We start from the raw sequence: 68947 nt of genomic DNA on the forward strand, positions 1-68947 counted from the left end.
TTCCATGCAGTTACATATAGAAAGTAAAAACTCATGGTATAACAGTGTATTCACATTGAATACAAGTATATTCGATGCTGTTTACATATAGAAGTCAAAAACTCATGGTATAACAGTGTATTCACATTGAATACAAGTATATTCCATGCAGTTTACATATAGAAGTAAAAACTCATGGTATAACAGTGTATTCACATTGAATACAAGTATATTCGATGCTGTTTACATACATAGAACTAAAAACTCATGGTATAACAGTGTATTCACATTGATATACAAGTATATTCTGACAGTTTACATATAGAAGAAAAATCTTATGGTATACACGGTGTATTCACATTGAATGACAAGTATATTCCATGCAGTTTACATATAGAAGTAAAAACTCATGGTATAACAGTGTATTCACATTGAATACAAGTATATTTCATGCTGTTTACATATAGAAGTAAAAACTCATGGTATAACAGTGTATTCACATTGAATACAAGTATATTCCATGCAGTTTACATATAGAAGTAAAAACTCATGGTATAACAGTGTATTCACATTGAATACAAGTATATTTGATGCTGTTTACATATAGAAGTAAAAACTCATGGTATAACAGTGTATTCACATTGAATACAAGTATATTTCATGCAGTTTACATATAGAAGTAAAAACTCATGGTATAACAGTGTATTCACATTGAATACAAGTATATTCCATGCAGTTTACATATAGAAGTAAAAACTCATGGTATAACAGTGTATTCACATTGAATACAAGTATATTCCATGCAGTTTATTATATAGAAGTAAAAACTCATGGTATAACAGTGTATTCACATTGAATACAAGTATATTCCATGCAGTTTACATATAGAAGTAAAAACTCATGGTATAACAGTGTATTCACATTGAATACAAGTATATTCCATGCTGTTTACATATAGAAGTAAAAACTCATGGGTATAACAGTGTATTCACATTGAATACAAGTATATTCCATGCAGTTTACATATATAAGTAAAAACTCATGGTATAACAGTGTATTCACATTGAATACAAGTATATTTGATGCTGTTTACATATAGAACTAAAAACTCATGGTATAACAGTGTATTCACATTAAATACAAGTATATTCCATGCGGTTTACATATAGAAGTAAAAACTCATGGTATAACAGTGTATTCACATTGAATACAAGTATATTTGATGCTGTTTACATATAGAACTAAAAACTCATGGTTTAACAGTGTATTCACATTGAATACAAGTATATTCCATGCAGTTTACATATAAGAATAAAACTCATGGTATAACAGTGTATTCACATTGAATACAAGTATATTTGATGCTGTTTACATATAGAAGTAAAAACTCATGGTATAACAGTGTATTCACATTGAATACAAAGTATATTCCATGCAGTTTACATATAAGTAAAAACTCATGGTATAACAGTGTAATTCACATTGAATACAAGTATATTTGATGCTGTTTACATATAGAACTAAAAACTCATGGTATAACAGTGTATTCACATTGAATACAAGTATATTCCATGCAGTTTACATATAGAAGTAAAAACTCATGGTATAACAGTGTATTCACATTGAATACAAGTATATTCCATGCTGTTTACATATAGAACTAAAAACTCATGGTATAACAGTGTATTCACATTGAATACAAGTATATTTGATGCCTGCATTTACATATAGAAGTAAAAACTCATGGTATAACAGTGTTATTCACATTGAATACAAGTTATATTCCATGCAGTTTACATATAGAAGTAAAAACTCATGGGTATAACAGTGTATTCACATTGAATACAAGTATATTCCATGCAGTTTACATATAGAAGTAAAAACTCATGGTATAACAGTGTATTCACATTGAATACAAGTATAATCTGATCTGTTTACATATAGAACTAAAAACTCATGGTATAACAGTGTATTCACATTGAATACAAGTATATTCCATGCAGTTTACATATAGAAGTAAAAACTCATGGTATAACAGTGTATTCACATTGAATACAAGTATATTTCATGCTGTTTACATATAGAAGTAAAAACTCATGGTATAACAGTGTATTCACATTGAATACAAGTATATTCCATGCAGTTTACATAGTAGTAAAAAACTCATGAGTATAACAGTGTATTCACATTGAATACAAGTATATTCCATGCAGTTTACATATAGAAGTAAAAACTCATGGTATAACAGTGTATTCACATTGAATACAAGTATATTCCATGCTGTTTACATATAGAATAAAAACTCATGGTATAACAGTGTATTCACATTGAATACAAGTATATTCCATGCTGATTTACATATAGAACTAAAAACTCATGGTATAACAGTGTATTCACATTGAATACAAGTATATTCCATGCAGTTTACATATAGAAGTAAAAACTCATGGTATAACAGTGTATTCACATTGAATACAAGTATATTTGCATGCTGTTTACATATAGAACTAAAAACTCATGGTATAACAGTGTATTCACATTGAATACAAGTATATTCCATGCAGTTTACATATAGAATAAAAACTCATGGTATAACAGTGTATTCACATTGAATACAAGTATATTTGATGCTGTTTACATATAGAAGTAAAAACTCATGGTATAACAGTGTATTCACATTGAATACAAGTATATTTCATGCAGTTTACATATAGAAGTAAAAACTCATGGTATAACAGTGTATTCACATTGAATACAAGTATATTCCATGCAGTTTACATATAAAGTAAAAACTCATGGTATAACAGTGTATTCACATTGAATACAAGTATATTTGATGCTGTTTTACATATAGAACTAAAAACTCATGGTATAACAGTGTATTCACATTGAATACAAGTATATTCCATGCAGTTTTACATATAGAAGTAAAAACTCATGGTATAACAGTGTATTCACATTGAAATACAAGTATATTTGATGCTGTTTACATATAGAACTAAAAACTCATGGTATAACAGTGTATTCACATTGAATACAAGTATATTTGATGCAGTTTACATATAGAAGTAAAAACTCATGGTATAACAGTGTATTCACATTGAATACAAGTATATTTCCATGCAGTTTACATATAGAAGTAAAAACTCATGGTATAACAGTGTATTCACATTGAATACAAGTATAATTCATGCAGTTTACATATAGAAGTAAAAACTCATGGTATAACAGTGTATTCACATTAAATACAAGTATATTCCATGCAGTTTACATATAAAAGTAAAAACTCATGGTATAACAGTGTATTCACATTGAATACAAGTATATTCCATGCAGTTTTACATATAGAAGTAAAAACTCATGGTATAACAGTGTATTCACATTGAATACAAGTATATTTGATGCTGTTTACATATAGAACTAAAAACTCATGGTATAACAGTGTATTCACATTGAATACAAGTATATTCCATGCAGTTTACATATATAAGTAAAAACTCATGGTATAACAGTGTATTCACATTGAATACAAGTATATTTGATGCTGTTTACATATAGAAACTAAAAACTCATGGTATAACAGTGTATTCACATTGAATACAAGTATATTTCATGCAGTTTACATATAGAAGTAAAAACTCATGGTATAACAGTGTATTCACATTGAATACAAGTATATTCCATGCAGTTTACATATAGAAGTAAAAACTCATGGTATAACAGTGTATTCACATTGAATACAAGTATATTCCATGACAGTTTACATATAGAAGTAAAAACTCATGGTATAACAGTGTATTCACATTGAATACAAGTATATTCCATGCAGTTTACATATAGAAGTAAAAACTCATGGTATAACAGTGTATTCACATTGAATACAAGTATATTTGATGCAGTTTACATATAGAAGTAAAAACTCATGGTATAACAGTGTATTCACATTGAATACAAGTATATTCCATGCAGTTTACATATAGAAGTAAAAACTCATGGTATAACAGTGTATTCACATTGAATACAAGTATAATTGCATGCAGTTTACATATAGAAGTAAAAACTCATGGTATAACAGTGTATTCACATTGAATACAAGTATATTCCATGCAGTTTACATATAGAAAAAAAACTCATGGTATAACAGTGTATTCACATTGAATACAAGTATATTCCATGCAGTTTACATATAGAAGTAAAAACTCATGGTATAACAGTGTATTCACATTGAATACAAGTATATTTGATGCTGTTTACATATAGAACTAAAAACTCATGGTATAACAGTGTATTCACATTGAATACAAGTATATTCCATGCAGTTTACATATAGAAGTAAAAACTCATGGTATAACAGTGTATTCACATTGAATACAAGTATATTCGATGCTGTTTACATATAGAAGTAAAAACTCATGGTATAACAGTGTATTCACATTGAATACAAGTATATTCCATGCAGTTTACATATAGAAGTAAAAACTCATGGGTATAACAGTGTATTCACATTGAATACAAGTATATTTGATGCTGTTTACATATAGAACTAAAAACTCATGGTATAACTGTGTATTCACATTGAATACAAGTATATTTGATGCTGTTTACATATAGAACTAAAAACTCATGGTATAACCAACACTTGCTCACAAAGTTAAGACACAGGTTTGTCTTGGTTTTTCTCAAAGTAACAGAAGAAGGGTTGTCTTAAGAAAACATTATTTTATTTTTTAAATAATTATAGACCTTAAACGGTTGCTTTATTGAACAGGAGATTTCATCACACTTACCATAATTTTAAATTTTAACTGTAAATAATTTTATCGATTTACGCCTAAGCGGAGGCTTTTCATAGGCCATATATTTTCTTAAGACATAGCTCTTTCTTATGTTTCAAAATTGTTGATTTCATTAATAATCGTTCAAGTAAAGTTAATTTTTAAAAAACTGGTTCCATTTTACTTTATATTTGGGTGGGTTTTGATAAGGGCATTCGGGGCGTGTTGAGGATCAAGTTTTGGAACTTAACCAGATCCGACCGGGTCGCCCTGAATTTTACTAAAATTTTAACCAGATGAAAAAAATTGTGCGGGAAATTTAATTAGCCAATTAAATTCATTCATACCTACGAATGGTCGATTTTACATCTATATATTTTCTTTAACAAAAATATTCCTCTACCAATTCGTCATCTAGCGGTTGCATATGAACTATTTACAAACGAATTGAAATTAAATGTTCCAGTATTAATGACCTTGAAGGACTTACTAACTATGCTGAGCAATGATGTGAAATTTTGTGGTTCGTAGAATGTAAAAAAATTTTTACAAATACATTTTCTTTCAAAGATGAACCAACCTTTTTAAAAATGACGGTGCACAACTAACCCTAAGACAAAGCTGTCTCTTAAGAATAAATATATTTGTCGATAAGTCCAGAATTATAAATAATTCGTCCGTCGGTAACCCAGATTACTGCCGAAGAAGACGTATTATTTTTTTAATCAAAATTTTAAAATACAAAAATCTTCTGCTTCTGAATTCGTTGTATTCCTCTTGCCTGACCGGATTAATATCAAAATAAGGACTAGGTTACTGCCAGTTATTTTTAAACATACACAAAAAGTACGCACAATGTTAATTTTACTGCTTCAACAAACGTTTTTCTTCTTTTCGTGGTCTTTCTACTCGTCTTGTTCCCGTTCGTTCTGTTCCTGTTCCTGTTCTGTTCTGTTCTGTTCCTGTTCCTGTCTGTCTCTGTTCCTGTTCTCCTGTCTTCTGTTCCTGTCTATTCCTGTTCCTGTTCCTGTTCTGTTCCTCTCCTCTCCTCTCCCCTCTCCCTCTCCCTCTCCCTCTCCCTCTCCCTCTCTCTCCCTCTCCTCTCCTCTCTCCTCTTCCTCTTCCTGTACATGTTCCTGTTCCTAAACCTGTTCCTGAACCTGATACTGATCCTCTTCCTGATCCTCTTCCTGTTCCTCTCTCCTGCTCCTCTTCCTTCTCCTCTTCCTGTTTCTGTTCTTTTTCCTGGTGAGCAATAGATGACGACAGACGGTTTATTTTTACACGAGGCAATTGTACCCAATTTAGGATCTACAAAAATTGTTTATCGTTATTTCCATTCTGTGTAGTTTATGTGAATAATAGTACCTCTATTTTCAATTGCCAATTTTGAACGCGTAACCGCCCCGATTCTGTCCACGAATGATCGATTCGCTTTGACCGTGATTTCATACGATTCAGCCTCAGCAGCAGCCGTCTCGCTGGCCTCGGAAGCCTCAGTCGACGGATGCCTTCTTTCCTCTTTCTATTATAAAAAAGAATGTTTCAAAGTAGTATGTATATTCTGGTATATATTTGTTACCCGTTTTTTCATTTCTTTGTCCCATCCTTCCTCGTCTTCTTCTTCGTTTTGTACTATTTCATTTTCTGATTCCTTTCCTTCTTTTTTCTGTTGTAAATAACAATGTTTATAACTTGTATGTTTATTTTGTATATATTTGTTACCTGTTTTCCCATGCCTTTGCTCCTTTCTTCCTCGTCTTCTTCTTCGTTTTCTAAAGTGTCATTGTCTGTTTGCTTTGTACCTTGTTATGTTGTAAAAAACAATCTTTGAAATTTGAATTCTATTTTGTATATATTTGTTACCTGTTCCCCCATCCCCCCCCCCATATTTCAAAGTTTTCTTCTTCGCTTCGTACGCTCTCGTTATCTGATTGTCTTATTTTCTGTTTTATTGCAAATAAAATTTTTTAAAACTTGTTTGTATATTTTGTCTATATTTTTTTACCTGGCTCCCTATTCCTTTGTCCCATCTTCCGTCGCATTCTTCTTCACTTTCTACATTACCTGTTTGTCCTATTTTCTTTTTTGTAAAAAGAAATTTTTTTAAACTTGTTTTTTTGTTTTGCATATAAATCTTATTATGATTCCATATACCCCAGTCCAAACTTACATCGTTTTCTTCATCGCTCTCTATTCTCTCATTATTCCCATTGTCGCCTGTTGTCTTTTTTGTTAAAAAAATGTTTTTAAACTTGTTTTTTTAGTTTGTATATACTTCCTACCTGATTCCATATTCCCCTGTCTAATCTTTCATCATTTTCTTCATCGCTCTCTACGCTCTCATTACGTGTTTGTCCTATTGTCTTCTTTGTTAAAAAAATCTTTTTAAACTTGTTTTTTTTTGTTTTTATATACTTCCTACCTGATTCCATATCCCCCTTTCCAATCTTTCGTCATTTTCTTCTTCGCTTTCTACTGTCTCGTTGTGTGATTTTCCTATGTTCTATTGTAAATTTAAATTATAGTAAACTTATGTGTATATATTGTATCTATTTATTACCTGATTCTCTATTCCGCTGTCCAATCTTTCATTGTATTCTTCTTCACTTTCTACGCTCTCATTATCAAATTGTCTTTCTTTCTTCCTCTAATGTAAATAACATAAAAATCTTTAAATATTTGTGTGTATATTTTGAAGATATTTTTTACCTGTTTCCCCTTTCGATTGTCCCATACTTCCTCGTCTTCTTCTTTCTCTAGTCTCTCTAAATCTGATTGCATACTTTTCTCTTTCTCTGTCCTTTCCACTGTTCTCTCTTTTCTTTTTCTTTTACTGGCTCTCTCAAGCCACAGGCCATTCTCCTCACATAACTGTTGTCGTTTCTCTGAAAAACATAATTTAAAATTGTAAATAATAGATATCTTTAATACTAACTGCTAAATTATATAACTAACTACTAACTTTGTTTTTTGTTCCAATATCGATGCCAGAGTTGTTCAGTTAGAACACCGTCTCTTGATTTGGAATATTTAATTCCACCTCCGCTTACTAACACATACTTGGTGTGTTGAGTTCCATTGGGGTAACGGATTAAGCAAATTACTGAGGCATTGTAATTCGCAGCCATCTCATTAATCTTCGAACCAATACTTAAATGGCAGTGAGATTTCTTGCGATCTAGAATTTCCTGTTGTCTTTGGTCAAGGGAATTCCAATGGTTTTGCCACTCAAGAACCGACCATGGCTTGTTTCTTTGAGGTACCTCTTTTTTCCCTTTGTAAGACTCCTATACGACGTATAAATATAGTTCATTAGTATACAAATACACTCCCACAAAAACTAAGCAAAAATCAAAAAAATTATTTGCGACTTAGTTATAGGTGTAAACGTCATAAATGTTATAGAAATGGATAGCTCTTGAAAAGATCTATCGAATTCTATAAAATTTGAAACAAAAAAATTGAAAACATAAAAATTTCAAAAGAAGTTTTACTTTTTCGTTTTTGCGGTTCACCGCAGTACTCGGCATAACGGGGCTTTGGAATCCCCGATGGACAAAAGGACTTGGATTAACCGGAGGAGAGGAGCACGAGCAAGTATTCTCAAAACTGTATCTTTATGCTAATGTTCTCAAGCATATGTCAAAAATTAGTAAGACATCTTAAACTGTTATCCTTTAACAATATTAAACTTAAATAATGCAATCTGAAGACAGAGCGGATTTTCTAACATTAGCCATCCTCTATTGGAACTGGAATAAAATTCAGAACATGCCATTCCTCTTACGCAACAAATTACAGAGAGTGAGTAACTTTTACAATGCAAGCAAGTATTTACAGCACCACCTTGATTTGTAGGCTAGGAAGGAAATCAGAAAAGGCGTAACAAAAGTTGAAGAATTGTTACAGTCATACAACCTTGAAAATGGTGATCTCCCATTGATTCACAAGGAGCTGGACAGAAAGGCTATAGAAATCATTGACCAACGAAGAACAAAGACTACTCCGGTTGATAAATTAAGAAGAATGCTGGAAGGATTTTATGTTCAGCTGAAAACGGTTCGCATAAAAATCTCTAAAGAAGCAGGTTATTTTATATTAATAATTTTTCAAGTAAACTGGAATGTTTTATCTTCAGAAAAAAACTTTTAACCTTACAGAAAATTCGAAGGCTCGGACAAAGTTTAGGCGAATTTTAATTGAAACTATGAAAAAAGTTTTACAGACAATTGACCTTTTAAAATCAAAGGATAAAGACCTACCAATCTCTTACGAGGATTTCAATCAAGGTATTTTTCCTTGGGAAGCAGTCATAAATGAAAACGACACTAACTTTCCAAAACGTAAACGAAAAATTAGCATAATCTACCACTTATACAAATTATTAAATCCATATTTTCGACAGTTTCGTATGCCGATAAATATCATGTTGTTGATTGTTGGATTCTTTTGCAAAGAGCAAAGGAGGAAGTTGAACTATCTAAGATCAAAATGATAAACTACATTCGATTCTTGACTGACAAGCGATCATCGTTAAAACAATTAACACATTCTGAGGAAGCGGACGAAACATTTTGTAAAGGAAAAGCAGTCATGACCCATTCCGAAATTGAGCGTCTGAAATTACAACTTTCTCTAAAAATATTTAATTTGAATTGTAACAAAGATTTTTCGAATTTCGTACGTGAAACTAATTCAAATTCTGGAACAGAATTTGAATTTGAAACTTCTGATGAGGAAACTGACAATTCTTACACAAAATTTGAATTTTCTGATGAGGAGACTGAAACACATTCTAGTGACTCTGATGATTATTAAATAAACGTAAAAAATACAAACTTAATTATAAATCTATGAAAATAAAATTAATAAAAAAAACTAATATTTTAAATTAACTTAACTTGAAAAAAAGAATTAGTTAATCAACTTAAATTTTTCAATAAACATAAGACAAAGCTAAGTCTTAAGAAAATGTAGCTTCAATAGCCTCGCTTCGCTCTTTTTCGCAAACTAAGTTACAAAAAATGAATTTAAATCGATAAAAATGAAACAAAGTAATAAAACCAACAATTTATAATTACTTTTCCTTGAATAAAAAGAAAAATAAATGAAATTACTAAGTTTTTAACATAAGACAAAGCTTTGTTTTAAGATATAGGATTTATGATATATATATGATACTGTCCTGCAACTGAAAACACCTCGAATTAAGCGTGATAAAATCAATTGTTCAATGCAACAACCATGTTAGTTCTAAAATCATAAAAAAATTAAAAACATTTGTTTTCTTAAGACAACCCTTCTTCTGTTACTTTCGGAAAAATCCAGACAAACCTGTGTCTTAAGTTTGTGAGCATACGTTGGAAGAAAGTGACGTTGATTCGTACTTATCGATGTACGCTAGTGATTCACAGAACTCTTGCTATGGTTCCAACGAAAATTTGTTTAAAAACAGTGATTGGTCCAGCAGTGAAAGTGAAAATGGTCTGGAAGATGAAATGAAGAAAAAACAGGACGATTTCTGTCGAACTCTGGGCCAATGGGTTGTGGAATCAAATTTTCAAAGGGTTCATGTGGGGAAGTTGTTGAAATGTATTCGTATCCATTTGGATTTATCTTTCTTTCCACGTGACTACCGAACGCTATTAAAAACTCAGCGTAAAGTAATATTAAAAGCAATGCCTCCGGGGCATTACTTTCATTTTGGTTTGATAAAATATCTGTTCGAATTTCTAAGCTCTCTTTCCCCTCAACAAATTCCATTGTGTATAGAATTGTGTGTAAATGTTGACGGCATCCCACTCTACAAAAGTTCACGAAGTCAGTTCTGGCCTATTTTGGGATTGTTAAGAAACATTGATGGGGCGAAGCCTTTTGTGATTGGCATCTTCGATGGGACTAGTAAGCCATTTGATTGAAATTTATTCCTGGAAGATTTTGTAAGGGAAGTTAAATTTCTAGAGACAAACGGGGTTATTTTGAACGGAAAAGTTTCCGGATTCCTTTCAAAATATCAGCCATTTTATGTGATGCCCCTGCTCGTTCCTTCCTAACTTCCGTCAAAGGCCATACTGCTTACTTTAGTTGTCCGAAGTGTGAGACCAAAGGAAAGTACGCAAAGAACCCCAATTCCAAAAAGGGCCGTGTAACATTTCCAACATCTAACGCCCGTCTTCGTAACAACCATTCCTTCAGAATTCGCCGTCAAGCTGAACACCACAAAGGACGGTCCATGTTAGAGGATCTAAACTTGGATATGGTTTTTAATATTCTTTTAGATTCTATGCATCTATGCTACCTAGGTGTGATGAAAAAGTTAATGTTGGCATGAGCGAAGGGTAAATTTGAAAGAGTAAAATTATCCAAGGAACTCTTTTGTAACTTGGATCGCTTGATGTGTTCCATTTCGAACTTCACGCCCACAATATTTTGTCGTAAATTGAGGGGGTCGTTGAATTGGATCGTTTTAAATTAACCGAGCTAAGACAATTTAGGCTTTTCTTGGGGCCAGTTATTTTGAAAACCATTCTTCCCATACAATTGTACCAACATTTTTTATTATTTCATTACGGTACGAGAATCTTGTCAGACCCTGACTTGAGTGGACTGCCAGAAATGATTTCCTACGCTGACAAGATTCTCAAACTATTTGTACATCAATCCAAAACGTTGTATGGCAAGAACTTCGTCTCTTTTAATGTTCACTGTTTTAACTCATTTAGCTCAAGAAGCCACAACTTACGGTTCAATTGACACAATAACATGTTATCCCTTTGAAAACTTTTTGCAGACATTAAAAACGTCATGTAAAAAGAGTTCAAAGCCACTCCCTACAGTAGTAAAACGTTTAAGTGAGATTCAAATAATTAAACATGGAGAGAAGAACAAACATCCCGAACAAACCATTCTTCTCTTTGGTGAGCATCGTAAGGGACCGTTAGTGCCATTTTTATTTGGAAAGCAATATCGTAGAGTAAAATTCGGTTACTTCACATTGAGAACAAAAGTGCCTGATAACTGTGTAATTTTGAACGATATGTCTGTCTTTTTCATGAAAAACTTTGTTCAAGACCACGACGGCCAAGTTGCCGTCATCGGCAGTAAATATTCGACATACAATGACTTGTTTGTTTATCCGGCGCCTTCCAGAATTGTAGGAGAAGTTGTTGTGAGTGAAAACGATTTGTCTACTTGTCTTTTGGGTCTTCCACTTTCATTTATAAAATTTCAAGCTGCGAAAACTCCAATGAAATGTTCTGACGAAGACAAATTTGCTGTTCTTTCGATAAGAAACGAAGTGAACATGTATTAAACTTTTCTTTCGATATAATACATGTTAGAACTATGAGTTATTAAAAAATACATTTTACTTGGTGAAACGTTACATTTCTTTCCTCTTATATTCAACATTGAAATTGATGGAGAAAAATGACATATTTTTTTTGAATTTTTGTTATGAATAATTTTCTAGAGCACATAAAAGATTGCCTTCACAATGAAAAAATTAGGTGGTCAAACTTTATATCCAGACGATATCTATAGGACGTAATTCTATGATATAGATACCTATCTTTTTTCATCTAAGATTTACGTTCATTGGACATCCAAGAATGGTCCCTCCAAGAGATATCTCGAATCAACGTCTAAATTATGTCATTTTTGACCTGGATGGAAATCAGATGTTCAGATATCCAATGGACATACAGGAGATGGGCTGTGCTACCTGGGCTTCGAGAAGTTATGAAGTTGCCTGTTGACGACTGTGACAGCTGGCAGATGCTGGAGGATCTTTTGATGGACAAACGCAATTGCATCAAACTGGTAGGTTTCAATGGTTTTTTTTAGTCCAGTTCCCTTCACTGTGTTTGTGAAAATTATGTTTATCCAATTTTTTATTTAAAGATTAGCTGTTAATTTCCTTTTGTTCTTCTTTGTTTAGGTTTCAAAATATTCGACATTGGGTGGCAGTGACCTTGTTGACTTCGTCCGCCGTATGTGGGCAGCCCTTGTGACGGAAAAATTTGGCTACGAGTTGTCGTGGATAGGAAGAGATAAGAAGAAAATAGCCGTAAAAGGATCAAATTGCTTCTCTCTCGTTGTTAGTAAGTGACTGCCATTTAGTCCCATTACTTTTCAATTAATTAATTTACTACTAATTCCACTTTCTAACTAACTAAAAATTCCATTCCTTTTCTAATTTGCAGGAACGGTAAAGGCAAACATAAGGTACGCAGATGTCAACGAACCTGACATTGAAAAGGCTTCCCAAGATTGGATTTTCAAGTCAAAACGTCGAGTCCTGCGCGCTGAAGACACTTTAAACGTCGTTCAGTCGTGTGTTCCAAGTCTGTCGGATTCCCCGGTTGCCGGAACCAGTGGATGCAACAGATCCGCAGTATTCAACATTTAAAACTCGACTAGTTCGTCCGTCTCCAATAAAGGCAAAGGGAAGAAGTAAACTAAGAAGAAACAAACTAAGAAGAAACAAAATAAGAAGACTAAGAAGATCTCACTTTTCAATATTTCATTTTTCCTAAAAGAAATTTTATCAAATTGTATCATTTTAATTTATTTTAATAATTGTTTTTATTTGTATCCGGTTCCAGAAGCAAAAATACAAAGAACTGTGGAAGTAAATCAAGTTGTAAACCGTTTTTCTCTTGATCCGCAGCTGGCACAGGTCATTTAGTCCGGTCGGGCTAGCAAAAAGTGTATGTTGAACCCCAAACAAATTGTAATAAGTTGTTTTTTACATGAGCTGTGTTTATATCCCTTTGATCTATGCCCTGTTAAAAAGCTCCCGAAAAATATTAATATTTAGTGTACTTATTTTAATTTTTAAAATATGCGTATTTTTGTGATTCGATTAAAACTATTAAAATACAAGAAAATAGAAATTTGAAAAAATGAACTTTGTTAGTTATTCCCTCATTTATATTCAGGATAAATTTTGTTTACATAACCTTAAAAGTGTGAAATTCACAGCCACTTTTAGCTGGTCACCTCCTTTTTTTCCCCCTTAAAAACGCGTCCGTGTTTTACACGGCTCTTATGTAAAAATCATGACAACGAAAATCGTTGCCGATAGTTGTTCGCTCCTCATCCGTTAAGGTCTCATTTGAATCGGCGGTTTATCCTTTACCACCCCAATAAATGATTCCCGGGAGCTAGTTTTACTTTTCAAGTTATTTCATGAAATATAAACCCAATTTTCCCCAAATTTTCTTACTACACGTTCTAGTTTCCGCCACACCCGCAGTGAGTGCTGTGGCGTTCTGTTATATTGGTTACATATATCCAACAGTGGCAATCCAGTGGCGGAAACTAGAACGTGTAGTAAGAAAATTTGGGGAAAATTGGGTTTATATTTCATGAAATAACTTGAAAAGTAAAACTAGCTCCCGGGAATCATTTATTGGGGTGGTATAAGATAAACCGCCGATTAAAATGAGACCTTAACGGATGAGGAGCGAACTCTAGTTCACTATCGGCAACGATTTTCATTGTCATGATTTTTACATCCATTTTTACATCACGCCTTGCAATATTTGTATGTGCTCAACGCCTTCAATCTGTGTGGTTAAATGAAACTCGCCCATTCCGTGAACAGGAAGTATTGTGTTCTTGATGCTGGTAACAGTCCATGCACCTTGTGTGATTGGTTGGAAATTTCGTAGCAGTGCTTTGTTGTGTGTCATGTGTCGAGACGCACCCTATTCTGCAAACCAGTCTAGCGGGCTTCGGTTTTGGAAATTTTCAAATGCAGGATAAGATGCATCAGCATTATGATTGTTCCCATGTTCACTAGTTTCCTCTGTTTTCACCCGTTTCATTTCAATACAGTCGATGGTCTTATGAGTGTAATCCTCACACCAGAGGCAGTCGAAATGCCTCTTTGGAAACTCCAGAGGGGTTTTGAAGAAAAGAGAGAGAGAGAGAAAAAAATAAGTGGGGTTGAGAAAATACTTCAAAAACACAGTTTATTTCTTTCAAAAATTTTGATTTTTAGTTTGTGTTTTGGTCTCATTTCTTGCCTTTTTCGCTCTGGTCATGTTTCTGCAGTCTCTCGTTTTGTGTGTGTCAACTTCACAGAATAGGAATTCGTATTCTTGTTCACCTTCTCTGAGTTCGGGAGGACCAGAAGATCCTTTGAAAGCTCCTCTTCCTCCACGAAATTTGTTGATCCTGCTTCTCTTTGTTTTATGGAGGTACCTTCCACCATCGGAACGGTTGTCGACGGGATAAAACGATGGTCCCGGTTTATCTGTGATAGACAAATTTCATTGTTAGGTATAACTGACGTTCAAGAGGATAAAAATATGTACAGAAATACTTGCGATTCTTTCATTTTGGTCAGTCTGCTGCTCTGAAGCATGGAGGGCCAAGTCTTCTTTAGCAGGTTTTAGGTAGCTGGCAATGATGGTCTCTTCTGCCTTCAGTTTACTTGTTAGGTTGTTAACTTTTCGTTCAGCTTCAGGTACCAGTGTCCAGTTTGACCGTGCTCTGGCGTAAGACTCAGGAAGGGAAGATGTAATGATGTTGATGATGTGTAGTTCTGCCATGGGCTTCCCAATTTCACGTAGCTTGTTGGTAAAAGCCAGGACTCCATTGATGTGACACATAATGTCTTTCCTAGGATCATGCTTGAAGTTATATAAGCTTGTCAGGCAGTTGGCTTCGAGATCGGCCGCGTTGGATGCATACTGAGTCTCGATTTTTAGCCACATTTCTCTTCCAGTTGCCAAACCATAAATGTTTTTCTTTTGACTGGGTTCTTTGGTAGCCATTATGTAGTTTCTACATGTTACGTCTCTTTTCTTCCATCGGTCAATTGTAGCTTGGTTGGTAACAATTCCATTCACCAGAGTCTGAGAAGATAGTATTGTAGAATCTAGTGCTGACCGCTAGATGTCGTCCCACCTAGAGCGAGCATATCCCCGCTATGCAGAGCCCCAATACACCAGTCTCATACACGCACTTGACCTTACAACATGGTGTCAGAAGTGTGCTCTCACAACTCGACGGTGTTGAGTCGTAACCGCGTGGTTTGTGAGTATTGAACTGCATCCGTCTTCATCGAACGCATCCTGCGCGTTGTTGAACTGTATCTGTCTTTATCGCGTACATCTCGTTGCATTGCACCGTTTTCTTGAAATGTCGTCTTCGTTGAGGGCTCCTGAACCTTTTTCTTTCGGGGCCAGTGATTTGGCGGCCCAGTGGGGTCTGTGGCGTAAACAGTTTACGTGGTACTTAGTGGCTACAAATGCAAATGGCGGCCTTAACGTGGATGAAGAGCAGATGGTGGGCGTGCTCATCACTCTTCTTGGCAGTGAGGGCCTCAAAATTTACGATACTTTTGTGTTCAATCCAGCCTCCGATGCCAGAAAAATTACGCCGGTGTTAGACAAGTTCACTGCCCATTTTGAGCCCCGACGCAGTGAAGTTTTCGAGCGTTTTAAATTCCTGCGTCGTCATCAACTCCCTGGTGAATCTTTTGATTCGTGGCTAATTGATCTTCGTGGTCTAGTGAACTCGTGTGGCTATGGTGCTGGTGTTGATTCAGTCTTACGGGACCAAATAGTACTCGGTGTGGCTGATCCTTACGTCCGTGAAAAGCTGCTGTATGAAAAGGATTTGCTGCTCCCCACCGCGTGTGAAATTGTGCGTGCGTGTGAGTCATCTAAAGCCCAGCTCAGTCACATCACCACGTCATCGACAGCTGAAGCCGCGCACGCCGTTCAGAGCCGACCGGGTGGCCGGAAGGTCGAGAGAAAGCCGGAATCGTCGTTCAGAGCTCAGCATGAACAGCAGCCGTCCGCTAATCAACACGCAGCCCAGCAGTATCCCAAGTGTAAAGATTGCGGCCGGCCTCATCGAAAATATCAGTGTCGAGTCACCAATTTTACGTGTTATAATTGCAACGTGGTCGGCCATATATCCAGTTGCTGTCCGAATCCACCCAAGTCCCGCCAGATGTCAGCACGTCCAGCACCAAACCCCGCGCCCAAAGTTCATGCTGTGGAGGAGGAGACGCGCTGGATTGGTGAGGTCGAACGTGGCGGCACGGCGATGGCCCTCCCGCGGTCATTTGAAGAAAGTTACTACGTCTCTCATGCCCTAACGTCGTCTGGTAGTGAATCTGAGTGGCACCAAGACGTGACAGTAGATGGCGTTAAAATTAACTTCAAGCTTGATTCGGGCGCCACATGCAACATTCTGCCGTATGAGTCGTTTGCTCGGCTGCCCAAAACACGCCGCTGTCTTCGCCCTGGGCCCATTGTTCGCAGTTATCGTTCACAAGATGGCCTCTTACGCGTGCTCGGATTGCACACAGCCAAGGTGGTTCACAGAGGCGCTTTGTTTGTCATCGACTTTGTCGTGGTTGACGAGCCTGGCCAGCCACCCCTTCTAGGACTCCCGTCTTGCGACAAGCTGAACTTGATTCGAAGAGTCGATGCTGTTCAGTCGCCAGTAGACGCTCCGCTGCCGCCAATAGTCGTGGAGTTTATGGACGTCTTCGAAGGATTAGGTAAATTACCTATAGAACATGACATTAGACTGCTGTCAGGTGCTAATCGCGTGGATCCTGTTGTGTGTGCAGCCAGTCGACTTCCTTTCCGGCTGGAGGATCGCGTTTTCAAGAAGTTGGACGAAATGGTCAACGACAAAATCCTCACCCCCGTGCAAGAGCCAACTGAGTGGGTCAGCCGCATGATGGTGGTGGGAAAACCGGACGGTGATGTCTGTATTTGTCTGGACCCGTTTGAGCTCAACAAGGCTATTCAACGTCAACATTTTGCCATCCCCACCATTGAGCAGCTGTTCAGCAAGTTGGGTAAGGCTCGATATTTCTGCAGCCTTGATGCTGCGTCTGGTTTCTATCAGATTCCTTTGTCTGATGCAGCGTCCTATTTGTGCACAATGGCCACTCCGAAAGGCCGTTATCGCTTCCTCCGGCTGCCGTTTGGGCTGAAGTCAGCCCCAGAAATTTATCTTCAGACGATGAACGACTTGTTTGGAGAACTGCCCGGTGTACTCATCTATTTTGATGATTTCCTTGTAACGGGTGAAACGGAGGAGGAACTTCTCGCCAACCTTCGTCAAGTGTTTGTACGTTGCCGTCTCCATGACTTGAAGCTTCAGTTAAAAAAGTGCAAATTCTTCCTCCAGGAGCTCCCGTGGCTAGGCCATGTCATTGGCCAGGGAATTTTAAAGCCGGACCCCCTCAAAGTTTCGGCAATTGTGGAAATGCCTGATCCAACTTGTCCGGCTGATCTCGTCCGTCTCCTGGGCATGGTGACATACCTGGACAAGTTCTGCCAAAATCTCGCGGGTCTGACACGACCCTTACGTGACTTACTCAAAGCAGACGCAGCGTGGGTGTGGGAAGAGCCCCAGAAGATGGCCCTTGGTCAGCTTAAAAGTGCATTGTCGTCTCTTCCAGTGCTACGACTGTTGGACCACTCGCTGCCCTTGGTCGTATCAGTCGATGCGTCTCCCGTCGGCATCGGTGCAGTGTTGCTTCAAAATAACCAGCCGATCGCGTACTCGTCAACGTCGTTAACCGTTACTCAAAAACGGTACTTTCAGATCAAAAAGGAGCTGTTGGCGGTCCAGTTTGGACTCATGCGCTTCCGGCAGTACGTCTATGGCCAAATGGTGGTGGTTGAAACCGATCACAAGCCGTTGGTTGGCCTCCTGGAGAAGCCCATTGCGTGTTGTTCCCCGAGAATCCAGCGGATGCGTCTGCAACTCCAACGATTTGATTTCAAGCTCGTCTACAAGCCGGGCAAGGAGCTGTTTATCGCCGACACGCTTAGTCGGGCTCCGTCGCCCCGCCTTTTTACCGATGACGTCACTCAAGACTGTGAGGAGCAGGTTCACGCTGTTCTTGACCTGATAATTCCTCATGATGCAACTCGTGTCAAGTTTGCTGCAGCAACGACGGCAGACCCAACTCTCCGTCTCCTGAAAGAAGTCCTTCGGCGTGGATGGCCTGATCACAAGGCCCAGTGTCCGGTGGCTGTAAAACCGTTCTGGCAAGTACGCCACCACTTGTCTGAAGCTGATGGTCTGCTACTCAATGGCAGCCGGTTGGTGGTTCCGATTTCGCTTCGGCAGGAAGTATTGGCTGGAATACACGACGGCCATTTTGGAGAGGTGAAGTGCATCTTACGGGCAAAGTCGGCCGTTTATTGGCCCGGGTGTGACGAGCAAATTCGCAACATGGTGGCCAGCTGTTCGACCTGCCAAACGCATCGCCATCGAAACCCAGCGCAGCCTCTTCGTCCTGTGCCGTTGCCGGTGCATGCCTTTCAGTGGGTGTCGGCTGACATTTTTCTGCATGGTGGCGTTAACTACCTCCTGGTTGTTGACGCATATAGCAAGTGGCCAGCATGCGTGCCGTTGCGCAGTTTATCGTCGTCGTCCGTAGTCGCCGAAATGGAACGCATATTTAGTGACTTTGGCGTTCCCGAAATCGTCATGTCAGACAATGGCTCTCAGTTTGATTGCGCCGAGTTTCGAGAGTTCTGCGAGGGCCGTTCAGTTCGGTCAGTGACGTCCAGCCCAACCTACGCGCAGTCCAATGGTCTGGTGGAGCGCCACATACAGACAGTGAAAAAGACGCTCTTAAAAATGTTCACGGATGGCCGGTCACTATGGGAGGCCTTGGCGGCCATTCGATCGACTCCAATATCATCGGAGCTGCCGTCTCCAGCAGTGTTATTGCAGGGACGCCACCTTCGTGGCAGCTTGCCGTTTTTGCAAGATCGCCTGGTTCCACAGTTTGTACCTGCCAAGTTCGTTCACGGCCAGCTCCAGCGTCGTCAGGCTACGGCTTGTTTTAATCACGGCGGTCGTCCGGATGTTCGTGGGTCGGCGCTCATTATCGGTCAACGTGTACGGGCGTTCATCTCTGGGTTGTGGCTACCAGGTGCCGTAGAAGCTGTTTGCAGCGAACCTGACTCATATGTCGTTCGGTTGGCAGACGGGCGAGCTTTTCGTCGGACGCGCCGCGACATAAATCTTGACAACTCGCCGTCGGCAGGATTGGCAGTGGTTCAACAGAGTGGTGATGCTGATGTAATACCGTCTGCTGTTCGCGGTTATCGCCCCGCCCCTGCTAATCATCTGCTACCGGCCCTGTCTTGGTCTCCGCCTGGTCCGCCTGCCCGCGCTGTGAATGTTCCAGTTGCCCAGCGGCTTCCGGTAGCCCTGGGTCAACCGTCAATGATGCCACAGCCTCCGCCGGTCTTTGTCAACCCGGCGCCCGGCCCGGCAACCCCTGCAAGGCCACGTGCGGCACCCGTCTCAACCGACCAGCGTGCCACCGTCCAGCTGCCCGCTGCCCAGTCACCCCTGACAGCTTCAAGTCCGCTGGCCGTCGCGCCTCATCGTCCGGGATCGACTCGCTCTGGTCGCCCTTATCTCAAGCCGTCTTAATTGTCTGTGTGCGATTCCGTGTTTGTTGTCCTGGCTGCTTTGCTAGTGACACTTTTGGCTGTTTTGCCATACTTACCCTCATGGAAGTCGTCGTCTAATTCTCAATTTTTGTTTCTTCCTGCGTCTCGTCCCATAGTTCATGTCATGTCGTGTCTTATCTCATTATTCATTTCATTGTGTTTGTTCTCTGGTTTTCGGCCCATTGTTCATATCATATCGTGTTTTCCTCATTGTTCATTTCATTGTGTTTACTCTCTTGCTCGGCATGTTAGTTCTTGTCGTTCATTTGTGTGTAATCAGTGTGCGAGGGGGAGATATTGTAGAATCTAGTGCTGACCGCTAGATGTCGTCCCACCTAGAGCGAGCATATCCCCGCTATGCAGAGCCCCAATACACCAGTCTCATACACGCACTTGACCTTACAACAGATAGATGAGAAAAAGAAAAGATAACCTGTTTGACAGAGAAGGAAAAAAAAACTAGGCTTAGAGTGTATAAAAATTCAGGGTATATAGTCTTCACTATAAGTTTGAGTGTGTTAACACCATGCAAACGATGTGAGTACTCTATGCAAATTTTGAACATGAGTTTGAGTGTGTGAACACCAAGCAAACTATGTAAAGTTTAATTCTGGACAATGAGTTTGAGTGTGTAGACACCAAGCAAACTATGTAAGGGCCTTATGCAATTCTAAAAATGGGTTTGAGTGTGTTCACACCAAGCAATTTGTGTAACGGTCTCAACAACAAAATATATGAGTAGCATGAGATCACTATTCAAATTGAAATACTTGAAACAACCCACGAGGGTTTTTAATTTACCTTAGCTGGTCGTGCTTCTATTTGCTCTCCTGTTGTTGTGTTGGCATCAAGCATGTTTTTTAAGTCGAGTTGCTCCATCATGGCCTAGAATTCGCAACGATAGTCACTATAATATTCTCCATTAAATTTGACAAGATGTCCAACATCTTTAAAGGCATTGTTGGACTGGGCTGCCATAATTGATTGAAGTTGGATTGATTAACTGTATAACCTCCAGTGTAATCTGGGCCCATAACCTGTTATGACAATAATTGCTACAGCGGTTATTGGAAGATAACAATCACACTTGTATTAGAATACATGCATATTAAACATCAGAGATAATACAGGTAAAGATATGCATTACGTTACCATAGGGAATCCAAAGGAAAAGTGAGACAGTCGGTAGACACTCTGGTATGACAATGATATAATCCTAGGGTCGTCTGATAATACAAAGTGTAGGGTAGGGAATCATAGTAGGGTTATGCAACCGCCAACTGTAGGAGTTTGTTTATGCTCCAATAAAAACAAGCTTCCGTCAATAAAAAATTTATTAAGGACTAGTGCGAATCGATTGGCACAAGTGGTCAGGCGTATAAAGGAGATTGAAGATATTGTGATTGACGGTTTCGCTGCGCCTATGTCAACAGAGATTGTGTATTCAGATTTACATACCAACGGACCAACTCATTCTAATTTCAAAGGTTATGAGTATAACTTTATGAAGCTACAAAATTGGAAAAACGGTTCGAAACGTCCAAATCACGGTATTTTTTTGAAAAACGGAAATGTAACTTTGATCAAAAAACATTCTTAAAACTTTGAACGGTCAAATTTCGATCCTTGTGCAAAAATATGTGCAATATGAACATCTTTATCTTTCTCCAATTTCTTCCAAAGATTTGCAAGAACTTGTGGTATTTGAATTACGTGCTGAATGTGAATTAATTTCTGTAGATCGGATTGCTTGTAAAGCGATTGGATTTCTGATGACACAACCTAAAAACGGAAAATATTTTGTAACACCCCTTCTCATGTCATAGGTGTAAATGAGGCCCACCTTCGTGTTTAATAAATAATTTATAAATCGGTGTGGATTTTCAATAATCTATTTATATAATGCGATTATAGTAGTAGTCAAATTATCCGTAAGCGATTGCGATAAGAAAAATTTAATATTGGCAACGTTGCCTGATTTGTTAAGGAAAATTTTGCAAAGTCCTTGTCGTCCTCGTCCGTCTATTGGATATATTTTCATGGACGTCTTATAAAAAGTAAAATCCGTGTCTCCATAGGACAGACGATAAACGTCCGATTTCGAATCGGAAATGGATGCCCCTGCGGATCATTTACGTAAATCCCCGGGATGTACAGATAAAGATGGCTTATTGCCGTCGTAAAGATGTCATCCATAGGATGTCCGATTTGCGTCATGGACGGGACGGATCTATTTAGGAGATCGCGACGGCCATAGGATGGACGCTGGATGGGAGTTTGCTACCAGGGGTAAAGCTCGTATTCCAATTATGTAAAACTCCAATTTCTATCATTTCGAATACAATAGAGCAGTAAAACATCCTACGTTGCACGTTCTCCACAAATGCGAAAATCTCATTTGTGTCGAAGTTGGTCTGCTGCGAATGCAGCGTCTTATGGAGAAACCAACTTCTTCATGTTAAAAAATAAGTTTTCATTAATATAATTAAGATTTTCCCCCTTTTCTTCCTAGCAGTGGGTACCCTGCTAGGAAGAAACCTGCTATTCATTTTTTCATTTCCCAATTTTTTTTCTAGCCCTAGTTCTATCTGGTTTATTTTTATTTAACTATTGTTTGTGAATTTTTTGTTGTTCATCCCCTTGTAGCAGACGAATTTCTGGCAGCAAATGAAATTCTTCGGCTAAAAGAGACGAGCAACTTACAAACAAAAATATAAAAAAAATTAAGTAGATAGAACTGGGGCTAGAAAAAAAAATTGGGAAATGAAAAGATGAATAGGGTACCCACTGCTAGGAAAAAAAGGGGGAAATCTAAATTATAGTTATGAAAACTTAATTTTTAACGTGAAGAAGATGGTTTCCCCATAAGACGCTGCAGCCGCAGCAGACCAACTTGAACACAAATGAGATTTTCGCATTTGTGGAAAACGCGCAACGCAGGATTTTTACTGCTCTATTTCGAGTAAAGAATTTTTTGTTGTTCGGCAAAAAATCTTATTTCGATTGCTGTTTAGTACAAATATTTTCCTCTGTAATCGCCTAAATTCCATTTATATTCGATATATTTCATTAGAAAATTTATTCGTTATTTGTTATTCGATTATTAAATTCGATATATTTCATTAGAAAATTTATTCGTTATTTGTTATTCGATTATTATATTCGTTATTCTTATTCGTTTGTACTGCTTATTCGTATTCGTTTACAAAACGAATCAAGTTTTTCGTTATTCGACAGAACACCGAAAATTTGGTCGCGTATGGAATTTGTCAAATGCGCGCGGATTGACCCAGATAAGAAAGAATGCATGATGGAAGGGATCGACCCCAACCCTTATCGGGGTGCATTTTTGCCAGTCAGGTTTCAAAATTATGGGCTCAGGGCGGGGCGTTTGGGGTTCAGGGTGAAAATTTTTGAACTCCGATCTTTAATCGGGGTTGTATCGAGGTGCCTAATCGGAAATGCAAACCCGATTGCAATCAATCAATCGACGTAAAAACATAATCGATCGAGTCGAAATCGATTATTATGAGGGAAATCGGGGGGTTTCCTCCGGTTACCCCGATAAAAACCCGACCCAGCTTCGTAGTTTGAATTTAGGCGCCATTTTTGCATATGGCGTTGGGGCAAGCGGGATAACCTCGATTTTTGCCCCGCCCCGGCTGACGAAGTGGTCCCCGATTCAGCCCCGATTGACCTTTACCGGGGCGGGGCGGGGCAGTTAATCCGATTTTGGCTAAATGGGGCCGATCGCTAAATGATGGTTGCGGCCTTAAAAACATAACATGAAAGAATTCTTGGTCTTTGATGAGTAAACCTGATAGCAGCTTATAATATATACAGACCTTACTTAGAAAACATTAGAATTGTGTTTCATTCTGAAAAGCTCAAATAATATTCCTGGTTGGGTATTGTGTTTTTGATGAATATTAGTCGATAGTATACTTTCCCACTTTGTTCATTTGTTTAAGCGTGGTAATTTTATATGGCCCCCAAAATTCTTCAAATTTTTATTAACTGCGATTGAGAATAGTCAAATTATATACAGTTTTAATAACAAACAACACAAAGCCCCAAAATCTGCATGGTTATGAGTATGACATGTCCTTACGTACAAAGTAGGAAACATCGTATCGACGCCATTTTGGACACCAAAACCAAGCTTGGCGCATGGTATAGACTGGTATAGACGTCCTTCGAGATATTTTCGAATTGGGATACTTGAGTAGGCTTTATACTACCAAAATAGTATTCAGAAAATGTACGTGTTGTTGGTAAACCAAGGTGATGGAATTAATCCAGCTGATCCGACATCGATCTGGACTTGCAGGTTAATTCAGTTTCTTTTCCAGCTTTAATATTGAAATATTTTGTCTATACCTACATTTGTCTTGCAGGCTATGTGGAATTCAGATGTACAACCCTGTGTATTTGCATCTTTTTTCAGAAAGTGGGGAAAACCCTTTGATATCCACAATTCGTAGGTAGCTGCCTTGAATATTTTGCTAGTTAAGCAGAAGTAGCTTTGCTTTTGATATCATTACTTTGTTACTTAAATAATTCAGATTCCTCGATATCAAGATTGAAGACTCCGACAAGCTACCTACCACACTTTGTCAATCTTGCACAACTAAAGTTCAAGAATTGGAAAGCTTTTACAATAATTGTCAAGATGCCCAAAAGTTACTGGCAATTCAGCATGGTGTTCAATTTCATAATGAAGGAATTATTGAAGATCAAGCTCTTATGATCCCTCCAACTCAGAACACTATTGCTGCTGTCACACTGAAGCAAAGTGAAACCAATAATGTTACCAGTTCTCCATCAACAACAGTTCTTACTGTTGATAAATTACTTGAAACAGCTATTAAGGATACCTGCATTTTATCTGGAGAAGAATCAGAAGAGTCAGAGTCAACTGATTGTCTATCAGATGATGACAATCTGACAGATGATCCATCAGATGCTGAAGAGAAAGTTTGTTGGTTTTTCTCTAGAATTCTGTAACAATACTGAACTCACTCCTTTAATGTTGGTTTTAAATTTATGAGGAGGAGTATTCTATTGGTAAAAGGACACGCTCAGCCATGTTTGCTAGAAAATCCGATCCACCTGTACCCAGGAAAAGAAAAAAATTGGTTTTCACACTAGAATATCTTGAATCAAAGCTAAACCGGAAACTGGATGGTGAGGAAGCAGGGAGGCTTAAAGAATACATCCAGAAGGGCCAAAATACCAAAATATTTGAAATGTTGGTGGGTGGAGGCAAAGATCAGGTTTGGAAATGTCAATATTGTACCGAAGAGATTCGTGGTAGCCCAAAGGATGTTAAGGAGCATTATGCGACCCTTCATGACTCAGTTCCCATTTTCCCATGCCAGCTTTGCGACAAGGTATTGTTAATTTTTAGGTTAAGTATTTGATTGTGTGTTTTTAGTTGTTCCTTTGTGTACGAATGTGTGTTTGCGTATATGAATGTGTGCATGCATATAAAGTGCGAATTAAGAAAATTATGTTTGTTTAGGTTTGCCGATCAGTAAACTACTACCGAATCCATCGCCTTTCACACCTAGCTGAGTATTCAATTTAGATCAACATGTATAAGTCACTTAACTACTAACAGCTTTTTTCCCTTCCATATTTTCATAGGTACCCTTGTGAGACGTGTGGGAAAATATTTAAAGATAATTCGAAACTGGTGCTTCATCGACAGGTTCATTCGAATAAACGTCCCCATGAGTGTGATGTCTGTGGAAAGACGTTTAAACGGGCAACAACAGTTCGTGTCCACAAAAGAACTGTTCACGGTTCTAAGGTATCACGATCTTTATATGCTCTTGGTAAACGATTAGTTTGTACATATATATATTTTTCGTTCGTTGGTTAAGGATGAGCAATTTTTGTTCACATGTGAACTCTGTGGGAAAAGATTCAAAACTAATTTTGAGTTAAAAAAGCACCTGGACAAACACCCATCTGAAGATAATCCACTTCCGTACCAATGCAAGTAAGTGTATCACAAGCCTACAGTGTAATAACTTCTACAAAATGTTGGCTGTCGCACCGTTTTTTTTTCTTTGTTTTTTTTTTAATTATTATTATTATTTTTGTTTTTTACATTAATTTCCACTTACATGTTTTTTCAAGTTACAGCTAAGAGAAATGATGCAATTTTCAGGTATTGTGATTCACGATTCCCAGACAAGGCTCAACAAATAACACATAGCAACACGTTACATGCGAATGAGGGTGAATACGTGTGTCATATTTGCGGCAAGAAGGTAACCATTTCTTTGTTTCGAAGCACTCACCGGATCTTTTCAAACAAATTTTTTTCGACCATTGTCGTTGAACCTAAAATAATTCAGGTGAAAACTGAAACTGCGTTGGAAAATCATGTTAAGTCCCATTCGGGGATTCGTGATCTGAAGTGTCATATTTGCGATGCGGCGTTCGCTAGTCGTTACACGTTGAATGCACATGTCAAACGACATGCCATTACTGAGCCCCTCTTCTCATGTCCCTATTGTGGTAGGTATTGCATTCTTTTGCATTCTGCTAGTAATGTGTGCTTAAAGTCATGAAATTTCAGGTAAAGGCTCGAAAAGCAAAGCGAATTTAGAACAGCATATCAGAATCCATACGGGTGTCCGGCCCTACTCTTGCAGCGTATGTAATGCCGCGTGAGTTTCCTCCGATCTTAGTTTATCTAGTTTATTAGTTAAAGGAATTTATTTCCAAGCTATTTGGTTTGATTACTTCTGGATTTACCGATATCAGAATGTGATGTTTATTTGTCTTCTTTTTTAAAAAATATTCGACAAATTTTGAAATTTGCTTATCTTCCCTCTTTTTTTTTTTCCTTTTTTTTTTAGGTTTAAACATCGTTCACACTTAAAAGTCCACATGACCATTCACACTGGCGAACATCCGTTTGCTTGCCACGAATGCAATAAAACTTTTCGAACTAACAAGCAACGAACCAGTCACATGAGCTACGTCCATAACACAGTGCGCAATTTTGCCTGCGAAATTTGTGGGAAAGCCTTTAAGACGTTGAAAGATCTAAAGGTAGGTTCCGTCCTAGGTCTTGAGTAAAATTCGCTCGATCGTAGTCTACACATACACCATGGTTATTCTTATTTTGTATTGGTGATAGCAGCAAATCTTTCTTGAAGCTCAACTTTAACTTTTCACTAGATTCATAGTACTCTTCACACTGGGGAAAAAAATCACGTGTGTCCTACGTGCGGAAAGGCCTTCCGCGTCCGTGCAAACTACTATAAACATAGGAAAATTCACGAAAGAACATCCATCGAACAGCACCAGCAGGAGGCACAGGATCAAAGTGAGCAGCTTCAGGATCAGCCAGTAGCTCGACAAAACAATGTCCAACCTGTTCGCGGTGAAATTTCTTCTGGTAATGTCACGTTGCCGAATCCTTCGACCGTGCTTCTCGACAACTTTTCCGTGAGTCTGTTTTAGTCAACCTACTTTGCCCATTTGCCGATGCGAATAACTTGGAATTCTCTTGGGGGTGAACGTATTATGAAATAATTCTTCATATTTTTCTTTAGCTGGAGAATGGCTCCGCACTCCAAGTTCCTGCCACCATTGAAACTGGTCCTTCTGACAGTGAACATCTGACTACTCATGGCACTAGTACTATATCCGACGAAGGTGTTCTTCTTTTCCGCTCCTCGCTTACACCCTTAACGGATGCCAAGGAATTTTCTGGGATTTCCGGTTGAAATCTAAGGATAGAAAACTAAAAATTTTTGATACTTCACGTGGACCGTTTTACATGTTACATGTGTTTCTTTGAAAGGAACACAATTTATTTGTTTTTTACCAGTATCGTCGAAAATCATCGACAGCAAAAATGAGGCGAAGTTGGTTTATCCTTAGATGACGTATAATCACGAATATAAATGAAAAGTTGGCTGCAACAACGGTATTTGCCTAAATGTAATTGCTTGGGACTACATACCCTTAACCTATTTTTGTCAACATCGATTATAAATCTTTTCTTGCAAGTTGTAACCTGAGTTAAAATAGAATCCAATAAAGCTATTTTGTACCGTCACCTCAAAGTCACGCAGAACGTCTAGTAATAAAAAACGGATTTTTACACTAAACTGTATTTGCGGAAAAGGAAGGCATGAGCAGTTGATCACTGACTGTAGAGCACAGAGTTCGATCACAAACGAAAAAAAAAACTAATTAGTATTAAATTATGATTTTTCATTTAACTTGTAGTTTTGTTCATTTTTCTTTCGGTTAAAACAGAAAAATCTGTGACAGCAGTATATTATATAACAGAGAGATCAAACTGAAAACTTTTCTAACGGCTCCGAAAATCCAGAATAAAGAGAAGGGCACCGTGAGACTTGCCGTTTCGATCATATTTTAAATTCTTGATCAAATTTTTCAACTTGGTACAGTATCCTCCACAAAAAAGAGGCACCCCCCCGGTTACAGAACGCCACATTACCCCCTAAAATTTTAGCACCTTGGCTAGGGCCATTTATTTTATTTCGCAGAAAATAATCACCATCCACCAACGCCATCTAGCGGTTTCGCGTGGCTATCGATACTAATTATCGGTATAGCGACATATTTCGATAGTAGATCGATCGACATGTATAAACAAAAACTAGTTACATACTTACCCTCCTATACCAGAGTAATAGAGGGGATGGTGGCGTTGCCCTGTCGAAATTCTCCATAAGGCTATGTCCGAGCCGTCTCCCTTAAAAAGGGTGACACCTTGCGGATTTTTCCAAGAACTAAACTGAAATTTCCCCGCGAGTCCGTAAAATAAGATTACAACATGCTGTCTGTAAAGCAACAAATCTCAAATGTAAAGTTACACTTAAATTATACTACAAATTATACCATAATGCAAATAGTTGATGATTTATAAATATTTTTCCTTTTTTCATGAAATGAAATAAATATCAAACTTTAAGTTTTATCCGTTGTATTTGCTGTTTCTTTTTCTTTGACTTTTTCACATTGAATTTCTCACCCGTTTCTGTATGATCATTGTCACCATTGAGTTGTGATTCATCTTCTTGATGAGGCGGTGAAGCAGCCGATTGAAATGCAGTAGTAGTTTCACAACTAGCAGTGTCTTCTTCTACTGTGGTTAGAGTCTCAATTGGCAAATTAAAAGGCTCATCAGTCTCCATCAGATCAATGCCACCAATGATTTCTGTTTCTGGATGTTGTAGGGTTGGTAAAGCAACCGATTGAAATGGAGTATTGCTTTTAGAAACACGACTAGGTGCTTGGTGGCCTGCAATGACATTTAATTTGAAAAATACAAATATAGTTACTAAAAACTGATTGAAATATATAACAACTTACTTATAAGTTTCAATTTTTTGTTATGTTGGTTAGGTGTTGTATTCTCGGTACCAACAGTTTTTTTTAATGGTTTGTGTCTCTTTGCTCCATTACCCAGAGGTGATGGTAGGTTTTGGTGATTGTTGGACATAGAATGAACACTAGAAATTTTAGCTTGTATGCCATCACGTTTCTTCTGTTGTGTGTTGACTGAAAACAGTTGTTTCAGAGGAGTACGTTTGACTACTTTGGAAGAAGCTTCCTTTATACCTGTTTCAAGTAACGTTAGAACTTACTACAAGTTTTACAGCACAATAATATTAATTATACCCAACAAATGTTTAGGAACAGCAGAAATACTTAATCTCCATCTTCCATAGGGATGATACACTGTGCCATCTGTAAATCCTTTTAAAACATCTGACTCATTAAAATGCTTTTCACACAGTAACGATGCTTGCTTCAGCTCTGGAATGATTAATTGCCAACTAGAAAACTTGTTCTTAGGTACACGAAAAATACCAATTCTTTTGTTTTCATCCTGATAATTGACACCACAAAAGAAGCAAGTTTTTCTTGAAGATTTTTATTTCAACGGATTTGAAAGAGACATTCCCTTGAATATTACCAGTCATGGGGTGGAAATCGTGGAAAGGAATGAAGAATGATTTTCTTGCTTATTTTGACTGAAGGCTACGCGTGGCGGCGCTGCGTTTAAGGGAGAGCTATTCTGTAACGTCCGCCAAACAATTGAAAAAATCTTGAAAAACCTCGGACATAGCCTTATGGAGAATTTCGACAGGGCGACGCCACCATCCCCTCTATTACTCTGCCTATACAGTCGCAATGCATTGAAATACTATTGCCTGCTTGGGTAAATCAACCATGGTCTTCGTCAGGGTAGAAAAAATGCCATGGAATGACGAACTTTTGCAACACAAATACCATTTGTGTTGGCCAATTTCAAACACTCGAAATCTAAATATAATCCATAGTACCATTTTCAACTAATGTACCTCTTTCACCGTGCAGATAGCAGGATTCCTGTAGTCCGGCAACGGCGTATCCTCCATTATTTTTCCAGCCATACCGTGTTTTGCTAGGATTTGAATAGGGAAACAAGTTTAGCATTAAAAATTCTCCTCTCAGTGAAATCTTTCTGTGTTTCAGTGCATTGGATAACTAGCACCATCATCTGGGTAAGAGATTAAGCCTAATTATATTGTCGCAAACTGAAAATTAATGGCCACCTTTTTATGTCGTGTATAGGGCTTTCCAAATGTAAACAAGAAAATTCAAAACAACACTAAAAGGTAATAAAGTGAAACGCGTATATTTCCATTAATAATCATGGCTACATTTTAGAATAGGAATGACAAATGAGAACATTGAAGAACTTGTCTATGATGCTGTCATAGAATTGTTTGATTTATCCAGTTACTCTTCAACGTTACCAAAAGATGCTAAAGAAAGATACATGTCGAAGCTCTATGATGTAAGATGTGATTGCCCATAGAGCATCGAGAATGGATACTGGACATCACATAAGGAGCTTGGGCATGTTTTACCATCAGTTGAATTTGGTGACATCTGGCATTACCTCGTATACCGAAACAACTTTTACACAGCAGGCGAAATAAAGAATTATAAAAGCTGCAAATCCTACGAAATACTTGTTGGCGATGGATTGTTTTTTTTACTTTAAGGCATTAAAACTAGGTAATGGGAATGTTTTGGCACAGGAAAAAGTGCACCACTCTATGGCATTTAATCTGCCACCATCATTGAGACCCTGGGTGGCATTTAATTCTGCTGGTGGTGTCATTACTGCACATTGCGATTGCATTGCTAGGTATTTGTTCTTGCTTGTATAAAGATATTAATTCTGGTTAAAATTTCCTTTCCATTAATGTGTAGTCTCGGAGAATGCTGCAGTCACGTAGGCGCGATCCTGTCAAGTAATAAACTCACGGAAAAGTATATTAACCGTTACTGACAAGCCCATGCAATGGTTGAGGAAGTCAGTAAGGCCTATAAGTAAAATTTTTCATAAAGTAAATTCTATGTTCACCTAGCACATTGTTGTATATCTTTACAAGGAATGGTAGACACCGTGTCTGAATTGAGAACACACAGAAGAAAGGAAAGAAACATATAAGGGAAATCACAGTGAACTATCTGTGCAAGAATTTACCGACATGATGGATCAGTTCATGAGCAACAACATACCAAGTGGTCTTCTCACAGTCCTACCCAAGTATAGCCAACATTTCATTCCCATGGAGCTAAGAGTTTCTCTTCCTCAACCGATGTCAACAATATTTTCCAGTGAGCTAAAAAGGAAAACCATTAAATCTACTCCCTCATGAATCTGAAAAAAAATTTCATCGGTATGCTGTTTCGGAGGAACAGTCTTAAGCCATTGAAGAACTAACTCGAAAGCAAAGCAAGAGGGAAATATGGATCAACTATCGACGTGGTCGTGTCACTGCCAGTTTGGTGACAGCAATTACTTCCACGAACATTGAGAATCCTGCAAAAACCACTGTGATGAAGAGCTGCTACCCGGTGGTACACGCCTTCAGCAATGAAGCTACCAGGTATTTATAATAAAAAAAAATTCTAAATCACCTTCGTTTATTAACGCTTTGTGTATTTATCAGATGAAAACTGTCTAATGAGAAAAAAGCTCTGACAAAATGGATAAAACTTGTTAACCACCGAAGTAAAACGACGAAGACGGGATGTGGCTAACTCAGTGGCCAAAAGGGCCAGGCTGCGATGTATTTAAAACACGACACGAGGTTACAACACGGGAAAGTTGGGGCAACAGGTTGCGACTGCTACCACCACGAAAACGATTCAGACTAACCTCATTGCTGCATTTTCCTCCGTCATCGACTACGGCGGGGGAGCGAGACTAAGCAGGGGAGGGAAAAAACAAAAGAAGGGCGCTAACGTGACAATTAGCTTTTAGGTGTAAATGGGGTGGCGGAAGTGTAAGGGAGGGTAACCTTTTACAAAAAACAAAGGGTTAGTTCAGCCAAGGTCAGACAAGTTCAGACTTGTCTGCCCCTCGGCTATAACGCAAACTTACATATATACACACACACACATCCAAAAAAAAAACGAAAATTAAATTACATTAAATCACTAACGACTTCTGTCGTTAACAGAGGGGCCTGTTACTGATTACAGAAAAAACAATTATACATCAGTAACATCAGACTCTAATAAACATAATTTTGACACTGGGTGGTAGTATTCTCCAGTAGGGGTCTTGACGTACACCGATCGGACGACTCCATCTGGACTGGGGATGACTCGGGTTACACGACCAATGGGCCAATGTCCTCTAGGAGAATTCGGGGCCACCACAAGCAAGGTACCCATATAGCACATTTCTGCCGTCGGATGTCCGAATCATGGCCGAACATCCGTTAGATATCTATGTACTCAATGGGTAGTCCCAGGGATGTCCGTCGGCTAGTCACCTTGGAAGTGCAATGGATGTGCGAAAATTATATTCTACGGACCTCCTTCCAACAGCCAAGAAGATTTTCAATTGTTTCATTTAAGGATCGGCTTCGAGCCAATCGGGGCGCTTTTTTGCAAATCGGGTTTCTCATTTCGGGCCAACGAGGCGTGGCTCAGGGTGGAAAATTCTTCTCCCCGAATTCAATTTGGGTTTGCAATCAATTGGATTGCAATCAATCGATTCATCAATGCAAAAAAAATTATCGATTTACTGTTTCACCCGATCTATCCGATAACAACCCCGATAATAGCTCGTTCTACCCGCTTGCCCCGATTTTTACTCTGAAACCGAAAGAACGGCGTTTTTTTTAAATTGCTTCGGGGCAACGGGTTAACCTCAAATTTTTCCCCGCACCGCCCCAGTTGAAAAAGTGGTACCTCAATTCAACCCCGAATGCACTTTATCGGTGCGGGGCGGTTAACTCGATTAGAACTAATTGGGGCCGATCACTAAGTTTTATTATTATTTGTCAAAATTTCTTTGTTTCCAAAAGGGGAAAACATAACCGTGTTCAAATTTTACCCTTGAACATATTTTTATTTTAAGTCCATAATTTAATACGAAATTTTGAAAAAATTAAGGAGTAATTATGTATTTGCCGGATGGATTATTTTTAATTTTATTAAAAAAAATGAATAAAATATATGTAAGTCGTGAGTTTTTTTGCACAGGCTTTCCATTTAGCTTACGGGAACCAGGCCATTGGAAATTAACTTACAGAAAATATATATTATTCGGAATCTAATAATATTCAAAGCAAGTATACTTGTGATAGGATTTTAATTTCAAATAATAAAAAACTACTTTAAACTTAATAAATCATGCTGAAGTTTAAAATTCAAAAAATATTCAGCCTAAATTGTTTAATTTAAATTTATACACTTCTGGTTTAACCTAAGTTCGACATCATCTTGACTTCTTAAAAATCCTGTATGTGATTTGTTATCGAAAAAGCTCAAGTGTTTTACAACAATTCGATTGTATTGTTCGAAAATAAAATACAATATATCTATAGATTGGCACAGTGGAATAGTTTATGGAGGGGTTTCCGGAAGGGGAATAAACATGTATGGGGTGGGTGCATTTAAAAATATTACTAAAATTACATAAATAAAATAAATGGTTAAGAATCTACAAATCTACTGGGTATAGAGTTACTACGGGAAGAGGGGGGTTATCCTCAGCTTCGGGGTTTGGTGCACCATGATGGAAATGGGCACACACCATATCCATTGATCCCTGGATCGCTGCCAATCGGGCCTTGAATCGGAAGGCCCCCCAGGATCTTCCGTTGATTCCAAGAATCGAACGGATTTCGTCGTTCCTGGGGTACCATGATCCAAGAGACCCGACAACCAGGGGGAGAATCCTCCCATGCGAAGAATATTTATCATATTTCCGCTGGTAGGCATTCTCCATACTCCCTGGTTGGTCATAGCAGACCACGACGTCGACCATCACCCGGGAACCGGATAGTTGAAATTCAACATCTGGTCTTAACCTTTGCCCGGGGATGGCATTGTTGATCGTGACGTCGTGTCCCTGCTTGACTAGCAGCGACTCCAAGAGATCTTGGATGGTGTTGTGCCTCTTGGTGGCGAGCTGGAGACCTTCTTCGCAGTGGTTAAGCACATGAAACCCGGTCTCGTTTTCCTTTCCGCATCGGCGGCAACTCGTGTCTTGCTCCTGTGAGCAAAACCACGAGTGCCCCCGAAGAGGAAGGATGTCGAGCCGGGCCCTGTGAAGATATCTCCAGTCTCGGAAGGAGAGGGGCGTACGGCAGGATACCAGGCGAGCCATGTCTTTCGACTTGTCTTCCAGGGAGAGGCCAGTGGCAACTACTCCCTGGTGGCTCTTGTCGGAAATTAGGTCCCTGGTATAGCGCTGCCGAGCTACTTTCCGAAGTCCGCGGACTGCCTTGACTGGGCTTACGGAGACGTCATCGGCGACAATTCTTAGATTTTCGTCGCCGGATACATCAATCCGCACTCCCAGTCGTTTGGCAGCTTGGCGGGCAAGAGTCCAAAGATTGGACCCTGCCTCCGCGTACCTCAGTCTGTAGAGCCCCCCATCCACGGATCCCGAAAGATATTCCCCAACTGGCAACACTCCTGGATGCTCGTTTCTGAACCCTCGCCGGATGGTGTCATGGAGCTGCTCTCGGCATATGTTCCTCACTGTAGGGTCTCTACAAGTGAGGAGCTGAGCAGCCCTGGCGATGGTCCAGATATCGGCATCATCAGTGAGGCGGCATGTTCCTAGGCCCCCAACCCGCCGGTCCGCATAGAAAAACGGGACCGTTGCGTGATTGGGAAGGTTGCAAATAAGGCCTAGAAACTTCCTACACTCAGTGTCCAGTTGGGTAAGGCAGTCTTTCAGGACCCGACCCGAAGCGAGGTGATGGGAAAGGGAGGGAAGAAGGTGGCTACGGAAGATTTCGAGTTTTTGCCATGGTGCGAGGTGGGAGGCGGCAATCTTGTCGAGGTTAGGGATAAGGTCAGTTGGTGGTCGGAACCGCAATTTTCCTCCGATCGGTGTACCAAGATATGTTTCTTGGTCGTCTGGACCCAAGCACCGAATTAATTGATCACCAATTCGGCACTGGGCGTCAGACGGCTTGCCTTTGTCGAAGACCAGGCAAGCACACTTCCCGGCATTAAATTGCAGCCCCAAGGTGTTTGCGGTGAGGGTAAAAACGTTTAAAATATTTTGGAGCTCGGAGGGGAATTTGTTACCACGGCAATGTCGTCAGCATATGCCGTGGTTTTCTCGAGCGAGCCAAATAATAAAAATCCGGGGTTAATATTGGATTTTCCGGCCCTGACGAGGGGCTCGGAAGCCAGGTTAAAAATAGGGGAACTAAGAGCGTCACCCTGGCGAACACCTGTTGTCGGGAAAATGCGGATGGATTCTTTCCCAACGGCAAAATCCATCCGATTTTCCGAATATATGTCCACCAGGATGCGCCGGAGGTCCTCTGGTATTGGAAGTGATGTGAACAGCTCATTCAGAACGGCGTGAGGCACAGATCCAAACGCGTTGCACATGTCCAGCCATGCTATAGACATGTGCTTTCGTTTGGTCTTTGTCTCCTCGACAACCGTCTGTAAGAGCTGTGTATGTTCCTGAATACCATGGACCCCCGGGAGGAAACCCTTTTGCTCGGGAGATAACCAGCCAAGGTCTGAAGCGACTTGCGTTATTCTCTGGCTGATCACTCCCGAGAACAGTTTGTAAATGGTAGGAAGAAGGGATATTGGTCTAAAGTTGGAATAGTCGCTAGTGTCCCCTTTCTTGAAAATGGGGACAGTTCGCGATGTCTTCCAACAATTAGGAACCCCTAGCTTCCAAACCATTTTACAAACTGTTTCCAAGCAGAATGCAGTTGGGGTCGATGGCTCTAAGATGACGGTATTCTAGGCCATCAACCCCTGGTGATGTGTTGGTAGCCCGGCGAAGCTTAGCTTCAAGCTCTTGTTGGGTTGGCGCACGATTAAGGAAGTTCATCTGGTCCTCTGAAGGTTGGGACCAGTCGCAGGTGTCGTAGAGTTCCCTCGCACTTTGGCACTGCTGCGGAGATGGTCTCAATCGGTTGTAAGTCCTCTTGAGATATTCCTCCGCAGCTTGTACAGTACCATCGTAGGAGGGTGAACGGTCTTCGAGCACCTCTTGAACGGCTCTTCTTGGGTTAATGTTGAAGAGCCGCTGAATCTTCCTCGCCTCGTACGCCTTTTGCTTGATATGTCGCCGGGCCTTCTGCATCTGCCGGTTTTGGTTTCTTTTTCTTTTTTCAGGGTTTCCTCGGGGTTGTTCAGGGCTAGGGTCTTGTAAAATTTGTGCTTTAGGGAGCCAGTCAGCTGTGCAACGTTCGAGGACGTCGTCTAGGTCGTGTAGGGTCTCGCAGCTCAAGAAGGCAGGAACCCAGAGACTGACAAAATCGTCGTCTGTTTGGCTCTGCTCTTCTGAGCTGTTATGACTACGTCCTCGATTGCTTTGCTGACTGGGGACAAAGGTTAAGGTCTCGGGGTTAGGTGAAGGGTCTAAAATCTCTTGTAATAAAATTGTGGGGCTAGTATTTTCTTGTGGGGCGAGTTCATAAAGCCAACTAAAATTTGGTGTATTAAAAGAGGAGGCGAACTCCCTCCCAAGATCTAAAATAGGGCTAGCGGTAAAATTTGCTGGGGACAGGACATTACCAAGGGATTCCTCGATCGCTGGGATTTCCACCACGGATAGCTCATCACGCTCGTCTTCTGTTGCAGTAACATCCTCTAGAGAGATCACTGCAGCAGAAGAGTCACGGTTGGAGCCATCCATACTGGATATCCCAGCAAATCGGATGGAGGGTGATGGGTTGTTATTAGAATGTAACCTTTGGTAATGTCCTTTTAGTGTAGGGCCATCTCCAGCAAATCCACACACTCCGCATTCCCAATATTTAACTAGTCGGAGTGTGTGGGCTGTCTCTAGGTGTCTGTGGATACTACCCATGGCTCTGGTGTTAGTTGCCAAGGTAGTCCACTCACACCTAGGACACTTCGTGGGTTTCCCAGGGTATTTAAAAATGATTTTGTCCCCTTCAATTCTGGAAGGGGAAAACGTGGGGAGAGAAGAGTGAGCGGGATTAGGAGACCCCTTCGAACCATCCATTGCAGATACAATGGTTAGTTCGAGGGATTGGCGGAGAATACTGGAGGAAAGGGACTCAGTACAAGGTCTTGCATGTCTGCCGGCTGAAATAAACGAATTAAATTCCTTTTTACAGCCAAGGCAGACATACTGGGTGGTGTACTGAACCCCTCTCCTAGAATGTCTTTCTTTTATGTGTGTCTCCGCCAATTGTCTCTTGCGATCCCCAGACCAGGGACCGCTACCTCGCTCACCTTGACAGGATTTCTCCCCACATTTTAAAATGTTTGGCAGAGGAACTGGGATTTTAATTATTGTCCCATGGAGTCTTACTCTAGTAGCATTTCTACTAGATGCTCCTACCTCTGCCATTGCTACCCTGGGCCCACTTACATATGAAAGAATAAAACAGTAATTCTTATTGACTAAAACCAAAGAAGTAAAGAAAAAATCGGTAAAATAATATAAATATAATAAAAAATAATAATATAATAATATAAAAAATAAAAATAATATAATATAATATCCGACTGAGGAGCGGGAGACCCGAGTTCGGATCCTGACATAGTCTAATGTTTTTTCTAGATTTGAGGTCCAATACATGTCATATTTATAGCCAAATGAAAGCCCATTCGGATATCCTTAGAATGTCCGACGGCGCTGTTGAGGGCGGTCAAAACCAAAAAATAATACATCCATAGGACATCCAAATCGAATATCGGGCTGTCCGGAGGATATCAAAAAGATGTACTCAACATCCGACCCCGACATCTGTCGGACATCCGACGGACTGCCTTGTGTTATGTGGGTATCGTCCACTGCCAAGTTCTTCTTATCGAAGAGCCATTTTCGACGGTCAGTGAGCGTGGGAAGGTACTCGTGAGGCCATCGGCGCCAGAAGTGTGTCGTCATGACTTGCATGGCCTCCCAATGTTTTCGAGAATACAATTTCTCGTCCTCGATGACGTCGTCTTCTGTGTTTGGTGAGCTCTGTACTAACAAAAAATGATTCGGGGTTAGTGGTTCGGGATCTCGAGGGTCCATACTGACGTAGGTCAGTGGACGTTCGTTCAGCAATGATTCGGCCTGAATCACGAAACCTCGTAAAAGCTCTTCGGTAAGCGGACGTGATTCCACAATGGCTTCCAGAGCCACTTTTGCTGATTTTACGAGACTTTCCCAAACGCCTCCGAAATGTGGTGCCAATGGTGGTGAGAAATGCCATTCGATTTCCCGTTTAACCATTTGTCCGACGATATTTTGCTCCTTGAGACGCTGGATGCCTTGTTGGATTGCCTTGTTCCCAGCAACAATTTGAGTTCCATTGTCGCTATACACGACTGACGGACGACTTCTTCGAGCGGTGAACGAAGCAAAGGTGATCAGAAAAGACGACAAGTCAAGTGAGGCTGCAACTTCCAAGTGTACCGCCCTAGTGTTGAGACACGTTATCAGTAAAACATAACATTTTACCTTGCGGCGAAAAATGGTGATGTTGCATGGGCCGAAATAGTCCATTCCCACATGGGTGAAAGGACGTTGGAACGGAACAAGGCGATGACGCGGAAGCGGGGCCATTAAAGGAATGCAGGGAGTAGCTCTATGCCGTTTGCAAGTAAAGCACTTGTGCAGATACCTTTTGATAGCTACTCGTCCTTTGATGATCCAATATTGAGACCTTATTGAGCTGGGCCGTCTCTCTGTAGATGGATGGAACAGTGGATCATGCTCTCTCATGACGATTAAACGCGTGAGTGGATGATCATGGGGCAGGATTTTAGGATGCTTGATGTCGAACGAAAGAGGAGCGTAATTCAAGCGACCTCCTACTCGCAATATTCTTTGCTCGTCCAGAAATGGCGATAAAGTTATCAGCGTCGAACTCAATTTTAAAGGCCTTTTGTCCTTTAAAGCCTCTATTTCATCAGAATAGGTATCCAATTGTGCCAATTTGATGAAACAATTAGCAGCGCGCTGAATGCATTTCACACCAATACGCGAATTGTCACGATTCGACGATTCCAACCTCGAGTTGGAAATAAAACGAAAAACCCTTGCAACAATTCGCATCACTAGATCATAGTTGGAATTTCGTTCCAATAATGAGCGGATCCTATTTTCTTCAGCGGGGCCGTAAACGAGCCCAATCCAGTTGGTGGCTGATACCTCTGGATCTTCGACAGAAGGTCCAGGAAGCTTAATGGTTATCGGCCAGGCTTTTTCTTCTTGCTGCAAGAAGGCTGGGCCATTTACCCAACGATAATTGTCCATCATCTTACCAGTGAAAAGTCCTCTGCTGCACTCATCAGCTGGATTTTCCATACCTGAGACATGTCTCCATTGCGTTGGCAGAAAATGCTCTAAGATTTCGGATATTCGATTGGCGACAAATGTCTGAAAGCGACATGTCTTTGAGGCTATCCACTGAAGGACAGTTTTAGAATCAGACCAATAAATGATTTGATTGATTGGAAATAAGCAGGGTCGATTGAATGAACTTCACAAGGCGTAGTGCCACAACTGCTCCTTGGAGTTCTAATTTCGGAACGGTTAGCGGACGAAGGGGTGCCACGCGGGACTTTGACGTTACGAAATTTACGGTGACGATTTTATTGCGGTAGACTACTTGTAGGTATACTACAGAGCCAAACCCGACGGTGGATGCATCGCAAAAGGCATGTAGCTGAATGTCTTGGATGTCACTGGACGAAGTTAACGCTCGCGGTATCTTGAATGCTTCCGGCTGGCTAAGATTAGTCGTCCATTTGTTCCACTGGTGTTGAATTAGTTCGGGAACTTGGTAATCCCAGTCGACACCGACAAGCCACAATTCTTGTAGAATTCTTTTGGCGCTTAGGATCACTGGTGATAAGAACCCCAGTGGGTCATACAAGGTGGACACTGCACTCAAGATCCGACGCTTAGTGCTCGCTTCGACGTCGGTTTTAACATAAAAAATGAAGCTGTCGTTTTTGCTGTCATATAAAACGCCTAAGGTTCTCTCCGTAGGTAAATCTTCTAGATCCAAATTCAGGCGAGGTTGATTACGATCACCTTCTGGAACACGAGACAGTACCCGTCGAGATGAAGAGAGCCATTGGTTCAGATGAAATCCTCCCCTTTTCAACAATGCTGTGGAGTCTTTAATCGCTCGATTAGCCTCCTCTTCGGTGTAAAAAGAATCCAGAAGGTTATCTACATAGAAGTTCTTGTAGAATCGTTCAGCGGCTTCGGGAAATTCTTCACGATGTAGGTCAGCAATATGTCGAAGCACTTGAGAGCAGATAAAAGGGGATGAAACCGATCCAAAGATTTGCCGCTGCATTTCATATACGGTGGGTCTTTTTCGAGAGCCAGGTGGACGCCACAGGAATCGTAGAGCGGAACGGTCTTCTTTCTTCACGCCAACTTGAAGAAACATTTGCTGAATATCCCCAGATAGGGACACCGGCTTTTCTCTAAGGAGTAGAAGGGTAGCACCTATATCGTTGATAAGGTTGGAACCCTTTAACAGCACTTCGTTAAGTGCAACTCCTTGGTACTTGGCCGAAGCGTCGAAGACCACCCTAACCTTTTCGGGTTTTCGAGGATTTACGGCTCCATGATGGGGAAGGTACCAATTTCTCCCAAAGGTGCCCTTCAATTCACTTTCCTTGAAAGGCCGCGTGAATCCCTTTCCCACATAGTCATCGATTACGGCTTTGTATCTCTCAGCAAAATTAGAATTGTGAACGAATTTGTTTTCGATGGAGAAAAGTCGACGCAATGCACTATTATAATTGTCGGGTAATGCGATATCTTCTGAAACCCATGGTAGACCTACTTCAAACCTTGTTCCGTCGAATTGAATAGTTGCATCGAGTTTCTTCCTCGCTAGTTTATCCTCGGTTGATTCTAGCGGTTGAGTCGGAGTTATAATTAGAAAGCTTTCCGTTTCCCACAATTTCTCAACTTGGCGCAAAAGTAATGCTTCCGTAGGTGATTCTTGTACAAGGTAGCGGAGTTTTTGCACCGCCATCAGTGGTTTGTTTGAACGACAAACCGTTAAATCATGCTGCTGCGTCCCTAATGTTAGATCGCCAACGCAAGTCAAACCAAATGGCGTCAATAAACCAAAGGGAGTGTCGGTTCCAACAGTAGGTAGTCTGTCATCGAGACGTAAGTGCAGCCATTGGTTTCCCGCTCCAATAAGGATGGTTGGTTCTCCAACATCAACCATTTTACGTCTTTGAGATGCGGGTAACGACTTCGGATCTCCATTAACTCCTTCGGTGGGCATGGTAACTTAAGGTACTGAGTCGGCACAGTAGAAACCTGCTTTAAATCCGATTCGAAAGATCTATCACGAGCCTTAACAGTCAAACTAACCGTAGTTGATTGAAACTGTGGGTCTTGGCCGTGAAACGAGCCAAAGGATACATTCCTTGCATTTCCTTTGTATTTGAGCTGTTTAGCTACATCTTCTGGAATTAAGTTAACGGTCGCTCCTGGATCTAGAAAAGCGGAAGTTTCTATTTCAACCCCGTTAGCTTGAAGTAACACAGGGACGATAGCTAGGGAAGTGTTGATAGCCGTATCCCTGTTTTTAATGGTCATTGCACGACCATCAGACGATTTTGCTGATGGCTGGCCTGCATTTTTAGTGGTTGAAGCATTCGCGGGATAAACTCGAGGTGCTCCGTGCAATAGGGGGTGGTGTCGTTGACCACAGTTCCCAATGTTGCAGACGATTTCGGTGGGACACTCAGTTCCCCGATGTGTTCCGATCAGACACCTGAAACATAATCATTTCTCTTTTACCCACTCCACTCTAGTTGCAACGTCTAGATCTTTGAATGTGGAACAGGTTTTTATCGAATGGGCGTTATCACAATAAATGCATTTCTTAATAACGCCTTTCTTCAGCGATGACGAATTACTCTCAGAGGGAGGACTTTGCTGCGGTTTCTTGACTGGTGGAGTTGTGGAGGTGTGAAAAACAACAGGACCTTCACCAAAGAGAGGAGTTGGTTTGGTGGAAGGCTTAGCACTTCCCGCTTTCTTTTCCTTCTGTGGAGCTGGTGATCTATGAGTAGACGGCCTGATCATCAATTCACCCACCACCATCTCGTCTATCCACTTTGCTAGATCCTTGAGAGTAGCTCGTGTTGGAGTCATCCGGTACACTTTCACGCCCCAGCTACTTCTCATTCGCGGAGGTAAACGGGAGACGACGTGTTCCAGAGACATTCCCGATTCCAAGCCGATTCCAAGTTCCAAGTGCTGCCGTCACGTGTCCGTGGTTGAGCCATTTCACTAGGCAACTGAGTTTTCGGTAACTTAAAGTTTCCTTTGCGAATCACCACTGTATAATCGACGGCCCTGAGAAGGTATCGACGATACAAGACGGACGAAAAGGTTATTAACAATCGACGGCCCTGTAAAGGTATCGACGATTGTGAATGTGTGAGACGGACGAAAAACGGAAAGAACAATCGACGGCCCTGTAAAGGTATCGACGATTGTGATTGTGCACAAGCGAAAACGAAATGAACAATCGACGGCTCTGTAAAGGTATCGACGATTGTAATAGTGCACAAACGAAAAACGAAATGAACAATTGTTCTGAACCGCTAGAGGTCCCTCACGTAGACGAGCGGAGAGGAGGCTTCGTCTGGAAAGAATAGGAAGACGGGTGGCAGTGAGAGATCGACCAGCGACCTGAGTGGAGAGAGAGAGAGAGGTATCAGCGTCACATTCGATTTCACAGCGTGTACTGTTCTCGCACAGCGTGTTTTTCTCTCGTGTCTTGTGTAAGTCAAATACAGTCTTGACCCAAGTCTCAACATGGCGCAGATGTTATAACATCCTATTATTCCTTGATCACACCAACCAGATATTTCAAGAACACCCCTAAGACAACGCGGCCAGGAACTACAAAAGCCACGTGGTACGCAGCATATAAAGATCAGAACACGAGGCACAGCATGCTACCCACTACACGCCAGTAACTTAAGCAACCAAGAAAAAAAAAAAAAAAAAAAAAAAAAATTAGGAAGGAAGGGAAAGAAGGAAGAGCATCTCAAGAAACACAATTTCAAATCCAGTAAAACCAAAACCCGGTAAGAAAACACCACAAAAACCATGGAAAAACTGGGTCGAATCGCTGCCGCATGCTTTTACTTACTCATTATTCCCCCAACAGAGTGCTACACGACCACCGCACCAATGGCAACAGCCCCAGCGGGAAACCCAGCACAACAGTTGCAACCAAGAGCCTTTAAGCCCTATGGAAACCCACCACCATTTGATTTGGAAGCCGAAAAGGACTCGTTCGACACGTGGGTCAGAAGATGGGAGATATTCCTGCCCTCTCGACCATCGATGAAGTTTTGGACGTCGCGCTCCTCCCAGCGTATAAAACCAATCTGCTGCTGTCGTGTTTTTCAACCCAAACACTACAAACCGTCCTGTCGGCTGGCCTTACGACAGCGAAGTTGGCAGACCATGAACAGATAATCGGAGCACTAAGAGCACGATGTAACGCAGGAAGAAACCGTCACGTCTGGCGCCACTTGATGTCTACATGCTGTCAACGTCCCAACCAACAGGCAGACAACTGGCTGTGTGGTGCGATTTAAGTAGAAAGTGTGACTTTGCCGGTGACTGCTGTGCCAGGTGTGAAGCAACCCGTATCCTCGGACAGATAGTAACGGGCGTTGCAGACAATGACGTACGCATCAAACTGCTCGAAAAAGGAGACACACTAACACTAGACGGAACGATCACAATCCTGAGAACAGCAGAAACTTCCCAGCTCCAAGCAGCACACTTGCAAGACGAGTCGTCCATCAATTTCATTCGCCGATCAGCCTACCAATCCAAAAAATCAAACGAGACCAGTAGCAGTGAGACTCGAGGGCCGGAAAACTTGTCATGCCGTTTTTGCGGCGGAGCCTCCCGACATATCAGGCGAGATTTCCCGGCGTGGGGAAGAAAATGCCTCAATTGCGGCAGAGAAAACCACTTCGCAAAGGTATGCGAAGGCAATGCAAGAAAAAAATCGGGTCCATTTTCAACACAGAGTTACCGTGCTTAAGAAACAAACCGCTACCAATGGTATTTAGCTCCAGAGAGGGGAAGATACAGGCCACATTGCCAACACTCGCTGACACAGGATCAGAGATTGACGCTATCCCTGATACACTGTACTACGCGCACTTCCCTACAGTATCACTGAGGCCCAACAACTCGGCCCAGACCGCAACAGGAAGCCCAATCCTCTGTTTAGGCACCTTTCAGGCAACAATTGACTGGCCAACCGACATTAACGACCCCAGCCCAGTCTGTACGGCAATTAATGTCCTAGAAGAACTCAAGCAATCAGTAATCTGCACGGCAACACAACGGAAGCTGGGCATGATACACGCCGGATACCCAAGGGCCAGAATCAACATGGTCCATTTTTCCCCATCACAAGCAAGAAAGAATGCAGATCTAGCCAGACTGATGGGAGAATACCCGCGGGTCTTCGACGGAATATGCAAGATCATGTCAGGTCCTCCTTGTCACTTCCACTTACGCGAATGAGCTGTACCCGTAAAGCTGCACGGGTCACGCCCTGTGTCCGAACCGTTGAAGTTACCCTTCAAAGAAGAGCTGGCGGAACAAGTCGCGCAAGGCATCATACGAAGAGTACCCCCCAGATTCTACAACCCCATGGGTCCACGGGGTTGTACTAGTACCGAAAAAGAAGGGAGGTATAAGATTCTGCCCGGATTACCGTCCACTAAACAAATGGCTGGTAGGGACAAAGTTCGACAACCCCACACCATACCAAGCAGTCCGGTCTATCCCCAGAGGCATGCGCTTCTTCACAGTGGTAGATGCTTTGAAAGGGTATCATCAGTGCGCCTTAGACGAAGCATCCATGGCTCTGACCACATTTGCCACCCCTGAAGGCCTTTATCAATACACCCGGCTGCCAATGGGCATTTGCCATGCCGGGGATGACTACGGACGCCGTTTTCATTATATCTTTGGGCAAATTCGGAACACATCTAGATGCATGGAAGACCTAATAATCTACTCCCCCACATACGAAGAACACCTAGAGCTGTTACATGAGGTCTTCAAAACAGCAAGTGACAACAACGTCGGATTCAACCGAGAAAAAACTTCATTTAGAAACGCCATGGGAGATTTCGCAGGATATCGCGTAACGGAAGACGGGTTCTGCCCCAACCCAGAGCTGACTAGGGCAATCCGTGAGTTTCCACAACCAAACAACATCACAGACCTTCGATCGTTCTCTGGGCTCTGCCAGCAGGTCGGGAACTTCAGCAATAAGATCGCCGCCTTGCTGTCCCCCCTGTCCCCACTCTTAAAAAAAACCTTGAGTGGACTTGGGACCCGCAACAAGAAGAATATTTAATTTTCAAATTTAATTTGGTGAATCCAAAAAAAAAAAATTATAAATTATAATTAGATGATGATAAATTATTAAAAAAACAAGGGACGCAAAATATCGTGGTGAATAGGACTTCTTTTATGCAAACTCGCAGGAATGAATGGGACAAATTGCCCTTCGCCTTCTGAAATTTCTGTTTCACTCATTTAGTCATTTCTTACAAAAAAAGAGAACAAAATTACTTGTTTGTACGTCTATCAATTTTTTTTAAACCACGTTTTTCTAATTTGTAGCAGACTACACACATGACACAACCAGAGTAATAGAATACTGGTGTAGCCACGCTTATGGCGGGCCCTCCCATTGCCTTTTTGGCCTGAAAGTCTTTCTATCCCATAACGAAAGTGCCACAGCGGCTGTGTTGTGAACTTGTTATGTATTACGTTTTCACTATGTTTTCGCTAATTTTCGTCGTCTGCACTTCAGAAAGTAAACAAAAAGTGGCTTAATTAATTAGTGTGAAAAAATGTATGTATAAACATATGGGTTGTTATAACAATAACAACCCTTAAAACTCAATTCATAGGTGGCAGTTACGGTTATGGGACACTTAAATCGATATCTTGCCTCATTTTCTCACAATCGATACGCAAAATTGGCAACAACTTTTGGGAAAAAATCCGAGAGGGGGAGTTAACATGGCCGTGGCTACACCAGTATTCTATTACTCTGACACAACTCAGCCTTTTTTAAAGCAGAGTAATAAAATTTTTTTTTTCAACACTGTATTTTTAAGCTTAAAAAATTAAATAACGTCAAAAATAACGTCTACTAATTTTCAAAACGTTGAGTTATTGCGTTAAATTAAACGATCCAAAAAACGTCCGTTAACGTAATTTTCACGTTATCCGTTAAAGTTAACGTCACATCACTACTTTATTGTATACACTAAGCGAGACTTGGTCGCCTAAAAAATTTCCTGTGATGTAGAATTTGCTGATAAGGTTGTTCCGCGATGTAAATTGTTTGCTCCAAATGTTACTTTACACATACCCGTTACCTTCAACAGCCAACTGTTCTACAATTGGCGGATGTAGAACTACTAAACGTAATCGAACTAAACGATCCGCCTTCCTTCTGCAATCTCCTAAATGATACAAATTTGCAAAAAACAGTATGTAAAGACCAGAATTCTAGTCGTGAAGTTCAGGCAAATGTTAGCACAAAAATTAATAAAGATGATCTCGCTCACACTCACAATAACAGTGATGCACAAAGAGGAGCTATTCGTGTTCCTAAAGAAAAAATTCTGTGATCTCATCTATTTATAGCCCATGTTTCTGAAATGTTGAAAGAGTGGCCGTAGTGATGGTTGTTTGAAATTCTACAACATGCCGTGTTCGTCAATTTCATCAATCTTGTTTAGTAAAGTTAAGGAAGAAAAGATTCGGCGAAAACTGGAAGTGTAACCTTTGATAAAAAAGTAAGGAAACCTTTGATGGCGCGCAACTAAGTTGTCCAGTGTATTGCTTTAATTTCGTACAGAATCGTATACATGCTTACCAAAAATTTAAAATGTCATGAGATACATGTCCCATATAGCACATTTCTGCCGTCGGATGATGTCCGAATCATGGCTGAATATCCGTTAGAAATCCATGTACTCAATGGGTAGTTCCAGGGATGTCCGTCGGCTAGTCACCTTGGAAGTGCAATGGATGTGCGGAAATTATATTCTACGGACCTCCTTCCAACAGCCAAGAAGATTTTCAATTGTTTCATTTAAGGATCGGCCTCGAGCCAATCGGGGCGCTTTTTTGCAAATCGGGTTTCTCATTTCGGGCCATCGAGGCGTGACTCAGGGTGGAAAATTCTTCTCCCCGAATTCAATTGGGGTTTGCTATCAATTGGATTGTAATCAATCGATTCATCAATGCAAGAAACATTATCGATTGACTGTTTCACCCGATCGATCCGATAACAAACCCGATAATAGCTCGTTCTACCCGCTTGCCCCGATTTTTACTCTGAAACCGAAAGAAAAGCATTTGTTAAAAATTTAGTCAGGGCAACGGGTTAACCTAAAATTTTTCCCCGCACGCCCCGGTTAAAAAAGTGGCACTTCAATTCAACCCTGAATGCACTTTATCGGTGCGGGGCGGGTAACTCGATTAGAACTAATTGGGGCCGATCACTAAGTTTCATTATTATTGTCAAAATTTCTTTGTTTCCAAAAGGGGAGAACTTAACCGTGTTCAAATTTTTACCTTGAACGTATTTTTATTTTAAGTCCAGCATTTAATACGAAAAATAAAAAAAAAATAAGGAGGAATTATCTATTTGCCGGATGGTTTATTTTAAAATTTATTATAAAAAATGAATAAAATATATGTAAATCTTGATTTTGTTTGCACAAGCTTTCCGTTTAGCTTACGGGAACCAAGCCATTGGAAATTAACTTAGAGAAAATAAATATTATTCAGCATTAAAAAATATTCAAAGCAAGTATACTTATGATAGGATTATAATTTCAAATAATAAAAAACTACTTTAAACTTAATAAATCATACTGAAGTTTAAAATTCAAAAAATATTTAGCATTAATTGTTTAATTGCAATTTATAAACTTCAGGTTTAACCTAAGTTCGACATCATTTTGACTTCTTTAAAATCCTGTATGTGATTTGTTATCGATAAAAACTCAAGTGTTTTACAAAAATTCGATTGCATTGTTCGAAAACGATAATTCAAACATTTATAGATTGGCACAGTGGAATAATATTCGACTGTGATGCGGGAGACCCACGTTCGGATCCTAATGCAACCTAATATTTTTTTCAAGATTAGAGGTCCAATACATGTCATATTTTTAGCCAAATGACAGCCCGTTCGGATATCCTTAGAATGTCCGACGGCGCTGTTGAGGGCTGTCAAAAACAAAAAAAATGACATCCATAGGACATCCAAATCGGATATCAGGCTGTCCGGAGGATATATAAAAACTCAACATCCGACCCCGACATCTGTCGGACATCCGACGGACTGCATTGTGTTATGTGGGGTTCAACGTGATAATACAATCTAGCCAAACGGAACTACTCTTGGGTTTCAATTGGAAATGGTGCAACAAACAGTCACTATTTTGTCATGTAAACAAACATTTTCTGCGAAATTATTCAGATTGAACATTACAACTAGACCACACATTATCCCAAACCTCATTCGTAAGGACCCTATCTCACGCTCGAGGTGAATTCTAACATTTGAGACTCTCCTAGATACTTCAGTTTCTTTATGAGTAAGCTGCGCAGCTAACTTGAAAGCTGGAGTAGTCAAAGTTGCCCCCATCAATCCAATCTCTTCACCAACATCAAAACCTTTATCGGCTAAAACACCGTCTCCCTCTTTGAGGTTATCCTTGTACCCACAATGTCTAACTATGAACTGGTCCGATTTTCTGCCAGTATAGCCTTTCGAGATGAAGTTGATGGTACCGTTGGCGCGTAGCTGAAATGAAGTATTTAACAGTATTTCTACTCTAGTAAGTAGAATATGTTGCTGCCTGTTCGTTTCGATTATGAGGTATTTGTATCTGTGTCTCAAAACAATCCGTAATTGAAACCGTTCTAGGGTAAGTTCGTCGGAAGCACATAGGCATTGCAACTCTTAGTTCATCAAGACTATGCCAAACTATAACCCGACTGCGAAGCCTAAAGTACAAAGCATTAATCCATGAATGAAAATAACGGGAGATCGTCGACTCGCAAATATTGAAGCGCAAAGACAAGTCGATTTCACTTACTTCATGACTCAATTTAACAAGAGTTAGAAATAATTGTTGCCTCTTGCTTATGGAATAGTTGCTGTTGTAAGGACGGGGAAGAAAATAGTGTTCCTTACTTTTAATATTGAATATGGGGAATAGTTGTGTGTGATGATGATGAGTTTATTGTTGCCCAACGTTTTTGCCAAAGACCAACATAACAGTTAACAAGACGAGTCCGATTAAAAGAGACTTACTGACGAAGACTGCAAATAGACTGGAAGATGAGCGAAAAGCGACTGAAACATGACTGACACAAGACTGACTCAAGACTGACTCAAGACTGACTGAAAATCGGGGAAAAGGGCAACATTTATACGATGGAGCAAGGTCACTTAGGGTTATATGTCGCAAAGGTAATTAATATTTGGCGTGTAAATGTAACACCTATGTGGAGAATTCACACGTTTGAAGGCCAGGTAGAAGGGAGATTGAAGGCCGGAGCCATCGGTAGATGACCTATCTGTGGAAGAGGGGAAAAGGGTTGTAAGCGTGGGAAAGGAGAAAAGGGATATAAGGAACGCGGCTGACCGTTCCTTACACTGTTTTCCAGAACGGCTGATGATATTGCGTTGTACAAAATCTCGAACGATTTCGGCGTGGAGAGACTAGGGTAGGCCTTCATCCATTTGTCGCTACCTTGGCATTTCTGGAAGAAGTCCGACGTTATTGGACGTTGAGAGTACAAGAAAAACTCTTTTTTTTAGGAAACATAATCTTCATTCAGCGCATGCAACTGGCTTTGAAGTCGAATGATTTCCTCTTTAAGAGATTTTAATTCTAAACTTAAGGCTGGCTGATGATTTATACTCTCTGGAGCAGCTTCAGTATCTTCCTGTAGCTCGTTTTTGTTTGAGAGATCCAACGGATTAAAGTGTTTGTCATATTTCACAGGATCGTCTATATATATAGATATTCGTCATGATAACAGTCTTGATCCATGTCAACATCAACATTGTCTTTAGTACTTTTCAACATATGATTTTCTGTGAAATAAAAAGTAATGAGTAATCGATATTGCAGAACAGGCATAAAATGTTTTACCTCTATGCTTGTTGTACTTCTGTCTTCTTTCATAACGAGAAGAGTAATCTTTTCTTAGATTGATTGAAGGAGCCCAGTCTATACTATCAACATTAGAATAGTATGATGGTTTCCCTGAATTAGGACAAAAATAATAATGTGTTGCAATAACGATAACTATTAACCCTTACACATTACCATTGACAAAATGTTTCTGACAAACATGGAAAACTTTTGTCGATAACACTTCATTTATGTCCAATCTGGAGAGCCACAACAATCTTCTCTCGTGCAGGAACCTGGAATCTTGCGGTTGTTTTTGGTTAGACAAGGATGGAATGATGAAAAATCTAATTTTATTTTCCTTTTTCCATTTAGATAGACACCCACGAACTGCGCACTGAATAACCATAATTGACGATAGCCGTATATACGAAATCAAATAGTGACTATTAATTTTCAGTTTGCGACAATATAATAAGGCTTGATCTCTTACCCAGATGATGGTGCTAGTTATCCAATGCAGTGAAACACAAAAAAATTTCACTGAGAGGAGAATTTTTAATGCTAAACTTGTTTCCCTATGGAAATCCCAGCAAAACAGGGTTGGGTTGGAAAAACAATGGGGGATTGCGCCGTTGCAGGACTACAGGAATCCTGCTATCCGCATGGTGAAAGAGGTCTACACATTCTAGCAAAAGCCAAATATTAATTAGTGATGTAAAATCATCACTAATTAATAGGGGAAATAATAGAAAAAATAAGAAGATTACCAATATTGTTTTTTGTTTTAACACTATAAACAACAGCAGATGACATCTACAAAACGTTAAATAAAAATTCTTCCAAAAACACTTTCGGTAAAAAAATTGTATTCTAAATTTAACCTGAATAATCTAGTTTATTACCTTGTGTCTAACTATTGTAAAACCCCTACTTACTTCATCTTTAAGTAAATAGCTTTTACTCGATTAAGGGAAGCTGCGGACTTCGTTCGATGGTATATTCCCGTAAAATGTTAACATGATTCATACAAGTCGATAAATGTCTCAAACGATTGGAGGCATACATACAGGCCGTAGCCGCATAGCCAGCGTCAAGCACAACAAAGACACAAATAAGACAAGTTTAAACGGGGAACGAGCAAGCCAGTAGCAGGTCGAATAAACGACCTGACACTTGACTCGCGAAGGGGTGAATCAACACTAGACTGGGTAAACAGCCCAGCGTTGACTAACGAAGAATTACAATTGATGGGGTTTTATACGACAAACAAAGTCAACGCGATCACCAACGCAAGGTGAGCGTAATGAAAGGATGGAAAGGAAAATGACTTGTTTCCAGGAATGAGAGGGAGGATATTTTTCCAAGAAAGAGTGAGCTGATGCATTCCTTACACTATTTTCTATCACTAACCACTTAACAAATTATTCAACTAGAAAAAATAATCCCTTAAGAGACCCTGTTAAAAAAGGGTGTGGTTTTCCTAAGATGGCGGATAGAGACATTGCTGTACTACAGGAATCCTGCTATCCGCATTCTGCAAGAGGTCTATGGCTCAATTTACACTAATTTAAGAAATAGAAAACCAGACTTGTGGTGATCGATTTCTGAACGAGATCGATTTGATCGTTCGATCACTTCTTGCTGATCGTGAGCGAGCGATTGATCCACGACCCAGATCGAGATCGAGATCGAGATCGAAAGGTTGTGATAAATTTTGATCACAGATTGCAGCGCCATCTGTGAACCAAAAATATAACTTCTTTAAATTTGTCACTAAAGTGAAAAGATTTTTCGAGAATTCTAGTCAGACTGCTTGCTTAGTCTGCTTGATTTGGGAAAGGCTTTATATTTTTTTTTTATATATTTTTTTATTGTTTACAAATGTACTAAATTTTTTATCTTATTAGGGAATATAATAGTGCATTTCCATCGTCGGCTGCATGCGAACGTGTCTTCAGCACTGCTGGCTTGATTTTCAAAAAAACTCGATTATCGGATCTCAACTTTGAAATACTAGTTTTTTTTTATTAAACGGGAAATGCTGCCGTTGTTGGATCAATAGTCCCGCAAAAACATCGAAAAAATAGTTCACTGTAATTCACTGGATTTTATTTAAACATTCCAACTTTGAAGGAAAGTAATACAGAAATAAACTGAAATTTTCTAAATGTTGTTATTGAAAAGTGATCGAATTGAGCGATCGATTTATCACTTCTATTTCAGTGAGCGATGAGCGAGTGATTGGTCACTTTTTGGGAATGATCAATGAGCGAGCGATTGATCTGTTTTTGGTGATCAAATAACATGTCTGGTTCTTATTTCAATCTATTAAATATGATGAAAAAAAAATTATATTTAAAAATATTGTATTTCTAAAACTTAACAAACAGCAAACGATAAATGTAAAAAAAAAGAAACAAACAAATCAAAGCGCAAACTCCACTCCCATGGAAAACCACGCTGTGTGTATCAGGAAAATGTGGGAGAGGGGGGGAAGCAGAAATACATGGAAGGGTATAAGGGATGAGAGAGCCAATCAGAGGGCCGGGATAGTCCCACTGGGATGTAGCGGTGACGGTCTCGACCCTTCGAGACCGTCTCGCTGAGACCAAGTTGAAATTTTTGCCGATAATTCTGCCCTATTATTTCTGGGTGACACCTAGTGTTGAAAATTCACACTGTTTGATGAATTTTGTATTTGATATGAAGAATTCAATATGATGATATTCGCGTACACCTTTTTCCTAACTTTTTCACAGTCAGATTTTTTAATTAATACGAATAAATGTTTTTACATAATGTTTTTGGTAAAAATTTAAATGAACTAATTGACGGCAAAAGCATGAAAGAAGATAGTTATATTTATTAAGTTTGAGTACAGCCAGACTTGACGTTCCGATCAATTTTTGATCGAGATCGCAGCAAGTTTGGGTACAGTGTACTACACCGTACGGTTGATTATTCTTTATAATAAATAAGCCTCTTGGGCGCCTTCATGTTTTTGTTTCTGTTTTCCAATTTGGTTTACATAAGAAATAGTGACATCTAGTTTTTAAATTTTGAATTAGGAAAAAAGTACAAATGTGCCATCTGTTTTCCAAATGTTGAAGCACCCCAAATATTACAAAATGGCCGATTGTTGACTTTGTTATTTACGAAAAAAAATTCTAGTTGTCACATAGTTTTACAATTAAGACATTAAAATGGCGTGCATTATCATTTGTTACCTTTGTCATAATTTAAATCTACAAATTTCAGCTTAAAAATATCGTTAATACTGTTTTTTCGTTTTCCTTCATTCCTATTGGTGGAAAAAATTCCAATAAACCTTTTCGGGTCTCTATCTGGAGGAGGAGCCTATTGTAAGTTGTGCTGCGTTAAAGGCCCTTAAACCTTCGGAAATTTAGTAAACTAAATCCCTCAGGGGTAAATAAAAATATTAAAACAACCCATAAACCGCAAACTCAGTGGGAATAGTTATTCAAATTTTTTTTTTATTTAGCGCTAATAAAATTGATTTAATACAATAAAAAATATATAATAATACATAATATAATATAACAGCTGAGTGGTTATAGCATCTGGTTCGCAAAAGAGTGGAAGAGAGAATAAGGTATCGAATCCAAGCTAATAATTTATCTATTTTGTGAATTTTCTTTGGATATCCAATGGACGTTCCATGGATGTGTCACTTGCAGTGCTGTCCCCACGAGCAGGATTGTGGGTGGCAAGGGCCTTCTTTTTTCATTGACGTGGAAGGTTGTTATTGCTCATTGTGTTCAGTGTTCATTTTGTAAAGCCATACCATACACAAGTACGTCTTGTCTACCACCCCCCCCCCTCCCTCGTAATTGTAAACTAGTAAAGACCCACTTTCACTTGAAACCCGCACCCCAAGTCACTTTTGAGTTTCCCACGCCGGTGGTCATTTTCCCGTCAGCCCTGACGTAGAAATAAGTTAAGTTAAATCCCACTCGTCATAATTTCATTCATTTTTCATCATTCCATCTCTCATCTCTGTAAAAACAGCTCCACTGCACGTGAGCATTTGGGACACACGGTGCTGAAATGAGAGATTTAACGAATACGTGCATTTCTCTCTTAATTTTTAGTAAAACGTGTTAGATTCAGTAAAACTGTCGGGTTGCTGCCCTTGGTAAGACTTTGGAAAACGTCTACGCCAGCCCGGAGGGAAAACCCTGTCTACCACGCGTTCAGCATCTGACTGTATCGTCGCTGTATCTAAGTGGATCATCGACATCCGTTTACGTGTGACTACTTCATTGTCTTTCAACGTTTCTACGTCATGAGTGAAGCCGTAGCCAAATTCCCGTAAAACGATCTGAAGCAGAAATGTGGGAAGAGAAAGGCGGCCCACACGAAGTTAACGAATCAGCTCAGAGAAGCAGTGGCAGATCACAAGATGGAAGCCATCAGACTCAAGAAGTTGCAAGTTGCAGCATGACGAACGAAGTTGTAATCTACGAAAAAGTCAAAGATCTTCACCCTAAGTATATGGAGAGCTTGCCCGATATTACGGATCAACAACGTCAAGCATGTGAAAAATGGGATTTACAATTCGACACCGACCACGTGGAAATTGTAAAGTTCGCCATTAGGTATGCCACGTCATCCCGCCATTCAGCCAGTTCTATTGGGACGCCAACTTCAGACGTCACGATCAGCACGACGTTATCACAGAAAAGGTCTACTCGTTCGGCACTGATTGACCCTTCCAGACAAACCAGCCAGCGGGACATGAATATCCAGAAATAAATGCTGAAGCTGGAAGTCAAGCTGGATCAAACAAAGGTCAAGATGGAAACTTATGCAACATCAGTTACGGAAACTTTAAACAAGGCGATAAAAAGCATGGGTGAGCAGCTAAGCAAACTCGTTGTTAGCTCTAAAACTACGTTTCTTGAAATTGTGGCCAACACTCATCTGGTTCGAGACTCACGTAACCCACATAGCACACTTCTGCCGTCGGCAGTCCGATTAATGGCTTAACATCCGTTTGATATCCATGCACTCTATAAATAGTTCCAGGGATTTCCGTCGGATAGCAACAATTGAATTGCAAATGGATGTTCAAAAATGTGATTCTACGGACGTCCATTCAACAGCCAAGAAGATTATTTATTTTTTTGATTTTGATTGACAAAATAAATTTTGTTCAAAACTAAAGAAATATTTTATTTTCCAACACAATGTGTTTGTCTGGGAACACGGAAGGGCTAGCTTGGGTTTGGGGAGGTTTAAGAGAAATTCTTGGCTTTTTATAAAAATTCTGAAAAAAAACTATAATGAGAAGTTAGGTTTTACGATTTCATTTACAATTTTTATATCAGTGTGCTGGATAATTTGTATGAGCGATTCGTAGTGTAACAGAAACAGCAAAATAAAAATAATAGAATGAAAATAATACAAGTCTATGCAAGTTTTAAAAATTGTACTAAGCTGATAATTATGTAAGACAGCTGTTGGGCATCCCCAGCAGCAAACATTTCACAAGTATTTCACATTGATTTAGTAACAAAATATAGATGAAATAATTGTGAAAGGGATGGCTGAATGGTCAGAGACTCCGACTAAGACGTCGGAGACTCGGGTTCAAATCTTCACTCGCCTATGTTTATTTCACTTATAATGTCTTAATTATATTTAAATTAGTTATATTGCCAAAAGAAGTCCTGTCAGTTATTCTTTGAATGTCCGATGGTATCTTCCTCGGTCTTGTAATATTCAGTCGATACCCGAAGGACATACGTTTCATTCCTTTTAAGGTGAAAGTCCCAGTAGAAGATCAGGCGGCCTACCGTTTTGTTTACCAGGCGCCTGGCACTAATCAATCACCGTTAACGTACCAAATGACAGTTCACGTCTTTGGATCAGTATCTTCCCAAACAACCTGTATCTTCGCCCTTAACCGGACTGCAGACGATCATCGCGACCAGTATGTGGAAGCAGCAGATAGCGTTAGAACAAACTTCTACGTTGACAACTACCTCGGCTCCTTAGATTCCGAAGACGATGTAGTAAAACGGGTCCACTAAATGAATACACTCTTACATCTTGGCGGTTTAAACTTAAAGAAGTGGACGTCCTCATCAAGAAAGGAAATCGAAGCCTTACGAGAATTTGGGCTGGCCTCACCTACGCTGCACATTAATCTGGAAAAACTGCTAATCGGGCGAACACTTGGAGTGATGTAGGACAGTGAGACGGATATGTTAATGTTCAAGATACGTAAACAGTCCAGCAATGACACTCTCACCAAACGAATCTTCCTCAGTACTATATCAAGTGTATACGACCCGTTGGGACTCGTCGCTCCTGTTGTCTTCTTGATGAAGTACCTCCTGCATGATGGACGTACGAGAAAAGAATGGGTTGGGATGACCCGATCCCTGAAGAACTAGGCAAATACTTCCATTACTTGTACGAGTATCTGGAGAACCTAGAGTTGCTGACGGTGCCAAGATAATTTCGACTTCAATGTGGACGTTGGACGCATCAACACCTGCATGTATTTACGGATGCTAGCACAAAAGGGCTTGGAGCTGTGGCGTATTTCTGCTTCGTCTTCGAGAACCAGTCGATCAACGTATTGTAATACATCCCTTTGTGGGGAAGAGTACTACAAAGATTGAAAAGTGTATCTCAAAGTTTGAAATAGACTGAACTCGGAGGAGAAATATCCACAATGATTGGTGTGTATTTACTTGACTAAGACCATAAGGATTACACGGGAAAGGACATACAACAGGACAAGAAATGGGATAACGAGCCGAATGGAAGCTTACCGATGTAGCGCGAGCGTTACGGGAGCGCAAGGCGGTAAGAACGATAAGATGCGGCTCGGGAAAGGGAGAGCGAGACGCGGAAGAAACAGACAGTTCAAGAAGAGAGAAACGCACGACAAGTGCTCACAAAATGCAAAGTTTGGGAAATGTGGGTTTACCACGAAACCTCGCATTTCGGGAGTGGTCACAGACGCTCATGTCAAGTTGCAACTCGGCATGGGCAACCAATCAAAAGATGTTTTGTTATGTGATTTATTGGGACGTGTATGCAACCAATCAACCGGTTGTTTATTTATTGTGAGATATGCGCATCGCACACACGTCAGTTGCAGGTGTTCATCGAGGTCAGACCAAAGCGTCGATGACTTGATCTCCGAATTGACAAACAACTTTTCAAGGAAATGAGCATGAAATACGGTACGAATTGTAAACTTTAACAGAAGGAAAAAGTCGGATATCATAAGGGAAAGGGGAGTAAATATGAGACAGTAAAATGTGGGCATGATGAGTAAATATATTTGTAGGCCTTCGTTACAGTATCCTTCTTCATGGCGAAAATACTTGTAACACCAGTAAAAGGCCTCACCATCCCAAGATTGGAGTTGCAGGCTGCTGTAGAAGAAATATAGTTCTCGTGATTTTTTGGGAGTTCGAGATCAACCTACGTGAAGTCCCCTTCCATACGGACTCTCAAACTGTATTGCGTTGGGTCCATTCACAGACCTCCGATTTGAAACCTTAGTGAATAATTGTATTGGCAAGATTCTCCGAAACATGAATAGAAGACAATGGCGTCACCTTTTTGGAGTTAACAATGCCGCGGACCTGTGTAGTCTTGGCATCGACCCGAAGATTGTCAACGAGTTGATGAAATTCCACGAAGGTCCATTGTTTCTGAGCCTCGATCCGTCGGAAAGGGATAATTGGGAAGAGATTATAGAGCCAGAAGAAAGTAACGTGAATATGAATCGAGTTTTCGCCGTCAAAACTGAAGACAGCATTCACACGATGGATGACTGTGTTAGAATATTCATGACTGCTAAAGATCCAGAGAGTTCTCGTTTGTTGTAGGATATTCGTGACCAATGTAAGATTTTAGTTCAGCCCGTGACTGAACTTACCTTAGTAAAGAGAAAAATGTGAAGATTGAAGAAAGAAACACGGGAGCACTGGCTGTTGTCTTGACGGTGTGAGGTATATTCAGTAACTAACTGCCCCTTGCCCTGTACATTTTCCGGCCGGTAGGCCGAGGGGCGGGGCTACACAAAATAAATTGTAACATGGTGGCCTACTAGCGAGGGCCACCCAAATCATATGCAATAAAACGTGATGGAAGTCGCGTCCGTCTTCCAGCTCGTGTTGTCGGATGTTGGGAATGAGATATATTCCCAACACACTCCCCACCAGAGCCCGTGGACCACGGCTCTTCCTGCTCGACTGGATCTGCGGCGGCCACGTGTGGAGTTGCTTCTTCTGGTTCCAATTCCAGCTCTGGCGTAGGTGGAATTTCGACGTCGTCCGGCTGATCCTCACGTAGCTCTAAGGGGTGTAACGATTGAATGGCCCGGTTGATAAGGTTCCCGTTCGGCGTCTTGACCATAACCGAATGGATCAACCCGTCTCTGCTAGTGATTAGCTCCTTCACTACTCCTATCGTCCACATAAGGCACTTGGTGTTGTCATCGTGAATGATGACAACTTCTCCTACCCGGATCTTGCGGCCGGGTCCTCCTTTACAGTGGAACTTGTCGATTTGGAGAAAGTAGTCCGTCACAAATCGTTCGCAGATATCGCAGACATACTCCCTACGTTGACGATCCATTTCCAGCAGTTTCAAATTGGTTGCGTCGGGAGCAATGAGGTTTTCGGCTGGCTCCGGCGGAGTGCAGTTCGAACGCCTATTGTTGAGAAACTGGTTCGGGGTGATGGGGAGCGGGTCGTCGCTCCCTTCTGCCACGTAGGTGAGTGGCCGTGCATTCACCACGCTCTCGGTTTCAATGAGACAAACCTCTAGCTCGTCGTATTCCAGACATGCACGACCATTGGAGCGCCTCAACAAATCCTTCATCGTTCGCACCATGCGCTCCCAGAACCCTCCCCACCATGGGGCTAGGCTGGCCGAGAAAATCCATTCGGTTTTCCGCATTGCCAGAAGGTCGTGGATCGCTGGGTCGGATCTTAAGACTTTCAAGTGTTTCGAGACGAATCTGAATATTTGGGCATTATCCGAATACATGATGGAGACGCTACCCCTCCTGGCGGAAAATCTTCGAAATGCGAGGAGGAAGTCACGCGCGGACATAGTTTTTGTTTGCTCCAGATGGACGGCGCTCGTTACAGCACAAGTAAATAGGCAGGCATAGCTCTTTGGCTGTTTAATTGTGCCTTTCTTTTTGGCTGAAGATTCGTCCAATTGGAGGTTTTCTTCGTTTTCCTCCGTTGGTTCTGTGGTTGGAGGTTCTTCAATGGGCTCCATCGCTGGAGGCTCTACCGTAGGCTCCAAAGCCGAACCATCCGTTGACGAGGGATCCGTGGAGGATGTAGGATCCGTTTGCTTGCGTTTCTTACGCAATGTTGAGTGTTTGTAATACAGCGGCCTTGTGAAATCAACACCCGTGATTTCGAAGGCTTTCGCTTGTTTCAGTCGATTAATCGGTAGAGGTGCAGCTATTTCTCTGAATGACGGTGAAGATAGCCGTTGGCACTTGACGCAGGCGTGCCAGACTGATTTGGTCTGTTGGCGTCCTTTGATGATCCAAAAACGTTCTCTTAGATCCGATAGGGTGGTTTTAACTCCAGCGTGTTTTAGCGAGACGTGTCGATCTTGGATGATTAGTTTGACGACTGAATGTTGAGCGGGAAGCAAGATGGCGGGTTCAATCTCCCTGTCTCTTAGCGCTAGCTCTACTCTTCCTGTTATTCTAATCAACTTGTCTCTTGCGTCCCACACGGGTCGGAGTGCGGCAATTTTCTCTTTATGGTGCGGTTGCCGCCCTTCTTGCAGATCCTGAAACGTCTTGGGAAAAGCTTCTTTTTGGAGCTGCCTATAAATAAGTAGCTCTGCCTTCGTCAGTTCCTCTACTTTTAGATGTTCTACCATTATCTGTTTTCCGTCTCCTGTCTTGATTGGAGTTTTCACTTGTGTGGCGTTTGTGGGGCGGTTTTTGGAGGTGAATCTCAGTATCCAGGCAGTTCTTCTGAGTAGTCGATTCCAATACGGAATTCGATCCAGATGCCATTCCACTGAAGTGGCTGGCTCCACGGAAGCTACCGACATGGTGACGGTTTTCGATTTTGCTTCCGCTTCGATTTTTTCATGAACACTGGGTTCTTCTACCTCGGGCGTTGAATCCGGCCATTTGGTTTCGTCTTCTTTCAGCCATGATGGTCCGTTCCACCATAGCTCGGAGTGTACGAGCGTTAGGGCTGGCGCTCCCCGCGAGGCGAGATCCGCAGGATTTTGGATGCCTGGACAGTGCCGCCACCAATTTGGGCCAGAAAGTTTCTTAATAGCTTCGACTTGGTTCCTCACGAATGGTTTCCACCTGTTGGTGTCTCCTCGAATCCAGCCAAGTGCCAGTAGAGAGTCAGCCCAGAATATAGTTCGCCACGATTCGATGTGGAGAAAGTTCTTGAGTTTTTCTCCCAATCGTGCCGCCAGAAGTGAGCTTAATAGCTACAATCTTGGTAAGGTGACCTTTTTCTTTGGGAGAGGCGCCACTTTTGTCTTGCTAGCAAGAAAATGGATGACTGTGTCGCCGTTTTTGCTTTGTAGCCTTGCGTAGGCAACGGCTCCATAAGAGGCCTCGGATGCGTCGCCGAAGACATGAATTTCTGCATTTTGTATGACCCTTTTCGAGTAGCCTATCCAACGTGGGATTTTTAAGTTGGCAAACTCGTTCAACCCAGTCATGGCTGCTATCCATGTCTTCCGTATTTCAGGAGGCGCTTCCACATCCCAGTCAATTTCGGCTTCCCAAAGTTTCTGGTAGATTATTTTCAGCAGGAGCGTTGTGGGTGCTAAAAACCCAATGGGATCGAAAACTTACGCCGATATTCTTAAAATATTTCTTTTGGTCACTAGTTCTCCCAATTCCGTCGCAGCTTCGATGATAGGTGCGGGATCGAATTGGAAGGTGTCGGATTCGGTATCCCATCGAATCCCTAGGACCTTAGGCTGACCTTCTTCCAGTTTCTGAGTAAAAATTTTCACTATGGGGTTGATGAGCCCCTTTTCACTGAGAAATTTGCGAACTGTTTTGTCATTGGTGACCCAACTTCGCATGTTGAGTTTTGCCTCCTGGAAGATGGATTTTGTCTCCTGAATCCTGGTTTTAGCTGTAGAGATGTTGTCGGCGCCTCCAAGGTAGTCGTCAACATAAATTTGTTCCTTTAGCTGTCTTACTGTGGTGGAGTAGATTGATTCCATGCCGTCTAGGTTCTTGTTTAGGGTAGCTCGCAGCAAAAATGGGCTGGAGCTGAGCCCAAATGGGACTCCTTTCCACTTGTATGCCACTAGAGGCGAATTTGGCGTTTCTGGCTCCATTATCCACAGGAATCTGATAGCTTTGGCGTCTTCAGGATGCAGGACGATGTTTAAGAAAGCTTTTTCGATGTCTGCTATCCATGCGATTTTGTACAAACGGAATCGCATTAAGACGGCTAGCAGATCGGGGTTTAGGTTCGGGCCGGTTTCCAAGACATCGTTGAGGCTTGGGCCGTACTTCGATTTTGCCGCCCCGTCGAATACCGGTCGAATCTTCGTGGATTTTTTGTCCTGTCGGATGACAGGATGGTGTGGCAGATAAGTGTGGAGTCCTTCGTAGTTCTGGTCTGCCTCCTCTACGAAGTTTTGGAAGCGAAGCTGGTCTATTTCCTTATGGTAGGCTGATAGAAGCTCTGGTGTTTTTTTGAGTCTTTTCAATAGACTCTCCAGTCTTCCTTTTGCCATCAGGAAATTCTTTTCTAGCTTCCATTTGTCCGTTTTCCACGGGATTGGGGTGCAGTATCGTCCATCTTTTTGACGGGTGATTTTGTCGCCAAAGGAGCTGTGAGCATCGTCTGGCTCCACTGCATCACAAGCTTCTAAAATGGCAAAGTGTTCCAGCTTCCAGAACAGAGATAAGTCAAAGTCCGTTTGCCGCTTCAATTCTTCTTTTACGATTTTCCGTTTTTCCTTTTTGTTTTTGGAGGTATGGTTGAGCTCCTGGCTGGAAATTTCTTCCATAGGCCTCGGCTGGGCGGGCGAAAATTCTTTGGCCTCCTTGCCGGCTCCCATTACGTCCATATCTTCCGAGGGATTCGTAAAATAAAATTCTGAATCGAGACATCTGGCTGTGTACGATGATACTGTCTGATGATTGGAAAAGCTACTGCATTGTAGCATTTGCTGGATTATCGCCTTTTCTTTTTTCGATCTTTTTTCCTTCGAAGGTCTAGCTATCATGCGACCTAGTTTTGTGTTGTATGCTCTAAGGCCGCACGGACTTTGGATAGCCGGTTCGTTAGGAATGATTTCAAACATTTGGTCATCTCCGATTAAAATGCCGACTTCTTTTTCTTGGCTGTCGGTTTCAAACCTGTCGTCAGCCATTTTTTCGTCTTCCAACCACAAGTGTCTTGCGAATGCCGTGTGGGAATAGGGTCCAGTGTCTCCGATGTAGTCCGTTTCCAGGGCTGTTATTTTGACGAGTGGGGCTCCTTTCCAGGTGCCCCGAACTGCCAATTCCACTGCGTTGATTTGCTCTACTGGATTGGGTTTCCTTTGTTTGAAGACTCTCGTCTTGATATTTTCCACGGCCACTATCTTCAAATTCAGCGATTTCGAAATAGATCTGGTGACCCAGGATCTATGGCTGCCATCATCAATAAATAATATTGCCCTGGTTTCTTTACCATTGGGGCTTACCACCATCACCGTTGCCGTTTTCACCACGAGATCGCCGTAGGTGTTTGCACTGGAGACAGATGCCATGACGTTCGTTGGGGCATTGTTTCCAGTGTGTGCAAATGTAATGTCTCCAAGGCAGTTATGTGCGACTGGACGGTGAGCTGAAGTTTTCGAAGAGCCGATACGTCTGTGATAGACTTAACAGGAGCCAGGTTATCAAATTTGCATAGATGGGTTTGAATGAGGGCCTTTGGTTTGGCATAGACCCTTTTCAATTCAGCAATGGCGATGTTGTTGTTTGCTGCAGTCAGTTCCAAGTTTTCCACGCACAAGTATGCTTCCCCCTTGAGATATTCTTTGAGATAGTCGAATTTTTGGACGTCCGACATTGTGGACGAGTGGATGGAGGCATTAAAGCTCTCCCAGAATGACGTCCACTCAAGGATATCTCCTTTAAAATGTTTGATTTGCCTTTGGGGAAGGCGTGTTGATTGTGGTGCAGGTATGGCTGCTACTGGAGCAGGAGCGGCTGCAATTTGTGCCGTAGCTTGGTTTTGAGCTATCAGCTGCTGAATTTGTTGCGTGTAGGCCTGTTGATGCTGAAGGACTTGCTGTTGTTGTGTGAGCAAATCATGTAGCAGCTTACTTCTATCTTCTTCCCGTTTTCGCTCATCTTTTCTTTGCTGGTCTTGGAACTCAGCGTCCAGTTGACGTTTGTACTCCTCGCGTTTGTTTTTGGCTAGAGCGAGTACAGCACTCATGTCTTCTTCGACTTCTGCCACTGCGGAGTAATCTTGTTCGATTTGCTCCTCGGTGGCGTTAGTGGATTGTAAGGTCCATCTAACTTGGTCGCTTGCCTTGAAGAATTTCTGGTAACGTTGCTTGAGGAGTTCGGTTTCCGTTGCAAGGTTGTTATCCAGTTCTGCCGTCATGGAGAGGTTTTTGTACTGCTTGATTTTGTCCATCGTCCTAGTAAGGTGGCCTTTCAGGCCTGCGCGTGTTGCCGATGCCCCTCGTGACATTTTTATTTTGGTTGCTGGAACGAACTAAGGCAAAAATAGAAAAGGGGGGCTTGGATTTTCCTGCTCCTATCACCGAAATTTCTTCAGTTGATGTCGGGTTTTTCCGACCTTTTCCGTTACTTGATTCTTAGGTGTAACAGCTGGGTCCTACTTCTGGATTTCCCTTAAAGAAATGGGCGAAAAATTGAGTTGAAAGCTTTTAGCTTTCGTGTTGCCACCAGTTGCGAGTAATGGAAGGGAGTAGCGTTTCGCTGTACTCGAAACAGTGGGCGTATTTTTTAAACTCCACTGGCTTGGGATGTTCTTCCTTCCTTTATCAGGCGACTGTGAGATGTGGCGAATAAATTTGGCTCTTAGTTAGCTTTCGGTAACTTAGAGCACTGTACCGACTTTGTTGTCAGTTATACAGGTGTCACGAGGTTTGGACAATGGTTTAGCACGATCTAAGATTATTGGACATTAAGCGGAGTGCAAAAAAAAATTTGGCTCCTCCAATGGCATAAAGAATTCAAAGCAAGGTTTTAGGAGTAGCGAAGAAATCATAAGTTTAAAAAAAGGGATCCACCATAGCGTTATTTCTAAAGGCTAGGGGGCAAAAATTTGCAACTTTTTATGAAATAAATGAAAATTTTGGAATTCTTGGAAAAAATATAATAATTAGTGGGTCTTATGACCGTTAAGTGGCGTACTACTTCAATATATATTTTAAAAAATCACAATTTCTGAAGTGTACAAAAGAAGTTGTAATTTTGAACGCTATGTGGCGTAGACGTTCGTTTCTTAGAAAGAAAAAAAAAATTTTGATTTTGAGATCACCAAAAAAAAAGAAGAAAGAGTTTCGAATCTGAGCGCTAGATGGCGTAAGACGTTCAGCTCTGAAGAAAATGTTTGAAAATTTAAAAAAAAGGAAAGAGTTTGCTATTCTGAGCGCCAGATGGCGAAGGCGTTCAGTAGATGAAGAAAAATGTTTTAATTTTTTGAAAAGGAAAAAAGATTGCTTATTCTGAGCGCCAGATGGCGTAGGCGTTCAGTAGATGAGGTAAAGAAAAAAAAATTTTGAATTTGAGAGGGAAAGAAACAAAATTGAGTGAAAGGTTTGTAAATTTGAACGCCAGTTGGCGTTTGCGTTCAGTTAGAATGAATTTTTTGAAAGTTTTTGAAAGTTGAGAAAAGTGATTGGAATTTCGAGCGCTAGATGGCGTTTGCTGCCTCGAAATTTAAATAAATAGAGATTGGCGTTGCCTATTTCTAAATATGTGAGAAAGTTTTTTCGTTTAGGGAGTGTAACTATTGAATTACTCTCCAGTTTAGAAAAAAGAGAAGGAAATGGCAACAATGGATTTTGAGTTTTATGTTTATTACAGAAGAATAATCACAATTCGTGGTAGAGATCGATCAGATCGTCAGGGTCAATTTCAAGGATTATGATGTCTTCTTCTTCTTCTTGTTCTATTTCTTCTCCTTCTTTTCCTTTCTCTTTCTCTTCCTTCTTCTCTTCTTTCTTTCCTTCTATCTCGTTGATGGTGATGGGTTTGATCACGGGGGTTGGGTCGCGGTGCGGTTTGTCCAGTATGCTTTTGGGGCGAAATTTATTTCGGGTATCTGGTGGAATGTAAGGCGTTGGGTCGAGGTGTGGAAGGTTTAGTGGATGTCCGCGTCCACCTTTGATTTCCGAGCCATACTTGAATATATTATATTCAATATAATTTGGTGGTGGGAGGGGCTCCGGTTCTTCCTCTGGGGACAGTTCAATCAGGTCGTTATCCGGGGCATCAGATGTTGAAGGCCTGGGATCTCGTTCGGGTTGCCCGATTGTTGTTGATGATGCTGTCGCCCCTTCCTCTACCTTCGGTTTGTACCGGATGTCTCCAGAGTACTTTGGAGTGATGGCCTCCTTCAATTCCGCGAGTGGCATGTGCCGCACAATAATTGGGAGAAGAGACTCCAGGGGCGAGGTGGTTGTCGTTTGGGCATCCGGATTGGCTGCAGCGGTTGCTTCCACGTGGTGGTTGTAGGCTGCAACTTGGCGCCGACCTTCCGGGGTGTTGTGGAATCTTCTCGGAAGTGTGGGCCCTGTCCACGGCCTTTCCAGACCCGCCTTACGCCTCTGCGCCCTTTTTATCTTTTCTGAGTCCCTAATTGTTTAGGCTTGTTTGGAGACCCGAGGTGCTCCGCTATGGCGGAGGACAAACGAGAAGAAGGGAAATTAATGGAGGAACCTCCAACAAAACCAAGAGAAAAAAAAAATTTTTTGAAAGAAAAGAGTTAAGGATTTAAGCCAATATGGCAGCCACCGACCACGTGAGGGAGAGGCAAAAAAAAAACCCAAAATATTTGGCTCGAAATAATAGAGAAGACAAAGGAAATAGCAAACGAGAAAAAGAAAGAAAAATAAAATGTTTGAACAAACAAAAAAAAATTTACAGGGAGGTAACCTTCGTGGAGGTTTCTCCAAAAGATTCCTAGCTTGAGCTAGGTTGAGCCCACCGTAATGGCCGTCTACAAGAACGTCGCATTTACTACGACGTAAGTAGCAAAAAATGAAAAAGGGGAAAATTTGCCCTGCGGCTAACACGTGGTGTTCACCGAAGAAGAAAAAAAAGAAAAAATTTAGGGGTGAGTTACGTCTCCCCACAGTCCACTGACAGCGAAATTTTTTAGTAAATTTAAATTACTTAACTAGTTTGAAGGACCGTGTAAGATTTTAGTTCAGCCCGTGACTGAATTTACCTTAGTAAAGAGAAAAATGTGAAGATTGAAGAAAGAAACACGGGAGCACTGGCTGTTGTCTTGACGGTGTGAGGTATATTCAGTAACTAACTGCCCCTTGCCCTGTACATTTTCCGGCCGGTAGGCCGAGGGGCGGGGCTACACAAAATAAATTGTAACATGGTGGCCTCCTAGCGAGGGCCACCCAAATCATATGCAATAAAACGTGATGGAAGTCGCGTCCGTCTTCCAGCTCGTGTTGTCGGATGTTGGGAACGAGATATATTCCCAACAACCAATGCCAGAGCGAAGATGGACGTTTACAAGCCAACCGTTGGAGAGTTGACGAACGAAGAAATGTTGACGGCATTAACACTCTGCATTAAACGCGCTCAAGAACTGGCATTCGCAGACGAAATCTATGCCTTAAAGAACAACCTGGAATTGCCTTTGAAGTCCAATTTGCGCGCTTTCAGACCCTTTCTGGATGAAGTTGGACAGTTACGTGTAGGCGGACAAATATTGCATGCTTCTGTTGATTATTCAACAAAATATCCCATTCTTCTTCCAGCCGATCAACTCGTTACGCACCGGATACTATGGCAGCACCACACCCAGAATCTTCACATTAAATCGGAAAGGTTGCTGACGGATCTACGTACACATTACTGGATAATTTCTGGACGTAAGGAGATCAAATTAGTCGTCAACGAATGCTGGCTGTGCAAGCGTAGGTCATCGAAACCCATTCCACCAGACATGGAATCGTTACCAGTCTATCGGCTCATTCCCTATCTTCAACCTTTCACATTTACGGGAGTTGACTACTTCGTCCGTCTAATTATACGAGTTGGTGGAAGAGGGCGTAGACATGAAAAACGTTGGGTGTGTCTGTTTACGTGCCTAACAACGAAAGCCGTTAACTTGGAAGTATCCGAAGTTCTTAGTTTCGAAGAATTTCTTCTCTGTTTTGCCAGATTTGTGAGTCTACGAGGAAAGTTAATGCTTGCTTACAGCGAGAACGCAACCAATTTCGTCGCTGGGGAGCAAGAAATTCACCAGGCTCTAACGGAATTGATAGAGTAACACCAGGAAATGAAATCAAAAATGGCTTGCCAGCAAATCAAATGGCATTTATATCCCCCTCACGGATCACATTTTGGTGGAGTTTGGGAAAGAATCGTGCAGTCTTGTAAGAGGGCAATCAAAGTGAGCGGGGGAAATATTCTGGTCACTGATCGAATTTTCAGAATGGTTATAGCTGAAGTAGCAACCCTGTTAAATGCCCGGCCATTAACGCATCTCAGTATGGATCCAGAAAACCCGACCCGTTGACACGGAACCATTTTCTACATGGAGGTTTCCGTCCGTATGTTCCCTTAAAACTGGTTGATGCCAAGAATCTAGACGTAACAGCTAAGAAGTTTCTTCAAAGTCAAGCCATCCTACAGCATTTTTGGAAAAGATGGCTACGTGAATACGTCCCACACCTGACCGAAAGAAGAAAATTGACTGAAAATCGGCCAAACGTCGCCGTCGG

The 68947-nt window shown here is 40.9% G+C and overlaps 10 protein-coding genes, 1 long non-coding RNA gene and 2 pseudogenes across 15 annotated transcripts; 6 read left to right on the top strand and 7 right to left on the bottom strand.

Annotated features, from left to right (window-relative positions):
* Positions 1 to 6680: 6680 nt before the first annotated feature.
* LOC116935277 (histone-lysine N-methyltransferase, H3 lysine-79 specific) lies at positions 6681 to 8287 on the bottom strand. Its single transcript, XM_045177990.1, has 8 exons — positions 8252 to 8287; positions 7720 to 8044; positions 7467 to 7642; positions 7318 to 7404; positions 7180 to 7260; positions 7040 to 7120; positions 6912 to 6981; positions 6681 to 6700 (listed from the first exon to the last, which is right to left on the bottom strand). The coding sequence occupies exons 1-8, from the start codon at positions 8285 to 8287 to the stop codon at positions 6681 to 6683; spliced, it is 876 nt and encodes a 291-aa protein (XP_045033925.1).
* Positions 8288 to 8322: 35 nt separating this feature from the next.
* LOC123475278 lies at positions 8323 to 9600 on the top strand. Its single transcript, XM_045177825.1, has 6 exons — positions 8323 to 8409; positions 8470 to 8561; positions 8616 to 8844; positions 8918 to 9100; positions 9163 to 9282; positions 9469 to 9600. The coding sequence occupies exons 1-6, from the start codon at positions 8397 to 8399 to the stop codon at positions 9573 to 9575; spliced, it is 744 nt and encodes a 247-aa protein (XP_045033760.1). The 5' UTR covers positions 8323 to 8396; the 3' UTR covers positions 9576 to 9600.
* Positions 9601 to 11372: 1772 nt separating this feature from the next.
* Positions 11373 to 12069, top strand: LOC116935155 (annotated as a pseudogene).
* A 2677-nt stretch (positions 12070 to 14746) lies between these two features.
* LOC116935156 lies at positions 14747 to 15621 on the bottom strand. The gene is made up of 2 exons (XM_032942517.2): positions 15091 to 15621; positions 14747 to 15021 (listed from the first exon to the last, which is right to left on the bottom strand). Exons 1-2 carry the CDS (start codon positions 15542 to 15544, stop codon positions 14747 to 14749), a joined length of 729 nt encoding a protein of 242 aa, XP_032798408.1. The 5' UTR covers positions 15545 to 15621.
* A 290-nt stretch (positions 15622 to 15911) lies between these two features.
* On the top strand, positions 15912 to 20201 carry LOC123475382. Its single transcript, XM_045177991.1, has one exon. The coding sequence runs from the start codon at positions 15912 to 15914 to the stop codon at positions 20199 to 20201; it is 4290 nt and encodes a 1429-aa protein (XP_045033926.1).
* Positions 20202 to 24250: 4049 nt separating this feature from the next.
* LOC116929666 (zinc finger protein 2) lies at positions 24251 to 28307 on the top strand. 2 transcript variants are annotated; one of them, XM_032936967.2, is made up of 13 exons: positions 24251 to 24551; positions 24619 to 24705; positions 24787 to 25198; positions 25276 to 25614; positions 25746 to 25798; positions 25871 to 26036; positions 26110 to 26228; positions 26400 to 26502; positions 26590 to 26752; positions 26814 to 26904; positions 27097 to 27292; positions 27422 to 27691; positions 27799 to 28307. In XM_032936967.2, the coding sequence occupies exons 1-13, from the start codon at positions 24481 to 24483 to the stop codon at positions 27970 to 27972; spliced, it is 2244 nt and encodes a 747-aa protein (XP_032792858.1). In that variant the 5' UTR covers positions 24251 to 24480; the 3' UTR covers positions 27973 to 28307. The 2 variants fall into 2 exon arrangements, with proteins under 2 accessions (XP_032792858.1, XP_032792857.1); XM_032936966.2 differs by having other exon boundaries at positions 24254 to 24551; positions 25273 to 25614.
* A 656-nt stretch (positions 28308 to 28963) lies between these two features.
* Positions 28964 to 30239, bottom strand: LOC116929667. The gene is made up of 4 exons (XM_032936968.2): positions 30201 to 30239; positions 29903 to 29980; positions 29594 to 29842; positions 28964 to 29522 (listed from the first exon to the last, which is right to left on the bottom strand). The coding sequence occupies exons 1-4, from the start codon at positions 30205 to 30207 to the stop codon at positions 29182 to 29184; spliced, it is 675 nt and encodes a 224-aa protein (XP_032792859.2). The 5' UTR covers positions 30208 to 30239; the 3' UTR covers positions 28964 to 29181.
* Positions 30240 to 30370: 131 nt separating this feature from the next.
* On the top strand, positions 30371 to 32267 carry LOC116929668. Of its 4 annotated transcripts, XR_006649982.1 has the most exons (7): positions 30371 to 30771; positions 30842 to 30885; positions 30938 to 31424; positions 31490 to 31596; positions 31672 to 31900; positions 31985 to 32172; positions 32236 to 32267. It is a non-coding gene; the product is annotated as an uncharacterized LOC116929668 (long non-coding RNA). The 4 variants fall into 4 exon arrangements; XR_004398007.2 differs by having other exon boundaries at positions 31490 to 31609; positions 31672 to 32172; XR_004398008.2 differs by having other exon boundaries at positions 31672 to 32172.
* A 512-nt stretch (positions 32268 to 32779) lies between these two features.
* On the bottom strand, positions 32780 to 42018 carry LOC116933188. Its single transcript, XM_045177992.1, has 4 exons — positions 40243 to 42018; positions 39376 to 40163; positions 38686 to 39171; positions 32780 to 32927 (listed from the first exon to the last, which is right to left on the bottom strand). Exons 1-4 carry the CDS (start codon positions 42016 to 42018, stop codon positions 32780 to 32782), a joined length of 3198 nt encoding a protein of 1065 aa, XP_045033927.1.
* Positions 42019 to 49209: 7191 nt separating this feature from the next.
* LOC116929564 lies at positions 49210 to 51386 on the bottom strand (annotated as a pseudogene).
* A 7138-nt stretch (positions 51387 to 58524) lies between these two features.
* Positions 58525 to 60262, bottom strand: LOC123475383. The gene is made up of 2 exons (XM_045177993.1): positions 59191 to 60262; positions 58525 to 58802 (listed from the first exon to the last, which is right to left on the bottom strand). The coding sequence occupies exons 1-2, from the start codon at positions 60260 to 60262 to the stop codon at positions 58525 to 58527; spliced, it is 1350 nt and encodes a 449-aa protein (XP_045033928.1).
* Positions 60263 to 63714: 3452 nt separating this feature from the next.
* Positions 63715 to 64641, bottom strand: LOC123475384. The gene has a single exon (XM_045177994.1). The coding sequence runs from the start codon at positions 64639 to 64641 to the stop codon at positions 63715 to 63717; it is 927 nt and encodes a 308-aa protein (XP_045033929.1).
* A 3078-nt stretch (positions 64642 to 67719) lies between these two features.
* LOC123475385 lies at positions 67720 to 68493 on the top strand. Its single transcript, XM_045177995.1, has one exon. The coding sequence runs from the start codon at positions 67720 to 67722 to the stop codon at positions 68491 to 68493; it is 774 nt and encodes a 257-aa protein (XP_045033930.1).
* Positions 68494 to 68947: the final 454 nt, after the last annotated feature.

The sequence above is a fragment of the Daphnia magna genome, linkage group LG8 (genome assembly GCF_020631705.1).
Source record: "Daphnia magna isolate NIES linkage group LG8, ASM2063170v1.1, whole genome shotgun sequence".
NCBI classification, from domain to species: domain Eukaryota; kingdom Metazoa; phylum Arthropoda; class Branchiopoda; order Diplostraca; family Daphniidae; genus Daphnia; species Daphnia magna.

Coding starts and splice junctions, on each gene's coding strand:
- LOC116935277 (XM_045177990.1), bottom strand. CDS start 8,287: ATGCCGAGTACTGCGGTGAACCGCAAAAACGAAAAA. Junction 7,121..7,179: donor AAAGGGGGATATGGAATCAG/GTAGGAAGTATA, acceptor TTAACAAAGAAG/ACAATAGGACAAACACGTAA. Junction 6,982..7,039: donor ACAGGGGAATATGGAATCAG/GTAGGAAGTATA, acceptor TTAACAAAAAAG/ACAACAGGCGACAATGGGAA.
- LOC123475278 (XM_045177825.1), top strand. Junction 8,562..8,615: donor TACGCAACAAATTACAGAGA/GTGAGTAACTTT, acceptor CTTGATTTGTAG/GCTAGGAAGGAAATCAGAAA. Junction 8,845..8,917: donor AAAAATCTCTAAAGAAGCAG/GTTATTTTATAT, acceptor TTAACCTTACAG/AAAATTCGAAGGCTCGGACA.
- LOC116935156 (XM_032942517.2), bottom strand. CDS start 15,544: ATGGCTACCAAAGAACCCAGTCAAAAGAAAAACATTTATGGTTTGGCA. Junction 15,022..15,090: donor CCAAAATGAAAGAATCGCAA/GTATTTCTGTAC, acceptor TGTCTATCACAG/ATAAACCGGGACCATCGTTT.
- LOC123475382 (XM_045177991.1), top strand. CDS start 15,912: ATGTCGTCTTCGTTGAGGGCTCCTGAACCTTTTTCTTTCGGGGCCAGT.
- LOC116929666 (XM_032936966.2), top strand. CDS start 24,481: ATGTACGTGTTGTTGGTAAACCAAGGTGATGGAATTAATCCAGCTGAT. Junction 26,037..26,109: donor GAACTGTTCACGGTTCTAAG/GTATCACGATCT, acceptor TCGTTGGTTAAG/GATGAGCAATTTTTGTTCAC. Junction 26,503..26,589: donor GTCATATTTGCGGCAAGAAG/GTAACCATTTCT, acceptor AAAATAATTCAG/GTGAAAACTGAAACTGCGTT.
- LOC116929667 (XM_032936968.2), bottom strand. Junction 29,843..29,902: donor TGTTCCTAAACATTTGTTGG/GTATAATTAATA, acceptor TACTTGAAACAG/GTATAAAGGAAGCTTCTTCC. Junction 29,523..29,593: donor CAAAAAATTGAAACTTATAA/GTAAGTTGTTAT, acceptor ATGTCATTGCAG/GCCACCAAGCACCTAGTCGT.
- LOC116933188 (XM_045177992.1), bottom strand. CDS start 42,018: ATGCCCACCGAAGGAGTTAATGGAGATCCGAAGTCGTTACCCGCATCT. Junction 39,172..39,375: donor GGACGAGTAGCTATCAAAAG/GTATCTGCACAA, acceptor TCTCAACACTAG/GGCGGTACACTTGGAAGTTG. Junction 32,928..38,685: donor GTCATCGAGGACGAGAAATT/GTATTCTCGAAA, acceptor GAATTCTCCTAG/AGGACATTGGCCCATTGGTC.
- LOC123475383 (XM_045177993.1), bottom strand. CDS start 60,262: ATGGAGCCCATTGAAGAACCTCCAACCACAGAACCAACGGAGGAAAAC. Junction 58,803..59,190: donor GCCGTGGTCCACGGGCTCTG/GTGGGGAGTGTG, acceptor ATTCTAACACAG/TCATCCATCGTGTGAATGCT.
- LOC123475384 (XM_045177994.1), bottom strand. CDS start 64,641: ATGGACAAAATCAAGCAGTACAAAAACCTCTCCATGACGGCAGAACTG.
- LOC123475385 (XM_045177995.1), top strand. CDS start 67,720: ATGGACGTTTACAAGCCAACCGTTGGAGAGTTGACGAACGAAGAAATG.